Source organism: Lygodium microphyllum, chromosome 14 (assembly GCF_053477565.2).
Source record: "Lygodium microphyllum isolate KBCC chromosome 14, Lygodium_microphyllum_v1.1.10, whole genome shotgun sequence".
Lineage (NCBI taxonomy): Eukaryota > Viridiplantae > Streptophyta > Polypodiopsida > Schizaeales > Lygodiaceae > Lygodium > Lygodium microphyllum.
The window spans coordinates 66,718,303-66,790,391 of NC_141148.1; the positions used below are offsets into that span (position 1 = coordinate 66,718,303).

Consider the following 72,089-nt stretch of genomic DNA (forward strand, 5'->3'; position numbering starts at 1 on the left):
CTCAACACATCATAAAAAGGTAACATGATATGTGGGAGGAAGGTGTACGCTTGTATTATTCAATCAAAGAAACATTACAACATAGGCACATCCTAGGACTACACCCTCGTGATGCCACACATATGAGGGTTTACCACTAGGTATATGGAATCACAAGTAGAGTGGAAACCAAGCATGGCTTAGAGTCACTACTACTACTTATATAGGTGTTTCCAGTAGCAATGCCAAGTATAGCTACAAAGCCCTTACACTCACCCTCGCTTACTAGATTGATGTCTTGAGCAACCTAAGGGTAGAGGTTATTTGACTCATCCAGGCGTGGTCTTAACACAACTTTTGCTATCAAGCTAGCCACTATTTGCCAGTCTAGGACTTGATACATTAGTGGGGTCTTAACATAGCCTTTACTATTAGATTGGTTAATGTCTACCACACTAGGACTTGGGGGTCTTAACATAGATTTTTCATCAAGCTAGTTAGTGTCTACCCATTTAGACTATTTGGGTGCTTTGGTTTATTTTGGCTACCATACAAGTCCACCCTCAACTCAATTACATATGAGGAGTGGAGGTGTTACTAGGCCTATGATGAGTTTCATTAGATGACTCAAGGGGCATTGGAAGAATTGGTGGGATTCTCCTTGAATGAGATGGCGAAGGCATCTTTGCCACATTCATGCACCTTCACTTTCAAAATCCAAGTGGCTTACTTGAGAGGACATCCTTTCCACATGGTGAGGTACTCAGGGTACCCTTTGTGTTCCTAGCATCGAAGAAATGCTTCTACTTCGAAGGGGCCATTAGAGTGAAGTAGTGGTGCATGCCATCCCCATTGGTCGGGAAAGAACCTACACAGAAGTCAAGCATGAAATGCATTATGAACATAAATACTTTCTAGCATGTCAAGTTTGTATGTGATTTCATTTAGCACTTGAGTGATGCGGTAAGGTCCATAGTTGTGGTTATTGAATTTGGGACTCATATTCTTTGGGAGTGACATATGCTTGGAGTTGACTAGGACCATGTCTCCCTTAGTAAAGAGTACTGCCTTTTGCTTCTTGTTGGCCTATTCTGTCATGGAAAATTTTCTCTGTTCTAGGCTTTGCTTAGCTGTGGCATTGCGGTCTCTCTATTTCTTTAAGAATTCTTTTGCATCCCAATCTTCAACTTTGGCTATTCTTGAGGCTAAGGCAAGGGGTGTGATGACTTCTTTTCCTATGGCTAAGTCAAAGGGTGTGTAGCCTGTGGCAGAGTGGATTGAGATGTTATAGTGAAAATCCAGTACATCAAGGTACAAGGCCCAATTCTTTTGGTCCACCAATTCATAACTCTTAAGATAGTCTTCAATGCCTTGGTTGAGTTGCTATGTTTTCCCATCTGTCTCGAGGTGGAAGGATGATGAAAATCTCAAATATGTTTCCAGGATCTTCAGGAGTTCCTTCCACATGTCACTCATGAATCTTCCATCTCTATCTGACACTATGGCTAAGGGTAAACCATGTAACTTGAAAACATGCATGAAAAAGAGGCAAGCTACCTCCTTGGCATTCAATGGTAGCTTGGGAGGTATTATGAAGTGAGCTTGCTTTGAGAAATAGTCCATCTCTACAAAAATCATGGTGTCACCATGGGATTTGGGGAGCTCCACAATGAAATCCATGCTAATTACATCCCATGGTTGGCTAGGTACTAGCATTGGTTGAAGTAAGCTTGCTGGCTTGGAGCATGGTGCCTTCAAGTTGGCATGTAGGACATGTCTTGATGTAGTCTATGATTTCTTCCTTCATGTTGGGCCAAAAGAACTACTTTCTAAGTACTTCAAGTGTTTTGATTTGTCCCTTATGCCACCTAATTTCCATCATGTACTTCATGTAAAATTACTTTTTTCAATTCGCAATTAGAAATATAACATCTCTTTCCTATAAACAAAATTCCCTCCTCTAGGATATACATGCCATGCGGTGTCTTATCAGCTTTCACCTCTTCTATAATCTTATGCATGTCTTCGTCTTTCTCCAAAGCCTCCTTCACTAATTTGAGGAATAAAAGTTGCTAGTCATATTGACAGATTTCAAATCAGCTTTGCAACTTAGAGCATCTACTATCTTGTTGGTGGATTCTGGCTTATGTATGATCTCCAAGTCAAATTCTGCTAAGAAGTTGAGCCACCAAGCTTATTTGGTAGACAGCTTCGATTGGGATTGGAAGCATTTGAGGGAGATGTTATCTGTGAAGACTACTGTGTGTTTGTCCTAGACATAATGCTTCCATTTTTTAAGACAATGAATTACTGCTAGCATCGCCTTCTCATGAGTCATGTGTGCTCCATTTGGTTTTGGCATCTATGAACTTATTAGATTCATAAGCTATGGGTGGCCCTCTTGCACCAGCACACCCCCAATGTCATAATCTAATACATCTATGGAGATCTCCAAGGGCTTGGTAAAGTTTGGTAGTTTAAGGATAGGGGTTTGACTTATACATTTCTTCATCAGCTCAAAAGTAGCTTGTTGCTTGCTTCCCCATGAAAACATGCTATCTTCTTTGGTGAGGTGGGATAGTGGTGCAGTGATGAGGCTATAATCCTTCGTAAATCTTCTACAAAACACCATGAAGCCTAGGAGCTCTCGCACTTAGGAGATCATTGATGTAGATAATGATGAAGACATCTATTTCGAGACAAAAGACTCCATCCATGAGGCCACAAAAGGTGCTCGTTCCATTACTCAAATCCAAAACCTAGGACTAGCCATTCAAAACTACCATATTGGGTATGGAAAGCTATTTTGGGGATATCTTCTTCTGCTATGCAAATTTGATGATATCATAACTTATGGTATATACAACTAAAGTATTTGGCACCATGTAGCTTATCTAAGAGGTCCTCAACAAGGGGCATGGGATACTTGTTCTTTATAGTGATCTTATTAAGGGCCCTATAATCTACACATACTCAGAGTCCCCCATCCTTCTTCTTTGTGGTCTCCACCATGATGTATTTGATCCCGTGGGCCTATATGATGTACTGGAAGTTGGTCTATAGTGATTACCCACCCATCTACCAAGTGCTCCTCTTGGTATTAAGGCGAATTGTGACATGGTTGGGGTTATGCCTAAGGTTTGACTTCACATCTCCAGGGATGGGCCTCTAGGGGTATTGGGTCTTGGGGTCTAGGAGTTGTTGTTGAGGCTGGTGTTGAATTTGGTCTAGTTTCCTTGGGCTATCCTCCTCCTTTTTAGGTCCATTAATCTTTTATCCATCCTCATGGCCTCAACTAAACTGGTTTTCCCCTATCATCCTACATCTCTTATCCCCCATTTTTATATGCCAAATAGGAATCCATGTAGCTTAGTGTCGATCTCCATGTTGGGTAACTACAGCATGAGCTGCCTATATTTGTTGGCATACTCCATCTTCCCTTGTGTCTATTTGAGGTTTCTCCATTCATCTCTAACTTTTAATTTTTCCATCTTTGGAATGAAATAGTCTTTGAGTTCCTCTTGGAGTTATTCCCATGAAAAGATGGTATATCCTTGCACTGTATTTGGTGGGTTGGGGCATTTTAAACTTGTTGTAGTTGTTTTTTTCTGAACTGTTGTTGTCTTCCTCTTCTCTATAGTTGTGTCTCTTATCCTTCTTCTTACTTCTTGCTTCCACTACCTTTGCCTTGTCTTTTCTTATATATTTCGCCCTCCTAGAAGTCTCCTCTCTCCCTAACCTATTGTAATATTTCCACACAATAAAAGTTAGTTGGCTAGTTCGAAAGTTAGTTAGTTAGTTAATAAGTTAGCAATATTACTAACTGAAGACTAACTAAGGTAAAAACTAAATAACGTTAATAGTTTTAAAATTTATTTAATTAAAAATATAATTTTCAAAAAATTGAGAGTCGTAAATCTGATATTTTTCTCAGATTGACAAGGACCATAACCACCCTTCACAAAAGTTATAACATGAACAAGACTTGGCAGCTATATTAATTACTAGTATTAATGTATACTTTGGATGGTCCAAAAATATTATATTTTTGGGCAAAAAAACTAGTATATTTTAGATATTATCCTAAAAAGATAGAACTGAAATTCATTTAAAAGAAAAGATAAGTGATGTTTTAACTAGTTTTGGAGATTTTATAAAAATAAAAATAAAAAAAAGTGATTGGCAAAATTGCGTGCGCCGCGATCGCAATCTACAGGCAGTAGATAGCACTTCGAACAAGGAGAGAAAGAAGGAGTGATTTGAAAGCTTTCTAACGTCTTCCAAGAGCCCCTTCACTCTTGTTCTCAGCCTTATCCCCTCCTCTCTAATTCATTATAAATATGAGTCATGGGGAGGCACAAGGGAGAATAAGGAGACCTCGAGAGGCTGCAAGAGAGAGGTAGAGAGAAGGGTACCCCTCCAAGAGATTGTGAGAGAGAGCTTGAGAGAGAGAGAGAGAAAGAGAGAGAGAGAGAGAGAGAAGAGTTACCCCGAGAGGCTGCACAATTCCCTCTATCTTGATCCTCGACTTAACCATCTTCTCTTACACTCTCCCATCTCAAATCTATTATGGCTTTTTAATCTCTTGAGTCTACTTGCGGATGATGGCCTCCAAGCGAAGAATGTCACGTGCGGATGGCAATCCTACAACTAGCAACGAAGCTTCGGGTGAAGGCATCATTGTCAATCCAACTGCGGTTCCATTCGTAAGTAATGTATTTTCTAAATTGTTAGATGCTTGCTTTGATTCTCGTATGAGATACATTAGGCCCATGCTATGACATACGAGAATAGGTCAGGGAATGGATAAACCTCTTCTCACATATTTGAAATATGGAATTTGCAAAGTGCATGTACTAAGGAAAGTTAATTGTAGTTAGTTGCGTATGGCTTATTCGTTTCGATAGAGCAATCGATCAGGGGTTATAAATATCATAATCCTAAAATCAAAATGACATTAGAATTGTGCATACAAGTATTAAGTAAATTTTGCTTAGAATCGCTCTTTGATCCCAAGGGGAAGAGCGAATATGCGATGGGATTATTATCGTGTCTATGCTTGTATTGTTTGGGAAAAAAATACAATTAGTTTTGTTGGTTGATTGAACAACACCCTAAATTTCTTTCAATCAATTGATTGTTGCATTGTGATTTGGATAAATATTCCAAGGCTTGTGTTGATGGCAAATGCATGGCATGGGTCTATAATGACAAGTTGCCATGGGAATAAAGGGATGTTTTCCTAGAAGATGATATTAGGGCTGATTGCCTCGATTATCATTGATTCTTAATTGGTTAATTAAGGAAGGATATTTGCACGGGTGGATCATCTCCAAGATCGCACCGTGGATTACCCCAAGAGGGCACTGCTCAATACATAGGCCAATGGTCCAGTGGTGAAAAGGCCAACCACGGAAATTTTGTCTCACTCCTAGGTCGCTTGGGGTTAGTGGAGCTTTGGACACCCCTTACCGAGGAGTTGTAGACTGCCGTGAGCCCAATGTCTAGAGGCATTAGAAGATCCTATTCTAGATAATGGATGGAAATTTTGGTGCCATGTGATTTGGACCAAGTACTTCTGTTGGACAGAAGGGACATATAATTCTCCTGTATAGGCAAGAGACAAAGATTAACTTGAAGATAAGCTAAGGAAATTGTTTGCCAAAAGGATTGATTATTTTGTTTTCGTATCTATGCTGTAAATTATGCGAATGAACCATATTTCCTAAAAGGCTTAATTAATGAAGCTGATTTTAAATGTCGCACATAAATGTGGTAGGACCTAATTAGAAAACTAAAGCTATCAAGGGAAGCGGGTGGACAGAATCCCCGATGGGTTCGTCCTACAGCAGGGTGGTCTCAGAGAACTGGGAGGCTTCTCATAAGGATTTATTGCCGGTTGACTTTAGGTATTGTTAAGTTAGAACCTGATTCATGCCATTTTAGGGGACCGGAATGGGACTATGCCCTACGGGCAGAGAGGTTGAGTGGCGCATCCCTCTCATTTTCCATTCTCTTTGAACCAGGTGTGGTATGGATCTACTTCAAATTGGGTATCTCTGCGTAAAGTAGGATGTCTAGAACCCAATGCTAGAATGCTGTTAGAAGACCTTAACAACTAGGAACCCAGATTTCAGGTTGATCCTGGTGGGTTCGGCTGCAAACGTTCCATTGTAAGGCGGACTCAGGAAACCCTAGGTAACAAACCCCGAAACATTCCATGGGAGTGCTAGTTGGCGATGCTTAGATTTGTTTCTCGATGGACCACAAAAATGTGCTTAGATAACCAATAGGCGGGCACGTTACAATTGGTATCAGAGCAAAACTTCATGATGATGCATGATTGATTAATATTTGGTTCATAGACATATCGTGAATAGAAATAACCTGAGTGGTATGGCTTGATTGTCAGGCACCTCCTGCATCCACAAATGCTGACATGCAAGAGAAGAAATTTCTTCACAAGCAAATTAAGGCACTCGAGTTTGATGGAGAAGGAATAGACGTCACAGGAGAGGCGGAGATATGGATTGAGTCGATGGATGATTATTTGTTTTCTTCAAGAACTGCCTCCATAAATCAAGCAATGATTGGTAAGCTGAAGTTAGTTGGCCAAACTTGGTTATGGTGAAAGCAAGGGTGCAAAGATCAACGTGTTTCTGAAGCTGATGTTATGTGGACTCACTTGAAAGATGTTGTACGTGGAGGATACCTTCCACTAACCTACCAAAATTTAAAGATGAATGAATTCTTCAAGCTCAAGCAGTTGGAATTAACACTGGAAGCTTACTACTCAAAGTTTGTAACCCTACTAAAATATGCGCCACCTATACTTATTGCACAGCAAGTATCCAAGTTTTTCCATGGCTTGAACACTCCTCTGAACCACCATCTTGAAGCAATGCATCCAATGGACTTGCAAGATGCATTACTTCGAGTGAATCCAATCATCCAAGAACTTCAATCGGGAAATTGTAGCAAAGATGACTCTCAAGATCAGGATAAGAGATGCCACATGTGCGGAGAGATAGGGCACATCCGTAGGAGATGTCCCTATCGTCAATGCTTTCATTGTAATGAGCTAGGACACATCCAAGTATACTGCCGTGATCTAAGTCCTGAAGACATTGAGCCTCCAAGAAAACAAAGCTACATAGGTGTAGTCTATGGATATATAGAGGAATCAGATGAAGATGAAGACCTAGAATCTATAATACCTCTTCAGGATGACTAAAAATCCTAGAAGCTTAATCGACATGTAACACAATTGAGAATAAATCCTACTCTTGTACCTATGGTTAATTAGAATAATATGAGTGCACTATTTGAAACATTAAGAGTAGCGCAGCGGATGCATGGTGGATCCTAACCCACAGGCCCTAAGCCCCATTAATGTTTGTCTTCCCCAGTTTCTCTCAAGATGAGGACATCTCAATTTCTCTAAGGGGAGGAGGATGTAATATTTCCACGCAATAAAAGTTAGTTGGCTAGTTCAAAAGTTAGTTAGTGAGTTAATAAGTTAGCAAGATTACTAACTAAAGACTAACTAAGGTAAAAAATAACTAACATTAACAGCTAATAATTTTTATTTAATTAAAAATATATTTTTTTAAAAAAATCAAGAGTCGTAAATCCAATATTTTTCTCGAATTGACAAGGACCATAGCCACCCTTTACGAAAGTTACAATGTGAACAAGACTTATGAGCCATATTAATCACTAGTATTAATGTGTATAGTTTGGATGGTCCAAAAATATTAGATTTTTAGGTTTTAAAAAAACTAGTATATTTTAGATATTATCTTAAAAAATCATTTTAAAAAAATACAAGTGATGTTTTAGTTAGTTTTGGAGATTTTATAAAAAGAAAAATAAAGAAAAGTGACTGGCGAAATTGCGTACGCTGCGATCGCAATCTATAGACAGTAGACATCACTTCGAATAGGGAGAGAAAGAAGGAGTGATTTGAAAGCTTTCTAATCAAGTGTCTTGGGGTTTTACCCCCTGTTTGGAGCCAATGCAACCACCAAATTTATGATCTGAGCATCAGATCACCAAGTCTTCCAAGAGCCCTTCCACTCTTGTTCTTAGCCTTATCCCCTCCTCTCTAATTCATTATAAATATGAGTCATGGGGAGGCACAAGGGAGCATAAGAAGACCCCAAGAGGCTGCGAGAGAGAGGTAGAGAGAAGGGTACCCCTCCAAGAGATTGTGAGAGAGAGCTTGAGAGAGAGAGAGAGAGAGAGAGAGAGAGAGAGAGAGAGAGAGAGAGAGAGAGAGAGAAGAGTTACCCCGAGAGGCTGCACAATTCCCTCTATCTCGGTCCTCGACTTAACCATCTTCTCTTACACTCTCCCATCTCAAATCTATTCCGCCTTATTAATCTCTTGAGTCTACTTGTAGATGATGGCCTCCAAGTGAAGAATGTGGTGTGCGGATGGTAATCCTACAACTAGCAACGAAGCTTCGGGTGAAGGCATCATTGTCAATCCAACTGCGGTTCCGATCGTAAGTAATATATTTTCTAAATTGTTACATGCTTTCTTTGATTCTCGCATGAGATACATTAGGCTCATGCTATGACATACGAGAATAGGTCATGGGAAGGGATAAACCTCTTAACACATATTTGAAAGATGGAATTTACAAAGTGCATGTACTAAGGAAAGTTAATTGCAGTTAGTTGCGTATGGCTTATTCGTTTCGATAGAGCAATCGATCAGGGGTTATAAATATCATAATCGTAAATAAAATCACATTAGACTTGTGCATACAAGTATTAAGTAAATTTTGCTTAGAATCGCTCTTTGATCCCAAGGGGGAGAGCGAATATGCGATGGGATTATTATCATGTCTATGCTTGTATTGTTTGGGAAAAAAATACAATTAGTTTTGTTGGTTGATTGAACAACACCCTAAATTTTTTTCTTTCAATCAATTGATTGTTGCATTGTGATTTGGATAAATATTACAAGGCTTGTGTTCATGGCAAATGCATGGCATGGGTCTGTAATGACAAGTTGCCATGGGAATAAAGGAATGTTTTCCTAGAAGATGATATTAGGGCTGATTGCCTCGATTATGATTGATTTTTAATTGGTTAATTAAGGAAGGATATTTGCACGGGTGGATCATCTCCAAGATTGCACCATGGATTACCCCAAGAGGGCACTGCTTGATTCATAGGCCGATGGTCGAGTGGTGAAAAGGCCAACCACGAAAAGTGTGTCTCACTCCTAGGTCACTTGGGATCAGTGGAGCTTTGGACACCCCTTGCCGAGTCCAAAACGGAGTTGTAGACTGTTGTGAGCCCAACGTCTGGAGGCATTGGAAGATCCTATTCTAGATAAAGGATGGAACTTTTGGTGCCATGTGATTTGGACTAGGTACTTTTGTTGGATAGAAGGGACACATAATTCTCCTGTACGGTCAAGAGACAAAGATTAACTTGAAGATAAGTTAAGGAACTTGTTTATCAAAAGGACCGCTTGTTTTGTTTTCATGTCTGTACTGTAAATTACGCGAAATAACCATGTTTTCTAAAAGGCTTAATTAATGAAGCTGATTTTAAATGTTACACATAAATGTGGTAGGACCTAATTAGAAAACTAAAGCTATCAAGGGAAGCGGGTGGACGGAATCCCTGACGGATCCGTCCTACGGCAGGGTGGTCCCAGAGAACTGGGAGGCTTCTCACAAGGATTTATTGCCAGTTGACTTTAGGTATTGTTAAGTTAGAACCTGATTCATGCCGTTTTAGGGGATCTGAATGGGACTATGCCCTACAGGTAGAGAGGTTGAGTGGCGCATCCCTCTCATTTCCCATTCTCTTTGAACCAAGTGCAGTATGGATTTGCTTCGGATTGGGTATCTCTGCGTAAAGTAGGATGTCCAAATCCCGACGCTAGAATGCTGTTAGGAGACCTTGACAACTAGGAACCCAGATTTCAAGTTGATCCTAGTGGGTTCGTCCGTGAACGTTCCATTGTGAGACAGACTCGGGAAACCCTAGGCGACAAACCCCGAAACATTCCAATGGGAGTGCCGGGCGTCGACGCTTAGATACATTTCTCGATGGACCGCTAAAACGTTCTTAGATAGCCAATAGGTGGGCATGTTACAGCTATCCATCTCCTCTTGCAGTTGATGTCTTGTCTCCTCTTCTTGTTGTTGTAATGCCCACTCTCTGTAACCTTGCTCCACTTTTAGTTTTCTTCTCCTTTCCTCTTCTTCCTCTTTCATCTGCATGTTTCTCCAAATTGATTCCAATCGGCTTGACATGCCCTCCAACTACCTCTCTAGTCTAGCTACCTTCTCCTCTTGAGCTACTCTCCATTCTTTCCCTTTGCTCTACTGCCTCTCTTCTATTATTGGGATGGGTGCATTCTCTTTGTTGTCCTCCATGTGGTCATGGAAAGCTATGCCTCAGCTTTCAGGGTTGTTGATGTAGGGAAGCCATGGTTCATTGCCTTTGGGTGATAGTCGTGATGCGGGGAAGCCGAATCACATCTTCAGATGTTGACTAGTGTCGGGATCACTGTGTTGGGGCCGTCATGATGGGGGTCGACACGATCTAGGACGTCGTGATGGGGGGCAATATGACATGGGTCATTTCGGCACAATTTCTTTGGGGCATTGGATCTCCTCTCCTACATCCATGAGCACTCCTTCACTCCAAACAAGAGTTGCTTCGATACCAAGTGTGATGCACTTGCACTCATTCACTCACTCATCAGGGCACGTAAAGGTAACATGATATGTGAGAGAAAGGTATACTCTTGTATTATTCAATCAAAGAAATGGTACAACGTAGGCACATCCTAGGACTATATCCTTGTGAGACTGCACATATGAGGGTTTACCACTGGGTATAGGGAATCACACATAGAGTGGAAACCAAGCAGGGCTTAGAGTCACTACTACTCCTTATATAGTGTTTTCGGTAGCAATGCCATGATATAGCTACAAAGCCCTTAAAGGAGGGGGCATGTACCAAGCTACTCCATGCCCTCTTGAAATGCAAAAAGTAACTTGTCAAGCTCTCCTCTGCTATGTTGGACAATGTTTTGATTTCTTGTGCAAAATGGGGGATCAAATCCTACATAGATGAGTACAAACATGGAAAGGCAGAAAGTTCCCCATCAAGCTATCCTTGCTACATAGTGTTCCAATTTCTTGCACGAGGTGGGAGATCAGAGCCCACACTGAATGCAAACATGAGGTGACATGCCTGTGGAGTCATGCCAATGTGTAGCTTATCATGTTCCATGTTTTTTTATGAAAGAAACAAAAATTGCATCATCGTGGATCTGCAAATGTACAAAGAATAAATGTCATTGTGCATTGAACTCGATCTTCAGATTTGTCAGATGCTTCAGCATCCTCCCTTCCTCTTTCTCTTTGTGCTTGTAACTTAATTTGTCTACAAAATCAATAATGAAAAACCACAAAACCAAGGATCCCATTAACTTGAATGAGCATACCTTATTAACTAATAAAATTGGTCCTTATTTGCATTTCATGATACCACATTTGTGACAAGATATTAATCAAATATATGTCATGTCCTTATGAAATTGGACTACATTGTAGTTTGTATCTTATTTTACTATTACATTATTTTGGTTGTAGGTTCGGGCTTCTCGAACCTACCCCCTTTTCCAAACCTCCATTTTTCAAATTACAACCCCCTCCTCTCTCTCTCTCTCATATAATCTCTTCCTTTCTCTTTCCCCTCCCCTTTTTGATAAAATCCCTCCCCCCTCTCACATATAGGGCTTAAGCTCTCTCTCTCTCTCTCTCTCTCTCTCTCTCTCTCTCTCTCTCTCTCTCTCTCTCTCTCTCTCTCTCTCCCTTTTTAAATTAAATAAAACTTCTTTTTAAATCAAATTTTCTCTCTCTCTCTCTCTCAAATTAAACTTTTTAATTTAATTTCTTCTTTCAATTAAATATTTTTAAAAGTTTTCTTAAATGTAAAGTTTTTTGGAGTAGAATAGTAGGGGGAGAGGGGAGAGAGGAGAAAAGGGGAGAGAGAGAGAGAGAGAGAGGGGGGGGGAAGTAGCGAGAGGAAAGGTTTAAAAGAGAGAGAGAGAGAGAGAGAGAGAGAGAGAGAGAGAGAGAAGAAAAAAGGAAAAAAAGGAGAAAGTGGAGGAGAAGAGAAGGGGAGAGAGAGAGAGAGAGAGAGAGAATAAGAGGAGAGTTAGAAAGAGAAGAAGAAGAAGAAGAGAGATAATATGAACATAAAGAGAGAGAATTATAGATAGGGGAAATATAAAAATAGATAGGGGAAATAGATAGGGAAAATAGATAGGGGCCTCTACTACTCACCTAAAATCACCCCACACAGCCTCATGGCGAGGAGCATCTAAGAACTTTGTGTTTATACGATTTTGTAGTCCAACGAATAATTCTTTTTCCCACTCCTTAGAGGGAGTCCCTAAACATATTAGTGTTATACACTAGGTGGCACACACAAAGGGAGCACCCCTTAGTTGATCACTGCAGCTCCACTATGGCTCTTCTACACCTCGGGGATTGGCCTCAAGATGTGCCATGAATACAAAATACATTCGATACAAAATCCACTCTTTCAATTAGACAATTTAGGAGATAATAAATAAACCTCACCAAATAACTCCTAAAGAATCGAATATCTAGCCCTACAGCTTGGGATACCTCACACTCTCAGCGTTAGTCATCACTCATATAAACAGGTGCTATGCATCCAGGATATGATACCATATGGTGCATCGGCAAGTGTGTATATGACCATCATGCTCAAACACATTTATCCATTGGAAATTAGCAACATAAAAGTGTGACAACAATTATTTTCATGATTCTCTTTTCCTACTACGATAATGCTTTGTTGCTTAGGGCTAGTATCAAGCTTTCTCATGCTACTAGTCCCTTTAAGTTTTAGACAACCATGAAATCTATATGTTATGCACTATGAAACATCAACATTTAATGTAACTTAACCACTACTCCCTATCGTTTAAATTTTTACATGTGTTGATAGGTGTAAGGCGTGGTTTTTTATATATTTTTCTTTATTGAAAGTGATAATAGCTCACTCTAACAAAGAGATAGGGTTGAACTAAGGCTAAACCTCATGCTTTAGCTCTATCATACATTCACACACATAAATATTATTTTTCCTTATTTTTATGATGCAAAAAATCTAAATTTCTCCATTTTTTATTTTTTCCTATTTAACCATAGAAAGTTACTGATAATTTCTGCTTTTTTGGTTTAGATTGAATGAACTTAAGGAAAATGATTTTCATAGCATGTTTTAATCCATAGGAATGGCAAGTGCACACCAAAACCCCAAAAACTACATATTTTTCCTTAAACTGCCTAGTCTCGAGTTTTGCGTGTTTAACATAAAATTATTATATGACTAAATTTTTATGATTCTTTCAACATGACTACTCAAATAGAGTATGAAAAATCAAATATAATCATTGTTAACTATTTCAAACAAAAATCATAAAATGATAAAAGTGACATTTTTCTCATAAAATTGCTCATTATGATGTTCACTTTTCGAAGTTGGAGGCTCACTGATGCTCTTTCACAACCGCTCACAATTCATCCAACCTCGATTCATGTCTCTTTCCACTCCTGCATCATTGCACAATCAAAAACGTCCATCTTAGCCCATCCCTCTCTATTTTTACATTGATCCATGAGAACAAACCACAAGAGGAGAGAGGAGAGAGAAATACTAAAATCAAATCTTGCTATAGAATGTGTCTTTTTCGATCATTTCTCAAGTAATGGACGGCAAATAATTGATGCATCTTACTGTCAACAAGATGTCCAAGATGGTGCTCAACCCAAAAAATAATTTAAAAATGAAAATTTAGGGGAGCAAACCCCCCCTCTACATTTTGAAGAATTATGGCTTTTTATGCTACAAAACTTATTTAAGCTTTAACTTTGGTTTTTTTAAAAACAGTTCTCAATTTTGTGTTCATACTCTAGCATAAGTGGGGTTTTCGCTTTTCATAGGGCCAAATAAGCTCGGATTTGAGATCCGCTTGGATGGCTGGCTTCATGATATTGAAATCTATAAACTTGGCCACCGTCATACACTTTTCGGCTTCTGGATCATATAGTTGCTTCATAATGGGAAACCTTTTGGGGATTAAATGGGGAGTCAAACGCACTCTGATCGACGAACTAAGACTTGTGTTGGGTTCCTAGCATCGAACTCTGCATCTATAAAAGATCGAGCTCATTGATCCACAACCATTTCATTTTGCATGAAAATTTGGAAAATTTTTTATCTTTTTGACGGCCTCTCTGGCTCTTTTCTGCTTCAAAAATAGCCTTTAAAATCCGCTCTCATTGGTGACCACAGGATAGGGTGACTCAGCTCATCGAATCCCATGAAGTGATATGCACAAACAACAACCATAAAAAGCATTAAGTTGATACAAAAAGTATACTCAACAAAGCACAAGAACAACTCTCACCCTATCCCCTAACAAAACCAAGTCATGAAGATCCACAAGGGATAGGCCTAGCATAATCTGATAGAAATCCAAAAGGAGTCACTAACCAAATGCTCCAACACGGGCTGAATAAAAGAACCATCAAAGAGGTCATCTTAGTGGTGGCTGGAACCACCTATCCAATTAAGGATAATTGGACCAGGAACTCCTACTAGGCGAGGACTCCTATATCCTGGTCCTCCGATATTTTCATTATAACACATTTGTCTTTCAAAGTTTCCATACTCGGGCATGTAAAAAGGAGGGAGATGAGCATAGAGTGACCCGTCGAGGGGAACAGGGCATCAGGCTCACGTCGTGACTCGGTATCCAAGAATCTACCAAGCTCTCATAAGGCATCACTTAATATTTTTTTATTTTGCTTACTTTTATTTTTGCTCCAACATTCCTTATTTCTTTATTTTAGCTAGCTGCTACCCCAAGGAAGACAAGGCATTGGGTCTAACTCGTCCCCAAGAACCTACCAAGCCTCTACAAAGGTAATAAACAACCACTTTTTAGATTTTTTTCATTTTCTTTTCTTTTCTGGTTTAAGGGGGTTAGAACCCCTTTTTACACATCTCTGTATTTCTTTATTTTTTCAAGCATATTCAGATTTTCCTCTTCTTTATACGTTGGTAGGCTTCTCTAGCTCGCTCACACTAGTAAGGAATCCTAGAACGAGGGGGAAGGAGGCGTGTCGCATCATGGTGTGTGTGTTGAGGGAAGGGGGGCCGAATTTTGAAGGGGGGAGAGGGGTGTCATGTTATGTTGGGAAGGGGGAGGGGGCACGTCATGTCGTGTCATGGGGGGAGGGGAGGGGGTCGTGTTGTGTCGTGCTGTGTTGGAGGGGGTGTCATGTTATGTTGGAAAAATGGGGAAGGGGGCATGTCGCGTCATGTCGTGTTGTGATGTGTTTGGGAGGGGGGTCATGTTACGTTGGGCAAAGGGAGAGGGGATGCGTCGTGTCATGTCGTGCTTCATTGGGGGGGTCATGTTATGTCACATCGTGTCGTGTTGTGTTGGAGGGGGGTGTTGTGTTATGTTGGGAAAAGGGGGAAGGGGGGGCATCGCGCTGTGTCGTGTCGTGTCATGGTATGTTTGGGAGGGGGGTCATGTTATGTTGGGGAAAGGGGGAGGGGGGCACATCGCATCGTGTCATGCCGTGCTGTGTTTAGGAGGGGGTCATTTTATGTCATGGCACACCCCCCACACGACATGGCACACCCCCTCCCCTCCTCAAAAAACCCCTATCCACCCAGTCCCCCCACGACGACATGGCACGTGCCCCCCTAAAAAAACCCGTTCCACCTAACCCCCGCTCCCATGACACAGCACATCCCCCCCTCAGAAAACCCCGCTCCATCCAAACCCCCCCCCCCCCCCCCCCCTCCCACAAATCCACAAACCCCTCTCCATCCAACCCCCCATGACATGGCACACCCCTCTCCCTCAAAAGACCCCACTCCACCCACCCCACCTCACCCCCCCACGACATGGCACACCCACCCACGACATGGCACATCGGCCCCCCCCTCAATAATCCTTGCTCCATCCACCCCACCCCTCCTCCATGACATGGCACACCCCCCACAACACGGCACATCCCCCCCCTCCAAAAATCCTTGCTCTATCCACCGCACCCCGCCCCAACCCCCCTCCCCCACTACATGACACACCCCCCTCAAAGAACCCTACTCCACCTAAGTCCCCCCCCTCCCGCATGACATGGCACATCCTTCCCTCCCCCCCATGACATGGCACATCCCTCCTCCCCCTTTCAAAAAACCTCACTCCATCGCTCAAACCCCCCTCCCCCCCACAACAAGGCCCGCCCCCACTCCACCCATCCCATCCCTTGTCCCCTTACGACGCGCCACACCTCCCCCCAAGACACGGCACATCCCCCCCTCAAAAAAACCCCATTCCATCCACTCCTCCATGACATGGCACATCCCCTCCCCCTTAAAAAACCCCACTCCACCCAAAACCCCACCCACCCTCCCCGCTCCACGCACCCCATCCCCCCTACGACATGTCACATCCCCTCCCTCCTCCCCCACAAGACACGGCACATCCCCCCTTGAAAAACCGCGCTCCACCAACCTTGCCCCACCCCCCCACAACACGGCACGCCCCTCTCAAAAATCCTTGCTCCACCCATCCCCACCACCATGACACAGCACATCTCCCCCCTAAAAAACCCCGCCCCCCTCCCCATGATATGGCACACCTGCCCTCTTCAAAAAAGTCAGCTCCACCCAGAAACCTCCCTCCCCCCCATGACATGGCACAGCCCCCCCTCAAAAAACCCCCCACCCCACCTCACCTCACCTCGAAAACCCTACTCAACCCACCCCACCCCACCCCACCTCCCCTCCCAAAAAAGCCTTGCTCTACCCTAACCCCCCACCTCACCTCACCTCACCCCACCCTACCCCACCTCGCCCCTCCACGACATGGCAATCCCCCCCCAAAAAACCCCGCTCCACCCAACCCCCCACAGCATGGCAACCCCCTTGAAAAAACCTAGCTCCATTCATCCCACCCCACCTCACCTCAAAAAACCCCACTCAATCCTTCCCACGACATGCTACGTCCCCCCCCTTCCCACAACATGGCACACACCGTGCTCCACCAAACCATGGCACCCCCTCCCCAAGAAACCCCACTCCACAACAACATGGCACATGCCCTACTCCATCCAACCCCGTCCCACCACGACATGGCACCACCCAACCCCTCACCTCCAAAAAAGACAACCCCACTCCACCCAAGTCTCCCCCCCCCCCCACGACATGGCACAATCCCCCCCCCAAAGAAACACTCCACCCAAGTCCCCCCCCCCCCCCCCACGATGTGGCACAACCCCCCTCCCAAAAAAAAAACCCACTCCACCCAAGTCCCCCCCCCCATGATATGGCAACCCCCTGAAAAAACCCCACTCCATCCATCCCACCCCACCTCACCTCCAAAAACCCTGCTCAACCCACCCCACCCCACTTCACCTCCCCCATGACACGATACACCCTCATCCCCCCCTACCTCTCAAAAAACCCCCCACCCCACCTCACCTCACCTCCAAAAACCCCGCTCAACCCACTCCACCCTAAACCCCCCTCCCCTCCCCACCACACCATGTTGAGATATCGAGCTCCACTCGTGACATGCCAGGGTGACCGTTGTGTATTTATGTCACCGACTTGTCAGTTGCAGACGCGGTTGGTACACCGCCCATGAATAATAGCTACATGACAGCTATCCTTATCTACTCTAGTTCGTGGCTCAGTTAGTATGCCACCTTAGTTAGTCGAGTTTGGTTTAAGATCCATATATAGGGTTCTTCTATTTCTTTGTATGAGAGTTCTTTTTGGCTTACACAACTAAGAAGAGGAAAACTGTTTTCAGCCTCCACCTCTGTGTGTATTCCCCCATTATGCAAGCAAGAAAGCTACAAGTGAGACTCCTTCCTTCTCTCCCACAATCTTGACATGGTATCAGAGCTTTGTTTGTGGAAAGGAGCTCAAGAAAGCAAGCCAAGCTCGCAGTGTTCTGGTAAGAAGAGTAGTGTTGCTTTCATTTTCTGTTTTGGGAGCAGATCTCTGCAGGTAGCACAGCCGGAAAGTGCAGAAGTGCATTGTCTCAGGTTGAGATGCCCTTCGCGGTGAAGCAAGAGGGTAGTATATGCTGCGGGGCGAGGGCTTTAGCCCTCGGCGACTTTGTTTTTTTTATTTGAGGCCATTTCGGGGCCTGTTTTGGAGGCGGAAGTTTTCTGCACGCACTCAGGAAAAGGCCCAGTTTTATGCTGTGCAGCCACTGTTCTACAAGTCAGTGAAAAGTTACTGTAGAAATTGCATCGTATGCTTGTGTGCAGAGACATTGGGAGTTACAGAATCATCCATGTTGCCTGTTGATGAAAAATCGTCACTAGGAAGTGACTGTGTGGTTAAATACCACTTTCGTCAGTTTTGCAGATTTGCCTTTGTGAGGCTGAAGCTGTGTTCTTTGCAGTGACAGAATTTTTTGCAGTGTTCTATAATGGCGTCTGATTCTCTCTCACAGATTGTCACTGAAAAGCTTGACAAGAACAACTTCCAAGCATGGAAGTTTAAAATGACGAATTTCCTTATGGGAAAAGGATATTGGGAATTTGTTGCAGGAAATGAAGAAGAACTAGTTCTTCCTGATGTTCCCAATCAACAGCAAATGCAGGGATTTAAAGCATGGCATGAGAGAGCCAGGAAAGTTATGTATTGGCTGTCTATCAGCATTTCAGACTCTATGATTGTGTATATTCAAGATGCAAGTACACCAAAGGAGGCATGGGATACTTTGTCAAAAATGTATAGCACAAATACGCAAGCCAGAAAAATGCAGCTCAAGCAAGAGTTGCACAATGTGCAAAGAGAAAGTATGAGCATCAATGACTACCACATGAAGGTGAAGAAGATTGCAGATGCACTTGCTTCCATTGGGTCGCCAGTGGAAGATGATGATTTAGTCTCAGTGACCTTGAATGGTCTAGGAAAGGATTATGCACAGTTCTGAACATCCATTTCCGTCCGTCAAAGATTTCCTGATTTTGAGGAGTTGATTGCTCTTCTAATTTCTGAGGAGCAGAGAAATGATGGTGCATCTTCTTCAGGAGGAACTTCAAAAGAAGCTGTCTTCTACTCAAATGCTGGAAGAGGTAGAGGCAGAGGTAGAGGAGGTCGATTTGGAGGCCGTGGCAGAAATCAGAATATGCAGCAAACTCAAGAAAACCAATCCTATGGAGGAGGACGTGGTAACTCTAGAGGCAGGGGGAGCCAAAGAGGTCGTGGTGGATGGCAAAGAGGCCAAAATGCAAACAGTAATGTTAAATGCTACTACTGTGGTAAAATGGGTCATATGGCTAAGGACTGCTATAAAAAGCAGAATGACATCATGAATGGAAAACTACAACAAGGGAATTATGGATCTTCTAGTAGACAGGGTGATTATAGAAATGAGCATTTGTTTATGGTGTAGCACATGAACAATTCTGTGACAAGTGCAGAAGAAAGCAATGATGTATGGTATGTTGACTCAGGTCCATCAAACCACATGACATATCATGCAGAATGGATGGAGGATGCAAGGAAAATGAAAAAACCAGGATTTGTGGAGACTGGTGATGATACTGCACATCCTATTGTGCAGATTGGAAAAATTCCCTTATCTATGCAGGATGGGAAAAAGAAATACCTGTCCGATGTATTTCATGTCCCGAATATCACCAAGAATCTGGTTTCTGTTGGTCAAATGGTTGATCAGGGCTTGCAGGTCAGATTTAATCCTCATGGATGCTTTGTTGAGGATATGAAAAATAAAGGTCGCTTGATAGCAAAAGGAAAGAAGAAGGGCAGAATGTTTACGTTGGATGCAGACATGCCTGAATTGAGTGCAGCAATGTTTGCACATGGGACTGGTGTAGTTGCAGATATTGATATCTGGCATAAACGCATTGGTCACGTTAATGTCCAACAACATAAATCAATGCAGGCCCAAAATATTGTTGCAGGATTGCCCAAATTCAAGGTTGCAGAAATGCATAAGGTATGTGAAGCCTGTCAGTTTGGAAAACAGGCAAGGAAACCATTTCCTAGACATGTTCAAGAGGGTGAGAAGCCATTGGAATTAATCCACTCTGATGTTGGACTACTAAAGCTGCATCTCTTGGAGGCTGTCATTATTTTGTCACTTTTATTGATGACTATAGCAGAAAAGTTTGGGTGTATTTTATGAAAAAGAAAAGTGAAGTTTTTGGGCATTTCAAAACTCTTAAAGCTATGGCTGAAAAAGAAACAGGCCTGCAGATAAAATGCCTAAGGTCAGATGGAGGGGGAGAGTACCTCTCAAATGAGTTTGCAAAGTTCTTGCAGGAGCATGGCATAAAGCAGCAATATTCATGCAGTCATACCCCACAACAAAATGGAATTGCATAAAGGAAAAACTTGGCAGATTTTTATTGAGCTGAAGCAGTTGCTACAGCAGTCTACATAATGAACAAGACTCCCACTGCGGCAATACATGGAATGACTCCAGAGGAGAGGTATACTAGTAGAAAACCAGATATTTCTCATTTGAAAATTTTTGGTTGCATTGCCTATGTATATGTGCCAGATGAGTTGAGATCCAAGTTGGATCCAAAAGCTGAGAAGTGCATCTTTATTAGTTACTCTCTGCAGCAAAAAGGGCATAGATGCTATAACCCTTCTACTCGTAAGTTTACACTGAGCAGAGATGTTGTTTTTGATTAGATGAGTAGCTGGTATAAACCAGTAAATGTGATTGATGATGTAGATGGACAAAATGGTAATGCTGCACAGAATTTACAGCAGCAGTCACAAAATATTAGTGGACCTGGAGCGTCCTCTAGCAGTGGTTCACATTCTTCGCCATGGACAGACAGATTGAGATCAGGAGAATCTTCTCAAAGCAATGCAGATAGTGGTACGCAGGTATCACGAAAAGGAAAAGAGAAGGTTGATTAGCTCATGTTTGATGTGAATGCAGGTCACTCTTATGTGGATGGTGAATCCAGTGGCTCAGAACAGAACATTGATGATGAGTTGGGTATTCCTTCTATTGTTACACCTGGAGTAAGGAAGACCAGGGATGTTTTGAGAGCACCTGGGAGTGAACCTACTTTGCGCAGGTCTACAAGAGCTAGGTATCCTGTGGATAGGCTGAAATATGATGGATTTACAGCCATTCACTATGCATATATGGTCAAAGTGATACAGGAACCATAACCCACTTCTTTTGAGCAAGCCATGGGAAAAGAAAAATGGGAGAAAGCCATGGATGAAGAAATGGATGCCTTGGAAGCAAATGCTACATGGGAATTGGTACCTTTGCCTAAAGGTAAAAATGCAATTGGTTGTAAGTGGGTTTATAAGGTGAAGCACAATGCAGATGGTTCTGTGAACAGATACAAGGCAAGATTAGTAGTCAAGGGGTATGCACAAACATATGGCATTGACTATGAAGAAACATTCAGTCCGGTTGCAAGGATGGCAACCGTAAGAGCAATCATTGCTATGGCTGCATCAAAGGGATGGTCTTTACATCAGATGGATGTAAAGAATGCCTTCTTGCATGGTGATTTGCAAGAAGAGGTCTATATGGAGCAGCCACCAGGTTATGTGCATGCTGTTCATCCTGAGTTTGTTTGCAGGTTGAAGAAAGCCTTGTATGGCTTTGAAGCAAGCACCTAGAGCATGGTCTGACAAGATAGGACAGTATCTTATCACTATTGGCTTTCAGATTTCCAAGGCAAATTTCTCACTTTATGTGAGAAAAACAGAGAAAGGTATTATGCTACTTGTCATTTATGTTGATGATTTGATTATGATAGGTGACAGTGATGAAGATATCCTTCATGTGAAAATGCTATTGAAGCAGAAGTTTGAGATGAAGGATTTGGGAGAGCTGCGTTATTTCTTGGGCATTGAGGTGATTAGATCACCAAGTGGGATACATCTCTTGCAGAGGCAGTATGGATTGAACATGTTGTCCAAATATGGGATGACAGGCTGTAAGCCTATTTCAGTTCCTTTGGAGCAGAATGTGAAGCTAAGCACAGATGCAGGTGAGCTTCTAGAAGACCCTACTATGTACAGACGCATAGTAGGAAGCTTGATTTATATGACTACTACCATGCCAGATTTGAGCTATGTTGTTGGATTGGTAAGTCAGTTTATGCCGACTCCAAGGAAACCACATTTGGATGCGGCTAGACGCATACTCAGGTATGTGAAGTCCACATTGCAGTATTGACTATTTTATGAGACTGGGGTTCAGATACAGTTGCATGGATATAGTGATGCTGATTGGGCTGGTAGCATTTCTGATAAACGATCTACCAGTGGATATGTGTTCTCTTTTGGGAGTGCTGCAGTCACTTGGAGCAACAAGAAACAGCCTACAGTTGCCTTATCCAGCACAGAGGCTAAGTACAGGGGCGCAGCAATGGCTGCATGTGAGGTAGCTTGGTTGCATAAGCTACTTTATGATATGCATCAACCTACAGATGGGCCAGTTGTCATTTATTGTGACAACATGAGTAGTATACACTTGGCAAATAACCCAGTTTATCATGCTAGGACAAAGCACATTGAGGTGCATTATCACTATGTGCAGGAGAGGGTTTTACTAGGTCTTATTGATCTAGTTTATGTCAGCACAGAGGATCAGGTAGCTGACATATTCACGAAGGCATTGGGCGCAAAGAAGCTGCGCAAGTTCAGAGACTTGCTTGGTGTGTAGGAATTGGGATTGAGCTCGAGGGGGAGTGTTGAGATATCAAGCTCCACTCGTGACATGCCAGGGTGACCGTTGTGTATTTATGTCACCGACTTGTCAGCAGACGCGGTTGGTACACCGCCCATGAATAATAGCCACATGACAGCTATCCGTATCTACTCTAGTTCGTGGCTCAGTTAGTATGCCACCTTAGGTAGTTGAGTTTGGTTTAAGACCCATATATAGGGTTCTTCTATTTCTTTGTATGAGAGTTCTTTTTGGCTTACACAACTAAGAAGAGGAAAACTGTTTTCAACCTCCACCTCTGTGTGTATTCCCCCATTGTGCAAGCAAGAAAGCTACAAGTGAGACTCCTTCCTTCTCTCCCACAATCTTGACACACCACACCTCACCCCACCCCACCCCACCCCACCTCACCTCACCCCCCCACGACATGGCGCACCTCACCTCCCTAAGAAAACCCCGCTCCACTCAACCCCCTGCCCCCCACCACATGGCACAATCCCCTCCCCATGACATGGTAGCCCCCTCAAAAAAACCACTCCATCCATGCACCCCCACCACACCTCGAAAAACCCCGCTCAACCCACCCCACCTCAACCACCCACAATAGGCACACCCCCTCTGCCTCACTAGGAAAAACCCCACTCAACCCAATGCACCTCAAAAAACCCCACTCAAACCATCCCACCTCACCCCCCCACGACACGGCATACCCCCCTAAAAAAACCCCGCTCCACCCAACCCCCCTCTGTGCCCCACCATATGGCACAATCCCCCCCTCAAAAAACCCCACCCCACCCAAGTCCCCCCCATAACAAACCCCCCCCCCCCCCCCCCCCCCCAACCCACCCCACCTCACCCCCCCACGACACATCCCCCTAAGAAAACCCCACTCCACCCAACCTCCCCGCCCCCCCATGACATGGCACAATCCCCCCCTCAAAAACCCCACTCCACCCAAGTCCCCCCCATGACATAGCAACCCCCCTCAAAAAACCCCACTCCACCCAAGTCCCCCCCCACGACTAGCAACCCCCCTCAAAAAAGCCCCGCTCCATCCACACAATTCCACCGCACCTCAAAAAACCCCGCTCAAACCACCTTTTAACCCCCCCACGACACAGCACACCCCCCTCCCCCACCCCACCTCACCCCCCCATGACATGGCACAATAACTCCCTCACCCCCCCAACGACATGGCAACCCCCCTTGAAAAAACCTTGCTCCATCCACACCACCCCACCGCACCTCAAAAAATCCCGCTCAACCCACCCCACCTAACCTCACCCCCCCACGACATAGCACATCCCCCACCCCACCTCACCTCCCCACGACATGACGCATCCCCCCTAAAAAAACCTTGCTCCACCCAACCCCCCACCCCCCCTCCCCAACGATATGGAAACCCCCCTAGAAAAACCTCACTGCATCCACCACCCCACCGCACCTCAAAAAACCTCGCTCAACCCACCCCACCTCACCTCACCCCCCCATGACATGGCACACCCCCCCCCATCCCACCTCAAAAAACCCCGCTCAACCCACCCCACGACACGGCACACCCCCCTGAAAAAATCCCGCTCCACCCTACCCGCCCCCCCAACAACATTTCACACCCCCTCCCCCTCAACAAACCCCCCTCCACCCAAGCCCCTCCCTCCCCGCCCCCCCCCCCTCCCCCCCCCCCCCCCCCAATGACATGGCACACCCCATGCTCCATTGAGCCGTGGCCTCCTCCTTCCCTAAAAAACCCCTCTCCACAATGACATGGCACACACCCCACTGCACACAACCCCCTCCCAAGACATGGCACCACCCAACCCCTCGACCTCCTAAAAAAACCTTGCTCCACCCAACCCCCCTACGACATGGCACACAACCCTCCCCCGCCCCCCCCAAAAAATACCCCCACTCCACCCACCCCCCCACAACATGGCACACCCCTCCCCCCTCAAAAAACTATGCTCCATCCAAACCCCTCCCCCCCCGGACAACGTGGCACATGCCCTCCCCCTCCTCAAAAAACCCCGCTCCACGACATGATTCACCCCATGACATGGTACGCCCGGCTGCTCCACCCAACCCTCCCGCAACATGGCACCACCCAACCCACCCACGACATGGCACACCCTCCCTCCTCTAAAAACCCCACTCCACAGAACCCTCCACAACATGGCACACCCTCCCTCCTCAGAAAACCCTGCTCCACCGAACCCCCCCGTGACATGGCACACCCTCTGCTCCCAAAAAACCTCGCATCATGAGGAGGGGGTATCATGTCAAAGCAAGGCACATGGAGATACCATGCACAATGTACGCAAAGACAATCACGATGAGGAGAGGAGGCGTCATGTCATGGCAAGGCAAGGGGGTTTCCTACCACGATGTCATTGTGGAGAGTCAAGACGTGATATGAGGGGATTTCCATGCCATGGTCTCAAAACAAGCATGCAAAAGGGTGCAACACCAGGACTTCTTGGGAGGTCACCCATCCTAGTATTGTTCTGGCCCAAGTGCGCTTAACAGCGGAGTTCTAATGGGATCCGGTGTATTAGCATTGGTATGACCGCACTACGAACACAAAGGAATTCCAAAGAGCTCTTGTATACTGACAAAGTGGCATGAGAGAGCTCAAGAGCAAGGCATGGCGGCATGCCATGCCATTCGTTCCACAGAGGACGTGACTCAACGGGGACCCTAAACCCCATGCACATGGAGGCAACGCACAAAAGATTGAATGCCGTCGCATGCCATTTCTAGCACGAAGAGCAAGCATCCATGTGAACAGCACCCCATGCACACAGAGGCAATGATGTAGAAAAGATCAAATCACAGAATACGTGCCATGGACACGTGCCCATAGCATGCCAAGACATGCCATTCATACCACGGAGGATGCGTGTCCACACGAGCACTAAACCCCATGCACATAAGATTGAGTCATAGAATCCATGCCATGGATGGACTTGGAATTCCATCGTGTTTCCTTTATGACACCGAGGGCAAGCATCCATGCGAAGAGAACTTGGGGCACATAAAGGCAACGAGGTACAAAAGATTAAGTCATAGAATCCACATTGTGGAGGGTGCATGTCCATGTGAAGAGAACCCCATGCACATGGAGGCGACACACAGTCATAGAATCCATGCCATGGCGAGCAGACTTGAAATGCCGTGGATGCCAATAAGGTGAGACAAGCACAAAAACCGCACTAACGCAAGTGAGCCAAGGCATGGAATGCAAAGAGAAGGCGATCAAACCACCCACGTGAACTAGGTTGGATTGGATGCATGGTGTGCGTGAGGACTTAGGGGCGTGCCCATGACACATAGGGGCCAAGGCCAAGAAAACCCCATCAAACCAAGTGGAAGGGGGACAAATTGATGCGGTGGTGGGCTGAATTTTAGTGGATTGTAGCAGCAAGGCTACTTTACCACTTACAATACCGGGCCACATATTTAAGTCATCTGCAAAGGTTTCATCTCCCCGATCGTTCGGAATTTTCATTCAGAGTCCTCGAGGCGACCACTTCCGGCACCTCGAGGGAGACTCTCGACACATGCTCTCAGGGACGCGCAAGCACCCCTACTATTAGTTAGGTAACAACCGGGGAGGTAGAAAACACCGCATATAGCATGGATTCTAACTTAGAGCGTTCGGTCATAATCCTACACATGGTAGCTTCGTGCCAGTGGCTTTTCAACCAAGCGCAATGACCAATTATGTGAATCAATGGTTCCTCTCATACTAAATTGAATTACTATTGCAACACCACTCATCAGTAGGGTAAAACTAACCTGCCTCATGACGGTCTAAACCCAATTCACATTCCCTATTGGTGGGTGAACAATCCAACACTTGGCAAATTATGCTTCGCAATGATAGGAAGAGCCGATATCGAAGGATAAAAAAGCAACGTCACTATGAATGCTTGGTTGCCACAAGCCAGTTATCCCTGTGATAACTTTTCTGACACCTCTAGCTTCAAATTCCGAAACACTAAAGGATCAATAGGCCATGCTTTCATAGTTTGTATTCGTACTAAAAATAAAAATTAAATGAGCTTTTACCCTTTTGTTCCACACAAGATTTCTGTTCTCGTTGAGCTCATCTTAGGACACCTACATTATCTTTTAACAGATGTGCCGCCCCAGCCAAAATCCCCACCTAAAAATGTCTTCTGCCTAGATCAGCACACAAGCGTGCCTTAAGACCAGAAGCAGGGGCCGAGCCTCGCCTCCACCTCACGAAGTAAGTAAAATAACGTTAAAAGTAGTGGTATTTCACTTGCGCCAAAGGCTCCCACTTATTCTACACCTCTCAAGTCATTTCACAAAGTCGGACTAGAGTGAAGCTCAACAAGGTCTTCTTTCCCCGCAAATTCTTCCAAGCCCGTTCCCTTGACTGTGGTTTTGCTAGATAGTAGATAGGGATAGTGGGAATCTCATTAATCTATTCATGCGCGTCACTAATTAGATGATGAGGAATTTGGCTACCTTAAGAGAGTCATAGTTACTACTGTCGTTTACCCGCACTTGGTTGAATTTCTTCACTTTGACATTCAGAGCGCTGGGCAAAAATCACATTGCGTCAACATCCGTAAGGACCATCGCAATACTTTGTTTTAATTAAACACTCAGATTCCCCTTATACGTACCAGTTCTGAGATGGCTGTTCACAGCCTAGGAATGGCCACCTTGCAAGGGACGACGTTCTGCCCCCATCATCCGATCGGCATGTGGAGGTCTGCCCTCACCGCTCAGGCATCTTGGGTAGGCCCTCAATAGCCTTCAAGGTCAAGAAGCAAACCCCTAGACCCAGCCCTCGGAGCCAATCCTTTTCCCAAAGTTATGGATCCATTTTTTCAACTTCCTTTACCTACATTATTCTATCGACCAGAGGTTTTTCACCTTGGAGACTTGATGCAGTTATGAAAACGATTGGGCGTGATCGGCATTCGCTCCTCTAGATTTTCACGGGCCGTCGAGGGTGCACTAAACACCACGAGACATGTGGCGCTTTACCAGCCGCTGGATCCTATCTCCGGGTGATCCGATTTCAGGGTGGGCAGGCTATTAAAAAGAAAAGGGAACTCTTCTCGAGGCCCTCGTCGGCATCTCTGGATTCGATCACGTTGCCATCCACTGCCATGTCCCGGTTCGGGAATATTAACCTAATTTCCTTTCGATGAGCGGTGTGCATTGTGCCCTTGACATAGGACTACCCCATCTCTTAGGATTGACTAACCCATGTCCAATTGCTATTCACATGGAACCTTTCTCCACTTCGGTCTTCAAAGTTCTCATTTGAATATTTGCTACTACCACCAAGATCTGCACTCGGGGTCGTTTCACTTGGGCTTGTGCCCAGAGCTGTGCCATGGCTCCCACATCCTTCTACTCATCAGGGCCTCACACTTGCCCCGATGGTTGGGTGTAGGTCATGTGCTTCAAGGCCATCCATTTTTGGGGCTAGTTGATTCGACAAGTGAGTTGTTACACACTCCATAGGGGATTTTGACTTCCATGACCACTATCCTACTATCTTAATCAATCAACACCCTTTGTGGGATCTAGGTTAGCATGTAGTTTGGCACCATAACTCGACTTTTGGTTCATCCCGTATCACCAATTTTGCTTACCAAAAATGGCCCACTTGGAGCTTGCATTCCACATCAGGGTCCAACAGAGCAACCCGGTCGCTTACCTATTTAAAGTTTGAGAATAGGTTGAGGGTGTTTCACACCTGATGCCTCTAATCATTAGCTTTACCTTATAAAACTGTGAGGAGCTCTAGCTATCCTGAGGGAAACTTCGGAGGGAACCAAGTACTAAATGGTTCGATTAGTCTTTCGCCCATATACCCAAGTCTAATGAATGATTTGCACATCAGTATCGCTATGAGCCTCCACCAGAGTTTCCTCTTGCTTTGCCCTGCTCAGGCATAGTTCACCATCTTTCGGGTCCCAACAGGTACGCTCTCACTCAAACCTTTCATAGAAGATCATGGTCGGTCGATGGTGCACCCTGTGAAGGGGATCCCACCTGTCAAGTTCCTTGCACCTCCGTGGGTTTGCCACCCACTGCTCATGTACATGTTAGACTCCTTGGTCCGTGTTTCAAGATGGGTCAGATGGAAATCCCAGAGCGCCAGCATCCTGAGCGTGCAGGTGCAAAGCTCGCCACGTGGCACATGCTTCATTCCTCGACCAACGCGACGGCATTGACAAGCCCCGCTCTTTTCCCGTCGCAATAGCCCACGCTGACCAGCACCCCGCATCAAGTGACGGACCAGTTCGCACTGTTCTGCATCCGATCGGGGCGCACCCACGGCCTCCATTCTCTTCCCTCCCAGAAATTTCAAGCACTTTTTAACTCTCTTTTCAAAGTCCTTTTCATCTTTCTCTCGTGGTACTTGTTCACTATCAGTCTCTTGCCCATATTTAGCCTTGGATGGAATCTACCACCCACTTAGGGCTACATTCCCAAATAGCCCGACTCGTCAACGATGCCTCATGGAGAAACATGGTCTGAGCTCGACAGGGCTCTCACCCTTTCTGACGCCCCTTTCCAAGGGGACTTGGGCTCAGTCCGTTGCAGAGGACGCCTCTCCAGACTACAATTCGTACGGCAAAGCTATGCAATTTCCAAGCTAGGTCCACTCGTAGCTACTAGGGAAATCTTGGTTAGTTTCTTTTCCTCCGCTTAGCGATATGCTTAAACTCAACAGTAGTAGCCTTGCTTTATTTTAGGTCCGAGTTGCGTTTTGGGTCACCGAGGGCAAGCCCCGGCTCCAAAGATCCTGATCTGACACGTGCACCCTGGAAGAGACACCTGCAAATAGTCGCCACCTCAGTGAGGAGACGAACCACCCTTGCGGAGCAACGTCACCGCACGGTGCTACCGATACATTTTAGCCAACCACAGCATCATGTCGAAGCGCAAACCACTAATTCCACCCTTCCTCGAAGAAGGGGAGAGGGTGTGGGGGAGTTAGGGATGCTCAAGCAGGCATGCCCTTGGATGAGCCGCGGGCGCAAGTTGCGTTCAAATACTCAATGATTCGTAGAATTTTGCAATTCACATTATGTATCACATTTCGCTGCATTCTTCATCGTTGCAAGAGCCAAGATATCCGTTGTTGAGAGTCATTGCATTTTGTTTTTCAATCCTCCCGAGGGGATGAATCTCAGACAAGACAAGGTTTGTTAAGTTCCTCCTACCACCCCCGTGTTCGGGGAGGGGCAAAGGGTTTATCAAGGTGACGGAGTGCCCGAACAGGTACGACAAAGGGGGATCACCCCAAGCAAGGGAGAGAGATCGAAGGTGTCCCTCCTTCCTCCTCCACCTACATGGTTGTAGGATGACCCTAAAGCATAGCCTCCCTCAGTATCACCCAACTCGGATGAGGGGAGAGATGATGTCGACCACGCCTCCAAGCGCGATCCCTCGGACATTCCACAGTTCGCATTGTTCTCATGGATGTGTGTCAATGATCCTTCTGCAGGTTCACCTACGGAAACCTTGTTACGGCTTCTCCTTCCTCTAAATGATAAGGCTTAATGAGCTTCTCACAATGTCACCAGTGGCGAACCACCAGTGTCGCGGCAATCCAAAAACTTCACCGGACCATTCAATCAGTAGGAGCGATGGGCAGTGTGTACAAAGGGCAGGGGCATAGTCAACACGAGCTGATGACTCGCGGTTACTAGGAATTCCTCGTTGAAGATCAATAATTGCAATGATCTATCCCTATCATGATGAAATTTCAAAAGATTACCCTGATGACACCAAAAGAAGCATAAAAACAAGGCACAAAAATGTCCATGCACATATCACAATTTCATCTTTGGTAAAGGGGATAACATTTGCATTGTTACAAAATCACTAAAATACACACTTACATTAGGGGGCCACATCCACATCCACATCTATCATAAATAAATGGTATACACAAAAGTGTTATATGCATGCATTTGTAAAGGGTAGGAATACTCAAAATTAAAGGCTAAAGGCCTTATAATATCAAATGTATCAAAGTTTCAAAGAAATAATAAAAATACGAAGGGGTGTGCTTTTTGGGGAAGAGGTGGGGTGGAGTGCACGAGTGGTTATGTGCCTCTTTCCTTTCCCTCTCTTGTCCAATCGCATATTCTCCTTTTTGGTGGTGCAAAAAGTTATTCTCTCTCCTCTCTGCTCTGTCTTTTGTGTAGAAATTCCTCTATTCCCTTTTGTTCTTGCATAATGGTTAAAGCTATGGATGAAGATGATGAAGATGACGAATTTGTTCATTATTAAGTGGAAGATTTATGGTTTCTTTTTAGTTTTTGAGATTAATGGCAGAGCCATACACATAGATTTTGTGTGCTTTGTCCCTAGTTTTGTGGTTGATTATGTTCGTGGGAGGGTTGCTGTCATACCCAGATCACTCGGCCCAGGTGGTAAGCTCGTTGAACTCATCAGTGTAGCACGCATGCGGCCTAGAACATCTAAGGGCATCACAGACCTGTTATTGCCTCAAACTTCCATGGCCTAGATAGCCATAGTCCCTCTAAGAAGTTGGCCACAAGGAGGATCCTTTGTGTAACTAGTTAGCAGGCTAAGGTCTTGTTTGTTAACGGAATTAACCAGACAAATCACTCCACCAACTAAGAATGGCCATGCACCACCACCCATAGAATCAAGAAAGAGCTCTCAATCTATCAATCCTTACTGTGTCTCGACCTGGTAAGTTTCCCCCTGTTGAGTCAAATTAAGCTCCAGGCTCCACTCCTGGTGGTGCCCTTCTATCAATTTCTTTAAGTTTTAGCCTTGGAACCATACTCCCCTCAGAACCATACTCCCCCTGGAACCCAAAACTTTGATTTCTCATAAGGTGCTAGCAAAGTCATCAGATAACATCCGTCAATCCCTAGTCGGCATCATTTATGGTTGAGACTAGGACGGTATTTGATTATCTTCAATCCCCCAACTTTCATTCTTGCGGACAAGCAAAATAGGGTCACTAGGACTACCTTCTAAAACAGGCTTTTAATGCTTGACAATGTCTTAACATGAGGTAGACAACTACCCAAACCTCCCCCAAATATACCTAACCAAACCCTATGACTTCATGCCTTGATTTTTGGTCCCCACAAATTAAAAGAAAATAATCCCCATATACACATATAATATTATAAACTTAAGGGAAAAACTCAAAAAGGCGACGACACAAATTGGAATGGCCACAAGAAGCTCCCATGCAACAAAGGCTCCCTCCAAGCACACTTTGTCAAACTTGTATGATGCAACCACTAAAACAAAAAACCATTAAATGTATCTGCACCAAACAAAAACATGTCCCTCTTGGCCTAAAGGAATATAACATTTCACAACCAACAAACTAGCCCTCGTGGCCTTATGAAATAAAATATTAGAACCCTATAGAAATGGCCCTCTTGGCCTAATGAAATAATTCACTTTACTACCAATCAGCATCGTACCGCTAAAACAACCCCTTGGTCATCCTACCATAACTCTATTAAAGCACAAAATCGACCAAGGAATAGGGCTTTTCAGGCCCTATAGTAGGTACATCAAGTTATTAGCTAACCCCTTGCATAAATAGCACGGGTGTTCGACGAATATGATGATACAAAATCCTATGCATCCATAAAAGAGTAGGAAGTCGATCAATTGCTACCTGACTCATAACCCAAAGAAGACCCCAAAGTAGTCCTAGGCTAATGCTAGGAGATAATTGTAAAAGCTACCCTAGACCACAATTGAAAAATATATATTTGACAAAATCATAATTAGCTAGGAAATCCGCAGAGTAATTCCACCATTGAGGAACTAACTGACAAGTCACCGTCTAAAAAAAATGCAACATATCTAGGGTTGCATGACGGTACATCCATAGAATGGGATCCTTCACCATTGCTCAAGGTTCAAACCACGTTGTAAAGTAGTCCGTTGCTACAATAATATACCACTCGTGCATAGTGGATGAAGGGCATATTGGTCCCATAAAATCAATACCCCATTTCTCAAAGGGGGTAACATAACCAAAATAAGGTTTAGAGGTCACTTATGATTCTCCCTCACATCGTGTCTTTGGCAAACATCATAGTGTTTAACATAACTAAAAGCATCTTGGAAAATCAATGGCCACCAATAGACACTAGCACGAAGAACTTTTTGGGCAGTGAGCCAGCCAGCAAAATGTCCCCCACATGTTGAATCATGGCACTCCGCAAGAATGAATGGTACCTCATCAGGTACTACACAATGGCAATAAATGTCATCTACACCTCTCTAATACAAACACCTTCTATAATCAAAAAGTGTAATGCTTTTTGCTTGATCTTCCTCTTTTTGGACTTCGATAGAGCAGCCCCAAATCCTCTTATAGATAAATAATACATCATAAATGCATATCAAGAAGGGAAGGAAGGTGTATCAATATTAAACAGACCTTCAATATCACTTCCTTTAGCCAAAACTTCATTTGGCTCCCTGAAATCCACAAGACATTTCACAATACCATGTAGCTTTGGTGGCTTACTCCTAATCTCATAATCAAAATTCTACAAAGTGATTAACCACTTTGCTAAATGGTTAGGTGGCTGCAACTTGTCCAACAACAGTCTAAGCCCTTTTGTCTTCGTGAAAAATATTACCTTCTCATAGAGAATATAATGCCTAAATTTCTTCGTCACAAAGACCATTCTAAGGCACAATTTGTCCATGTAAGTATAATTAACTTCAGATATTCTCAACTTAATGCTAGCAAAGGCTATTGGATGATGCCATTTCTCTTCCCAAATTTGGGCTAAACAATAGCTAATACTATGCATTGTTGCTTGTGAAAATATATAAAAAACTCACCTCTTTTGGGTGGTGCTTTTGCTTATTCTTGCTTCACATCCTCAAAGGATACTTAATAAGCTTTATTCCACTCAAACAGAGAGTTAAAATATAGGAGGTTTGTCAATGGTAACACTCTTTCTGCCAGTGCATTGATAAATCTCTAATAATATCCCACTGATGAAAAAAAGTTGTATACCTCTTTTGGAGTTTGTGGCAGGCTCATAGTGACTATAACCTTTATCTCTTTGGGGTCACAATGCCATCCAAGCTAACATGTCCCAGCAATAACCCATAGGGCACCCCAAAGATGCACTTTTGTGGGTTAAGAGCAATGCAGAAATGTCTATAATGCTCAAAAAATTTCCTTATAATAATGAGTTGCCTCTCCCTTGTGGTGGCTACCCCTAGATCATCAATAAAGACTTCTAACTCCTCTAAGGAGATGTCACCAAAAGTCTTATAAGTTATTCGTTGCCAAGAACCAAGTGCATTGCATAATCCAAAGGCCATCACATGATACGGAAAAGTACCGAAGACAGTGATAAACATCATTTTCAGCTTGTTTTCCTTCGCAATAGCCACTTGATTGTATCTAGAAAAGCAATCCACAAATGAGTAGATTTTCCTACCTGGTAATTAATCTAGAATTTGATTAATGAATAGAAACGGATAGTAATCCTTAAATGTCTGCTTATTAAGCTCTCTAAAATCTATGTAAAGCCAAATCTAATTATTATTATTCTTCTTTGATAATAACTGGTGAATACCACTTTATGTATTATAGCGGAAATATCAGGCCAGCTTTCCGTAGTTTTGTCCATTCTTTGAATAGCCCGTCCCTTAGTTCAAAAGGCATACGCCTTACTTTTTGATGTGCAAGATGGCTACCTTCCTTTAAAGGAATCATATGAATAGCCAGGCTAGGAGGAATACCTCTCACCTCATCATAACTCCAAGCAAAGATGTCACAAATTTCCTAAATCAAGGACACATAGTTCTTCCTTTCTTCCAAACTGAGTATGGACTCTAATTTTATTGGTTGTGAATCATTCATCGTACTAAGGTCTAAATCAATTACATCCACATCCCTTAACCTCCCCTGAGCTTCTATTGGCTCATTCAAAGTTACTTGATAGATATCCTCTATAGTAGAGCCCTTGTTGTATTCATCACTAGATGATGTCTCACTGGTAGATGGAGCATCTAATGTATCTAACTCTGATGAGGATAAAAAAACTCTCTCACTTTGAGGAGATTCAGGATAGGCATCTACTACTACACGCCTAGCACCTCTGCCAAAGATTAATCAACCAGTGGGTATATCAACTTGATAATCTACTCGTAAAATCCATGGCATGCTTAGCAACACTTGATAGCTAGGTCGCCCTGCAAACCTAATGACCCTAAAGTCCAAAATGCATTCCACATTGGCAATGGTCACATAGACTTTAGTAATGCAGCCTTCAGGTTGTCTTAAAGTGTCATCATCCATTTTAAGAATTGTGGAGGTATATTTCTTGATTTCTAACCCTAACATCTCCATCAATTCCAAACTTGTAATGTTAATGGAGGATCCTATGTCCACAATAGCATGTTCCACTAATATTCCATCAACATATGCTACTACCCTTGGCTAATTCTTTTCAGCATGTTCAAACCAATCATCTCCTACTTGTGCTATTCCCAAGGGCTCAATGGTATACCCAATATGAAGACTTTTCATAAATTCTTTATGCACTCTTGGAGACAACTTAATCAATTGTAAGAGTTTTACATCCATCTTAACTTTACAAAGAGAACTTGTTAAATCAAATTCTAGCAAGAGCTCACTTTTCCTGCTAGACCATTCTCTCCTTTAGTCTTTGAATCGGCTTTGGTGCCTCTTTCTTGGATTTTTCCTTGTTCTTTGGAAACTCCTTATCCTTCTTGGGATTGGCTTTACCATCTACGGCCTTTAGAGGTCCGCCTTTCATATTAGGATTAAGGACTTGCGTCCCCTTATCATCTTTCTTAGGGTTTCCCTTAATAGGTTTTATCTCATCTTTGTCAACTACTTTACCATTTTGACATTGCGTAACAACCCATAGATTAGAAGCTTCAGTACAGTTGAAACAAACAGCTTCTATAAGGCTAACTCCACTATCATTAGGCAACTCATCGACCATAGCTTTCCCTCTCTGTAGTATTTGTTTCAGTCCATCATCTTGCTGGAGATCATTTCCTTGTGCTCGATAATTAATTAGACCTAGCTATTTACTTCCTTGCTGGAGAGAACTAATCTTGCTCCAATAGGTACTAGCTAAGTGGCTGGACTTTCCATATATGTCACATTTAACATTTGGATAATTCCTAGGGAAATGATGGTTGCCACATCACTTATAGTTAGATCTTGAAGGGGCACCCTCTTCAGGGCATGTCAACTCCCTATCAAATTCTACTGCTTCTTAAGAAAATTGACATCAACAGCTATTTGCCTATATTGTTCGGTGATCATGTCAGTTTAGTGCTTCATCATATCCTTAACTTTGCCAAGGACATTCGAGACATTTGAGTCATAGAGCCATGATGCTCTGCATGTTGTTCCATTGGCCTAACCACTTGATTGGGATTTGGCTATTGTTTATTATTTGGCTTCCAACATTTGGTGGAGCCATCTAACTAGCCATAGGCATGGTCACATTGGGAGGGGATGGAAACATAGGTGCATTTTAGATCATGCTTCCTCTCCCATTAAGAGGATTCATGGGTATCCCTTGACTGCCATTCATCAACACCAAAGTATTTCCAAAACCTAGACTCGTGGATTCCAGTTTGGCCTAGAGGTATAAGCCGCTTGCGATCACGGTTCTACCTCCTCTGCTCTTGTAATAGGCGTATCAATGTCAAAAAGAGCAACACTGCTCAACTGCACTTGAATGTTAAAGTCCAACCCATTCAAAAAGTATTGCAACTAAGCAACAGCTTGAATAGGAATATAGGTTTGCAACTTACGGAATACTTTCTTCAGTGTCTTGGCATACCCCCACAAACATTTTCATGAGGTTCTTGACGTGTTACATTGAGGATACATAGCCAATACCGACCTCCCCTTTCAAGGGCAAACCCTCTTCAAAAGGCTGCAAAGAAAAAGTCAATCCTAGTTATGGTTCTAGCTTCTAGGCTATGATACCATATTGCAGCTCATCCTCTCAAAGTCATATTATAGAACATTATCAAATGTCCTTCATCTTGAATTCGACAATTAAACATTAATTTTGAGATTTGAAAACCACCACTCATTAGCAACTCTTGTAAAACACACCACTTGTCGAGATCTAAAACAGGCCTGAAACTGGCTCTAAGGCACTAGCTCGGGCCTTTACTACTCATCCTTAAAACCACCCCATACGGCTTCATGACCAGGAGCATCTAAGAACTATGTATTTATATAATTTTGTAGTCCAATGAATAAATCTTTCCTCCACTCCTCAAAGGGAGTCCCTAAACATGTTGGTGGTATACACCACATAGCACACACAAAGGGAGCACCCCTCAGTTGATCACCACGGCTCCACTACGGCTCTCCTACACCTTGAGGATTAGCCCCAAGATGCACCGCAAATATAAAACACATTCGATACAAAATCCAATCTTTCAATTAGAAGATCTAGGAGATAATAGATAAACCTCACCAAATAACTCCTAAGGAACTGAATATCTAGTCTAGGGCTTGGGATACCTCACACTCTCAGCAGCGTCGGTCATCACTCATACAAATAGGTGCTACGCATCTAGGATATGATTCCATATGGTGCATCAATGCAAGTGTGTATATGACCATCGTGCTCAAACACATTTATCCATTGGAAATTAGTGACATGAAAGTGGGACAACAATTCTTTTCATGATTCTCTTTTCCTACTATGATAGTGCTTTGTTGCTTAGGGCTAGTGCTGAGCTTCCTAATGCTACTAGCCTCTTTAGACAACCACAAACACTATATGATATGCACCATGAAACATTAGCATTTTAACGTACCTTAATCACTCAAAAACCCCCTACTCCCTACCATTTAAAATTTTGCATGCATTGATAGTGTAAGGCGTAGTTTATTATGTATTTTTCTTTATTGAAAGCAATAAAAGCTCACTCTAACAAAGTAATACGGCTCTCGGGGAAGTTACTATATGTATATCCTCTACATCACGTGCTTTCAAGGCCTATTTATAAATATCCTTATATATGAATTTTTCATGAATAAAAAATAACCCTTTTCTATTCAATATGTAAATAATCCCTCTATATTACACCCTTATGTATGTAAAAAATATATAAAAATGGTATTTTAAAAATACCTTGTTTTGAACCCACATGATGCACACATATATTCATGAGTAATTTCCCCAAGATAGACTGAACCTCATGCTTCATCTGTATCATACGTTCACACATATAAATTTTATTTTTCCTTATTTTTATGGTGTGAAAAACTTGATTTTTTCCATTTTTCCTATTCATCTATATAAAATTGCTGATAATTTTTTATTTTCTATTTTAGATTGAATGGACTTATGGAAAATGATTTTCATAGCATGTTTTAATCCATAGGAATGGAAAATGCACACCAAAAACCCAAAAACGATATATTTTTCCTTAAACCGCCGTCTCAAGTTTTGCGTGTTTAGCATAAAATTATTATATGACTAAATTTTCATGATTCTTTCAACATGACAGATCAAAGAGAGTATGGGAAATCAAATACAATCATTGCTAACCGTTTCAAACAACAATTGATTATAAAACAATAAATCTACATTTTTCTCATTAAATCACTCATTGTGACGTATGTTTTTCGAACTTGAAGGCCCACTGACACTCTTTCATGGCCATTGACGATCTATCCAACCTTGATTCACATCTCTTTTCACTCTCACATCATCCCATGATAAAAAAACGTCCATCTCAGCCCATCCCCCTCTCTTTTACATTGATCCATGAGAACAAACCACAAGGGGAGAAATGAGAGAGGAGAGAGAAATACTAAAGTTAGATCTTGCTATGTAATGCATCCTTTTTTATCAATTCTAAAGTGATGGAGGGAAAAGAATTTATGCATCTTGTTACCAAAAGGATGTCCAGAATGGTGCTCAGCCCAAAAATTGATTTAAAAATGGAAATTTGGGGGCTCTAAAAAAAAACAGTGCCCTCGCCCCTCCCTCGCCTCCCACATTTTGAATATTGTGGCATTTAATGCCACAAATCTTATTTAATCTTTAACTTTGGTTTTTTAAAAAACCAATTCTCAATTTTGTGTTCACACTCTAATCTAAGTGGTTTTTTCACTTTCAAAGGACCAAACAAGCTCGCATTTGAGATCCATTTGAATGATTGACTTCATGATGTCGAAATCTATAAACTTGGTCACCATCACACACTTTTTGGCTTCCAGATCATATATCTGCTTCATAACGCGAAACCTTTTGGGGATTAAATGGGGGGTCAAATGGACTCTAATTGATGAATCAAGACTTGCATTGGGTTCCTGGCATCGAACTCCATCTAGAATAAATCCAACTCAATGATTCGCAACTGTTTCATTTTGCATAAAATTTTGTTCTTTTACAACCTCCCGAGCTTTTTTCTGCTTCAAAAATAGCCTTTTAAATCTGCTCTCGGAGAGGGAAAAGAGGAGAGAGAAAGAGGATCAATAAATTATTGAGTGAAGGTGTCATGTGGTAGCACATGAGTAGTATCCATTAGAGGGGTTCCCTTCTAATCTAAATTTTATAATCTTAAATTATTTCTTTTCCTAGTTTCAAGGCTCTTATGCCTTTGTAAGCTTTAGAGAGAGAATACATTTGATGACAAATGTATCCTCAATTTACATTTCTTTGTAGCAATTTAGCACTTCATCATGAAGTCCATGTTGAATTTTTTTTCCATTTAGAGTAGACCATATTTTCTACTCTAAGAGTTGACTTGAATTGCTATAAGTAAATAGAAGCTATTATAGCCATCTCTAAATGCTATGGATAGAACAAAGATCCTATTCTAATGTTTATATGACTCACTAATAAACATTAATAAAAGTTTTGAAGAAACTATCTCCTAAGAATCGTCCCATTAAGTGATGCACTAGGAATACTGGTCTCTAAGTGGTCTCATGGCCATACTAGATCATCATCAATACTTAAAGAAATGTTAGTCATTAATTTATTGACATAAATGTATTAAATAGAGAATGTGTAATAAGCAATCAATTTAGTGACAAAAGGAGACCCACAAGAGCCCAAGAGTGAAGCTGAAATGTAGAGGCCACTTCCACGAGTAGGACTAGAATTTGAAATGAGATAGCTAGACGAGGAACTAGTACCACAACCTCCCTCTACATGACAAAAAATGCAACAAGAGTTGGACACCACTGTCAAGAGAAAAGTCAAACTCAAGAAGAAAAGGGTGAGGATGTTGGAACAAGCAAGGAGAAGGCTAAAATCCCTACCAACAATAGCCCCGAGAAGCACCCATTTCACCTCAAGTAGATTACTTCCCAATGGATTGGAATGCGGAACTCATAGTGTGGGAGAAAAAAAGAAAATGGCCACCAACCCTTCGACTTCACTTTCAAATTCCCGTCCACCCTATGCAAAGTGCTATCAACCAAAGTGGTGAAGGAGGTGATAAGCATGGGGGAAAGAAGGCTCGACAATAGGTGGAAATAGAAGGGGGAGAAGAATTCAACATGATGGGGAAAAAAAGCACTCGAATACTGGGAAAACAAAGTCATGGAGGTGCCCAACACAACGCAAGGCTATGAATCCCAACCAAGGTGGATAAGGAGAAGCTGGGAGGACGGCAACATGGACGCCTGGATGTCATTTTGCAGCACACTACCCTTTGAGAGAAATGACCCCACATATATGCCATATCCAAGAAGGGTAGGGATGGATTTTAACCCTAATATCCACAACATATATGATTTTCCCAAAGATATACAATGCAAATGCCACCAATTTGGAGGATGTCTGGCCTTCTCTAAACATGACCTATGGGACTCAATCACCCATTTTCTCAATGGGTTCACTTTTTGTCTAGATCCTGCCATTATCACTACTTGTAATTATCTTAGATTACTTAGGATACTACTTCGGCAGGACCCTATGCCACATGAGTACCACCTCCACCCCTATTTTTTAATCTCAATGCTAATATAGATGCCTATGCCATGGGTAGGTTGATGATGCGAGTTGCTCTCTTACCATCTTTTTGCATGGCCCTCTTAGAGGACATGAACAATAGCCACTTTACTAAGTGCAACCACCCATTTTTGTCCACAACTCCTCTCCAAGTTAGAATAAACCTAAAGGGATATATATAGGGAAAAGCCTTTCTTAACAAGTCCCTCAAGCCGCCCCCAACTTCTTCTCACGACCATGATGACGAAGATTAGTCTTCGTTCCTTCCCAAAAAAAAAAGAGGAAAGAAAAGAGTAAGAAAATAGAGAAGAGAATCATAAGAGAAAGCATGAGACTCACTACATGAGCACCACAGTCACATCACCTAGGGTTCCTCAAGTTAGGTACGCCCAATGGTCTTGGTCGGGCGGCTCTATCCCTAACCCCCTAGCCCCTTTTTGATCCTCCACTCCATGCTTAGGGCACATTAAGAGCACGACATACCTAAGGAGGTCACACTCGCATACCTAGGGAGGTCACACTCACCTATGGTTAGACCTATCTCCCTAAGCTTCACCCATAGAACCACCCTTATGCATGGACTAGGTCCTCAAGAGTGAGATAACACCTAGGCTCAACCTAGCTCCTAGTTCCACTAGGATGGGCACATTACAGCACACGGTAAGGTAGATATATCCCCTAAGCAGTGCACTTCTATTTTCCTTTCAAGTACAAAGACGAAGGTGACCAACCAATCTCAGAGGTCCGCCTCCACCACCTCAATCATTTAATTAGCTTCTCTTCCATGGCCAATCCCCACAAGGCCCCATCAATGACCCAATCAACCACCCTTCAACTCATCGACCCCTTATCAACAAAGAATTGCAAGTGCCATGGGATTGGCACTCAAGTAGGAGGGGGGTAATGTTAATCCCAGAGCATTACAAGAAAAAAGGAAAGCAAAAATAAACCCAGGAAAATTTTGAAATGAGGATCCAATGAAGTCAACAAGAAGAAAAGAAAAGGAAAAATAAGTAAAAGCAATCTTTAAAAAATGTAAAAGACGGAAGGCGTAAGTTTAAATGAAAGAGAATTTTGTAAAAGAGCACTAGGCTCCCTCCTGTGCAAATTGTAAAATCTATACATGCATAGGAGAAGGGATAAGGTAAAGGAAAGGGAATAGGAAAGGAGGACCTTGGCAAGCTACCCGATCATGTAAAAAGGGGATGGGTGCCCAAGGGATTTAGGGCTTGTATATAAACTCAAAAAGTGAATGAGAAGCTCATTCTTGGTGTGTGGAAAAAGTAGCATGTGGAAAAAGTAGCTCTCTTCTTCTCATCTTCTTCTTTTGCTTGTGCTTATGCTTGTGCTTGAGAGAGGGAGTGTGAGAGTGTGAGGGAGTGAGTGTGTGAGGGTGAAGGGGCTGTGGTGGAGAAGCTCTCCATCTTCTCCTCTCTTCTTCTCTTCTCTTCTCTTCTCTTGCACGCGCGGCTATGGTGGATGGAGCTTGACAGTAGAGGGTTGAATTTGCTTGAGCTTGCATCACGGATCATGGAGCTACCAAAGTGCTTGAGAGAGGAGGCTACTCATTTAGGCATCAAGATAAGCTCACTACACATGTAGGACCAAAGGCACGTTAGCTAGGTGAGAGATAGCTATTAGAGCTTACTTGAAATGCTTAAAACAGTAAATAGTCTCTATGGGTCTTGGCGGTCGAGCATGAGCTTCCTCTTCAGCTGGTGACCCAGTTGCAAACCTAAAGCCTCTCAAGGATCTCATGGAGAGCAAGGAGTGGAAATGGACTAAGGTGCATGACTTAAACATGTCATATACTTGGACTCTCATGACTAGTGAGAAAAAGCTTGAGAACAAGAATCCTAAAAACAACGCATAGTCCGAGTATGAGGATTTCCAACGATGAGTACAAAGATTGATGTTTCATTAGTGAGGAAAGCGAAGAGGAAGTAGAGACCATAGAATATGACACAGATGGAAGAACAATTGAGCAAATCAAATCAGACACTAAACCTCAAGAGGTCAACATGTTTAGAGTAAACAAAGGAGTTACCAAAGTAGATTGTGATTGAGATTGGCTAGAATGCCTTGAGGTAGTAGGTTATGAGCAAGTCGGATTAGTGCACCACCTCATTATTTGAAGTAGAGTCAGCCTTAGAGAGTTGCAACCACCAAGGGAGACAGCCTCTTCTAGTAAGGATGGTGAGTGCAACGCCGAGTCAAAGGTGAGCTCTCGTAGTGACCCTGAAATGCCTCGACCACCTAGGACCAAGCACACCAAGAGGGATCTTCCAGTCTAGCTAAGGTGTAAGAGTCTAAAGGAGGTGAGAGAGAAATCGTCAAAGTCTTTATCAAAAGAGCTGAATGATCGAATAAACCCCATGACCTATCCAAGTGCTTCATGAAGTTCAAGAAGGGTGATCAAATAGTGGGGTTAGTAGGAGCCAAGCAAAAGGGGTGGGCAAGTGAACCCATCAACCAAAGTTAAGGAAGTCAACTTGGCAAGGGAAGGTGACAAACCTCGACCCATGTACATAGCAAGATGACCTAACTAAGGAGGAGGAGAATAATCTCATAAATCTGTTAAGGGAATTCTCCGATGTGTTTGCATGGTCCTTAGACAGATCCGAGTATCGTAACACATAACATTCCTATGACCCTTAATGCAATACTAGCTAAGTAACAACCATATGCAATGAATCTTAAGCATGCACATGCAGTGAAGGAAGAGATTGATAAGATACTAAAGGTAGGATTCATTTATGAGATAGAGCACACAGACTAGGGATCACTGGTAGTAATAGTCATGAAAAATAATGGAAAGATTCAAGTGTGTGTGAACATAGACTAGGGATCACTAGTAGTAATAGTCATGAAAAAGAATGGAAAGATTCGAGTGTGTGTGAGCTATAAGAGGGTCAATGCAACTACAAAGAGAGACAACTATCCCTTACCATACACTGAGCACATGCTAGAGAGAGTGGTAGGAAAGGAAGCCTATAGTTTTTTGAATGGCTTCTCAAGTTATAACCAAGTGCAAGTCTATTTGGACGACAAGCACAAGATGACATTGGCCACCAAATGAGGGGTGGTTGCCTACATAGTCATGCCATTTGGGCTGACTAGCACCCCTACTACCTTGAAGCGCCTCATGTGTGCCATCTTCAAGGACATTCTTAGAAAATAGTTGGAAGTGGGAGTTCAATGCTTCTTAGGCCACATAGGATACTACCGACAGTTTGTGCTCAACTATGCCTTGATTGCAAGACCTTTGTACATGTTGTTGATAGTATTTGAGTGGACCAAATAATGTCAACAAGTCTATGAAAGGCTTAAATAGGCTCTAACTTCAGCCCCTATCTTACAATCCCCAAATTGGTCCTGTACCTTCCATGTGCACATTGACGCATCAAAGTTTGCCATGGGGGTAGTGTTGTACTGACTTGGTGAGGATAACCTTGATTATCCAGTGAGCTTAGGTAGTAGTCAACTCACCAATATGGAAATGAACTATTCCACAACAAAGAGGGAAGGGTCACAGATGATATTGTTCACACGCTAGAGAATGGATTTCTTGAAAGAACAACCCATAGAAAAGGCTAAGTTAAGGAGAATAATCTTGAAGAACCAACCCTATCAGTTGATTGCTGGTCAATTGTATCGGCTAGGATAGGATAGACTCTTAAGTAGATGTGTATGCGAACATGAAATATTTGATGTGCTCAAGGAAGCACATGGAGGGATTGCTGGAGGACATTTCAGTGGAGACACAATAGCACGCAATGTGCTCCAGTCTCAATTGTGGTGGCCAATGCTATTCCAGGATGCAACTAAGTTTGTGAAGCACTGTGATGAGTGCCGACACACCAAAGTTCCTATCTTAAGGATAGAATGAAATTGACCCTAGTGATTGTGCACCAACCATTCGAGAAATAGGGAATTGACTTCATTGGTCCAATCAGCCCTATAGTACATTACTCTCAAGCCAAGTACATCATTGTTGCCATAGACTACCTCACCAAGTGGGCAGAAGCTCAAGAAACTTGCAAAAATGATGCTCAAAAGTTCCTTTGGTAGCAAGTAATCTCACGGTTCAGTTGTCCCATAGAGTTGGTTAGTGACCAACACACACACTTCATCAATGAAGTGATTGCTCACTCGTTATTCACCTTCTTAATAATCCACAGAAAGTCCTCACCATATTACCCTCAAGGCAATGATCAAGCTAAATCCATGAACAAGATCTTGGTGAACTTCCTCACAAAAGTAGTATGTGATTCATGCAATGACTGGGACAACAAGCTCATGGCAGCTTTGTCGGAAAATTGACCTACAAAACCAAAGCAATTCTACCAGTAGAGTTCTTTGTTCCAAGCTTGAGACTAGCAATCTAGGAGAGATGGGAGGGCAAGAGAAAGCATGGACAAATCAGTTAGTAGAGCTTGGATGCCTAGCTGAGACTTGTCTCATTGCAACCCATGCCCTAATCTCTGCAAGAAGGCATGACGCAAGAGTTGGTTTGACAAACACGTCAAACAAAGTGACTTTGGGTAAGGAGACCTAGTCTTATTGTACTCTATCAAGGGATGCAAGCAAAAAATGAAATTTAGGGGATTGGGACCTTTCAAGGTTTGCAGCATCAGTAAAACGGGCAATGTGGAACTCGATATCCTAGAGGGGGAGGACATAGGCTTTTTCAATGGAGGTTACATAAAAAAATATTACCCTCCTTCACATCCACTTCATGAACTGCCAATGATAGAACTACCAATGAATGTGAGAGTTGCAACCAGCACAGGACTAGAGGAGGAGGATGAGGAAGCAGTGGTACCAGCAAGCACATCCATCTTGCCATCAGCAATGTTAGAATAGTAACGGCTTTCAATAAGGACACCATGGCCATCCAAAATCCTATAGTGCCATTGGTAGCTAAACCTAGTATCAACCCTAAGGAGGGGGTATTACACCACAACAATGTATGTCCCCACCACTACAAAGTACCACCACCCTCTAGAAACCACATCCAGAGCTGCCGACCAAAAGCTCGTGTAGGTACCTAAGCATAAACCACAGCCTCACAAAGGTCGATCATTCAGAACTCATAGTATACGTGTCTCACACTCTAGGCATAAATAGAAGAGTTGGCCCTCCTATAGTTCATAGGTGACTAGGCAGCATTGGGTCCCAAAAGTCCTATTGTGAGCCCAAGGCTACAATGAAGGTAACACCTTGGTGTGGTTGCCTAAACTCTTAAGAGCCCTGTATGATCTTCAATCTCATCCTCCAAAAACCAAGGCCTAGAAACGTCAAACAAAACAGGGGAGAAGAAAAACCAAAAGGAAGGGTGCTCAATCCATGAGTGCTCCAATGGTCTATCGACCCAAATCTACCAATAGTCAATGAGCAACCACTCATGAATGAGCTCCCACCTAATGACTCTAAGGTGATCACCACTACAAAACCTGACATCAAAGCATCAATCAAACTCCAAACTTCTCAAACCAAGCTTACCACACCTGATTAGAATCCCAAAGTGAAAGTACCACTTATCAACTTGTTGAGTCCAACTAAACCAAAGCCACCCAACATGCCTTAGGCCATTGTAGCAATGAGGATCCATTCTTGAAGTGGCTTCTAACATGGCCATAGACATAGGGGATGATTTACTAAGGATGTGGGCATTAAGGTTTTGATTGAGCTACATAGTGATTGGATTGAAGAGTTACAAGAGACCTGCCTTTTAGATAATGAGCTTGGCCATATATTTCAAAAATTATAGCAATGCATTATGAAGAAAACCTCACATTTTCAGCTTAAAAATGGCTTGGTTTGGCTCAATGGCAAGATTGTTATTCCATCTACTTCTTTTTTCAAATTGAAAATTATAGAGGAGTTGCATTCTTTGCCTATAGCTAGATATTTTGGAGTATTTAATACCTATGATAAAATCAACAAATACTTTCATTGAAAAGGATTGTGGAGATATGTAAAGGATTATGTCATGAAGTGTATGCCTTATCAATAAAATAAGGATAATACTCATCATAAGCCAAGTGGTTTATTGTAGCCATTACTTATTCCTTAAGGAAAATGGATGCATATTACCATGGATTTTATTACTGGCTTATATACTACCAAAAAGGGATGGAATAACATCTATGTGGTGGTGAATAGACTCACCAAGAAGGCATCCCATTTTATTCCCACTAAAATGTAGTTTACTACCTCGCATGTGACTAGTTAGTTCATGGAGGAGGTCTTTAGATTACATGGATTACTCCAGATGATTGTGCATGATAGAGATACAAATTTCATGAGTAATTTTTAGCGCCACACATTATTTAGCTCCATGGATACTAAGTTGGTTCCTTCTATAGCCTATCATCTACAAATTGATGGCAAGATAGAAAGGATAAATAAGTGGTTGGAGAGTTACCTTTGCCATTTTTATCATAATGTATAGTATGCGTGGAATTAATGGGTGTGTTTAGCTGAGTTTGCTTATAATAACTCCACTCATGCTAGTATTGGAGTTTCACTCTTTGAGGCTATGTATGGTTACAAGGTGACTTTATCCATAGTCATTTTCAATGAGAAGATCAACCCTCATGGGAAAGAAGAATCGGAAATAATGTAGACCCTTCTAGTGTAAGATGAATCTTAGACAAGTCGAAGATCAAATAAAGATGAATGCTAATTAGAAGAGGTGACCTTTAAAGTTTCAAAAATGAGAGTTAGTTTTGCTTAAAGTACCCAAGTCTTGTTACTCTACATTGAAGAATGAATCCCAAACTAGCTCACAGGTTTTATGGACCCCGCAAGATCTTAAAGGGTATTGAAGACTTAGCGTATAGACTAGAACTGCTCTCTTCCACTAAGATTAAAAATGTGTTGCATGTCCACTAGCTCAAACCCTTTTATGATGCTTAGGAGGAAATAGTTGATGAGCTACTTCCTATGGATAAGGAAGCTCTTATTCTCAGTATATTCCTCAAGAGATCATAGGCTAGCATGAGAAGAAACTTCCCTCTCATTCTATCGCTAAGTATTTGATCAAATGAAGAAATTTCCACTTGAGGAAGCTTCTTGGAGGCCAGATTCTATATTGGATGAGTTTTCTTACATACGAGATGCACTACTGATTAAGGCAAAGTCAACAATGGAGTCAATTATGGTGTAGATAGGGCTAGTCTATTTTATACCAATTTTTATTTTGCCTAATTTTAAGAAATATGCAACCTACGTAGGGTCAAAGTACTCTTCAATAACTACATTTTGAGATGTGGCACTCTTCATTTGGACACTTCTATCAGAAGTTATAGTAGTCACTTGTTCAATAGGGCTTGTTCTTATAGCAACCTATCTATTCATTAGAGAGTTTATTTCTTGAATATCTAAAGGCTCGAATTTCTTTTTGAAGGCATCCAAATTATGTATATGGTAGAGGATTTCCTTTATGTTTTCATTTTAGCCAATAAATCTCAATTTCTTCATTCATTTTTCATCATTTATATAGCTAAAATCTGAGTTGTGCTCCATTTTCACCATCCTTCTTAGCCATTGGAAGTATATTTTTGTGGACCAAAACCTTTGGGAAGGGATGGATTGTAAGAAGCTGGGAAGACATATTTTAGTAAGAGATTATTGATAATACCTTGTCACACTTACATATGTATAAAAAGTGTGAGACATGTAATTTTTTATCACTTTTACAATAATACAATCACTATGTCTCATCTCACCTCCTTATTCACGGGCTTATTCATAGCTTTCATGGCTTCTCTCCATTCTTTCCTATCTTTTTAGTTTTTCTCTCTCCTCATTACTCCTTGTCTCTCCTCTTTTTTCTCTCTTCTACTCTCTTTTCTCTCACCTCTCAACCCTCTTTCTGACAGTAAACACCACTCAATCATACATCTTATAAGGGATTTCTTAGTAGTGTACTAGATTATGGATACCTACACATTGACTTTGATCAATTATTTTGAAAAGTTAGGAAATTTTGGATTGATATGCTTGCAATAATAATGGATTGATAAAATGAGCTTTGATTCATAAACAAGAGTGGGAGGAGAAAAGATTGGATGGTCTTACTACATTACAATGTTGGCAAATAAAAGCACAAGTTTGAATTATTGAACCATCCATGTCATTAAAAAGCTCCTGAGGCTACACCTCACTTATCTCACATTTTTGTGAGCAAAGGTAAGCAATTGTGTGATCCCATAGTTACTTCCCTTTGTTCACAAAAATAAAACAAATCATGCACTCCACACACAAGAAAAGTAGCAATAATTGTATATTAGTCTAGCTACTTGAAGCTATGGTACAAATTTGTAGATATTGAATGTGGGTTGTATGCGAGCCAAACAAATTTAGTCATGTATAGAAATGCATTATTGTGAAGCTTTACATATTTTAAATAGCATGGCTTCTTTCCTTTCATGGCAAAATATGAAGGGACGGGCTTCAAACTACACTTCATATACGTATTTGGATGTGTGTGGCATGTGCATAGTAATTATGTTTCTGTGTATGATATACAAGTCAAGCACAAACCATAATTGACCTTGATAAAGTTTGTGTATGATATACAAGTCAAGCACAAACCATAATTGACCTTGAAGAAACTTTATCAGTATCTATTGGAATAAAATTGCAAATATGTTATATTTTAGCCTCATCATAACCTTTTCAAGTAGAAACTATACTAACCACGACTATCATTTACATGCATTTTCTTTATGGACCACATAAATGCCACATCTCACACATGCCTAGCATGTAGAGTTTTAATATGTCATATAAATCTTATAGTAATAAGATTCAATTGGATAAAACTATAAAATGAGCTTATTACCCAATTTCAATGTGGTCATTTGGATCAATTAACCTTGGCAAAATTAGAGGTATTTTTTCAATAGCCTGGATAGAGATTGTTAATGGGTGATGAAAGGAGTATTGGTTCACACCAAAGCCAAACTATGGTGGTCAATGTTGATTGATGGAGGAGATGCCATCAGCTAGCCTTCAGGCTATTAGCACTTTCCTCCAACTATAAATCACAATCCATGCAATTGATGGGAGCTAGAAGAGGTTGCTAAGAATTGGAAGAGAGATGTCTTGGAAGTGGGAGAGGTAATCGAAACAAAGGTGACCATTGTTCTATAGTAAGCTTTTCTCACACATACACACACACACTCAACTCACACACACCCCACACACACACACACACACACTCTCTCTCTCTCTCTCTCTCTCTCTCTCTCTCTCTCTCAATCCCCAGTTCACTATTTTTGTAATAGAATGCCCATGAAATTGATATATGAATCATGGAACACACAAACACCAAAAACTCTTCACCACACTCCTCCCTTGGCGGCACAGACAGTCCTCTGTCTACCTTCGAAACAAAGTGCACATCATTCAAGGATACTATGATCATGAAGAGTAGTTGGGTAAGCCAAGGGGAGTTTACCAGCACAAAAGCCAAAAATTAGACAGTTAAATTGGAGAGATAACTTGTGTGTGTGTGTGTGTTTGTGTGAGCCCGAGCTGCGCTCCGGCAGCCATAGTCTACACCTTGTGGCTCATCAGCCCGAAGCTGCAGGAGCCCGAGAGAGAGAGAGAGAGAGAGAGAGAGAGAGAGAGAGAGAACGCGCGACAGGAAAGAGCCTGGAAGAGAGAGAGAATCGGGCAGGCTGGTATCCTGGCACGCAGTGCAGTAGTGACGGACCACGGTAGTTGGAGAGAGAGAGAGAGAGAGAGAGAGAGAGAGAGAGAGTTGGCAGGTCCGCGTTGGAGTAGATAATAAAAGCCAGGATACCAGCCTGCCCAATTCTCTCACGCAGTGCAGTAGATGGTAGTTGGAGAGAGAGAGAGAGAGAGAGAGATAGAGAGAGAGAGTTGGCAGGTCCGCGTTGGAGTAGATAATAAAAGCTTCCTCATTAGATGCGATAATAATAAAAATAAAATAATATTAATAAAAATTGTGAAAATCTTTGAATAGGAGCAGCCTAGGGTCTCGACTCGTCGTCCTTCGATAGACGCGGTCGCCCTTGGATGTGAATTATTAGGTGGTATCAGAGGATTTGGATTCTTGTCTCTTGATACGTGCCACGAGATTGCCAAAGTGGGGAATATGAGAACTTCCGATACACCCACGTTAGCTACATAAAGCCGAAGAATAAAGAGCACCTCCTTGACAGGACATTCAAAAAATCGTCTACATTCAGGCTCGGCTTAGGAACGGATGTTGGCCAGGCGCGCTTTCAAAAGTTGACAAGACATACTATGGCCACATTCACGCTCGATTTAGGCACGGATGGATGCCCCAAGGCACCCTAGGTTTGGACATAGACTTTGATCCTTATAAGACCCTACATCATTCCAACATATCCTATCTAGCCACATTCAAACATAAAATGGCCACATTCACTCTCGATTCAGGCATAGATGGATGCCCGAGGCACACTAGGTTTGGACAGAAACTTTTATCCATATAAGAGCCTACATCCAAACATATATTATCTCCCTCTAACAAGGAGTGCTTTCTGGCTATACTGGTGCTCTCTTTCATTCATCTCTTACCATGCTTAGACCATATTTCATTTGCATCAAGTTGACTAATGAGTTACAATACCTTGTTGTCAATCCACATAATCTTGAGAAATATGACTTCTAGGCAATAGATTGTGATAGTCCTCTCTTACTAACACAAAGTCTAGCTTTCTACATTCAATTCCATCACAAAACTTTTCCTTGTAAATCCGACACTCATTCATTCCTATAACAAGATTGAAATCCATGTAAACACCACAAACTCAATGGGACACACACCTTTTTGTGTGAAAATGAGAATGAGAGTTAGAGGAGGAGGTCTAACAGTTAATGATGAAATATGATTTATCATGTTTTAAAAGCTTGGGGTGATACTACATTCCTTTCACATAAGTAATACTAGACTAGATAAGCTATTGCAAGTCCAATCATCAAAGGTTCATTACACTCAATTAGCACAAAGTATATTTCTATGTGCATGGTTTACAATGGCTACATCTTAGTGTGAACAAAAGTTTCAATTAACAAGAAAGTGTTTAAAATGTTTAAAGGGAGTCATGTAATGATTCATAATTCCAATATTACAAATAATTGGAGAAGTGGAGTGTGCATGCATGATCTAGAGTAGGCTACACCTAAGTTTGTAGGAATGTTTTTAAGGATAAAATGTTTAGGATGCCATTTATATGATAGTGAAAAGAAAATATGGATTACCTAAGTAAGTTGATGGAAAACAATAAGAGAAGCATGTACTACTTCTTAACTTAGAAATCAAAAGCCATGACTGTAGATCAACTTTCTTGCGATTACATGGCCTGACTTGGTTTTCTCTAGTAAGATTAAATGTAATATGACTCAAATTATCATACATCACCTTGATTGAGCCTCTTCTTTTTGCAGTCTACATAGTAAAGATAGGTGATAGTGTCAACGACCTCGTAGCTTAATGGTAGATTTGTGGGTTGAGTCTCACAGGTGTTTTATTTGAACCCTAGGTAGACCACCAGCGGCATTACAATAATATCTTCTCATTACAGAAAAGAAAAGGATGGGTGATAGTGCATCCGAAATCATAGAAGTGGGCCGAGGGTAAGTGCATATGCATGCACATTCATACATTTCTACATGTGGTCACATTAAGGCAACCAAAACTTTATGTCCTTGAAACTTGAGTGAAGAACATCTTTACATTCAGTATCATCACATAGGTCTTGCTTGAAATAGCATATTAAATGGACAAAATCTCTAACTTTTCTTGTGTTATAACTTTTACATTAGATTCAAGCCACTTCTATTTCCACTGAATTCAAGGTCAGCATCACCTTCACCCAATGGATATACTAGGTATACACAAAATTTTATGAAAACATCTCCTAAAAGCAATGTTTACTTTGAAGCATTATACTAACTTTCAAAATTTATTAAAGGCTCTACATATTCTTAACTTGCCCTATTTCACAAAGGGTTTGGATTGCAAGAAACCTCAAGGTATCAATAGAACTTATTTTTTGTATGTCACATATACCAATTCTTTTGATTAGAAAGCTAAACTTTAATTGTTGCATATGTAGGGTTTTCAAGATATAGAGCTTGTAGCCATTAATCCTGTTGATATGCCATCATGGTACACTCAAAATATCTCAAGAAGTGGAAAGGTGGGTAATATGCTTTAAAATTTCACCTTTTCTACATAAATATGACTCATGTAGCTTGAAATGATATTCCATAATGATCATACATGTGTTGGACTTTGATTGTACAAATCCTTATCAACCTTACATGATATAGATTCCGGCTTTGGAACATAACGGGATAATTACAGTTGAGAGCTTCGAGATTATACAACACATTGACAATAATTTTCATGGCATTCAATTATTTCCAATGGTATAAGACAACATCAATAGAAACCTTCCTATACAACTTAATTTCTATAGAATGGTCCAAATAACCACCCTAGTTTGGACTAACCTTTGTGTATTAGGAGGTCTCAAAGAGGGATGCCACAAGAAACCTATTGAAGGGTGTTGAGAGCCTTAACCAACAAGCTTTCTCAACTCTGAAGAACAAATATTCCAATAGGTGTGAACTTGACAAGGCAATTGGTAAATGCTTCTATCCTACTCCAAGTTCAATAATGTGAATGCTAACTTCCATAGAGTAACACTTTTGATGCAAAAAGAGAATTTCTTACAATTTTTGGGATTTATGATGCTGCTTACAAGTGGGAGTTTCTGCTAAAACTTGTATTTTCTTTTGGACCTTGTACCTTGTTTGACCTAGGTCGTACATCCCTAGAAGGACATATGGAATAAGTAAATGAAGAAGCAAATGCAAATTTCCATTTAGCCACTTTGGTAGATAGTAAAATTTTATGGAAGACGTTTGATTTATTTAAATAACCGAAATACTCTAAATGCTTTTATTAGCTATTTTCAAAATATAGTGAATTTTTCATTTCCCAAACCTTTCTCTCTACCATCTATCCATAGTTCTAAATTCCAACCAAAATTTCATCTCATATTTTCCTGTTATTCTTGAGATTATTCAAATGCAGCTTGTAGTCACTTTTGTGGAAAATTACAATACTAGTGATTTAACAATGTCTAATACTCCCAGGGAATTCAATCATAAATATATGTATGTATCACATGGGTTTAGCATAAGGGATTTTTATAATACCATTTTTATATATTTTTTACATACAAAAGGTTCCCATATAAAGGGGTTACTTATAGATTTAATAGAAAAGGGTTATGTTTCATTAAGGGAAAATTCACATATGAGGATTTTTATAAATAAACCTTGAACACACATGATATAGAGGGTATCATATCTCTTAACATATAGATTAAATGATATGAGAATAATTAGTGCACATATTTATGCTATGAATTGTATCCTTACATGTGTTTGAAAGTTTCAAAATTGATAGGTCAATTGTTAAACTCCTTGGAGGCCTCACTTGGCAAGTTTGGTGAAGAGGGACCTTTCTTTCTTGGTTCTATTAGTGTGGTATGTTTCTCGTTGTGTTAACCCTTCCACAAAATAATCCTTATGTTATCATCACAAGAAAGGCTTTCTAAACCTCAGAAGAACCTCTATTTTTATTTAAAGATTCATTTGTGAAATTTTAGATATAAATAATAATCAGATTTTTGGCTTATCTCATGTTTGGATCCTTTAATATTTTGCGATTGTGCTCACAAAAATTAGAATGCATGAATAATAGAATACTTTTAGTTTATTCTAAAATTTGCATGTGAATAGCTATTGTATCACCTTTATAATGTCGATTCCATAATGTTTCATGTGTTTGAAACAGGTTGATTGTGCATATGCACCTTATATAGAACAATACACTTTATTGTTCCATGAGCTTTTCAATTACGACATATTGTCTCAATGCCCTAGGCTATCTAGATGGTTAAAGGTAATTGATTGCCTTTATTTTAAAGCAAACATTCAAGTATACATTGTTGATGGTATCCTAGTGCTTCTTTTGCTAGCTAACTTTTTCTAGTGTTGTCTTACAATTGCATCATCTCCCCCTCGTAATATGGTGTATTTGCTTATTCTTGCCAGGCATTAAACCAAATGGAGGCCTATACTAGCACGAAGCCAAACCCTAGTGTTGTTATAAGTGATGCCAAAAAGCATCTAGCAAAGTAGTGGTTTAAAATTAGCACCTTATGATGTCCTTGTCACTTGAAGAGTATGGTGAAAAAGCTACAAATTTTTATTGCCCCTCACTTTTATGAAAAAGGTGAACATGCTATCTATGTGGTAATTCAGAAATGTGATTTAACATACTTTTCAAATTAGAAGCATTGACCTTGAAAGTTTATTTGCCCTTATCACATGTTGCAACAACATAGCCTTCTAACTATGATCGGATCTTTGTATGTAATGTGGGCTCTATGATCGTTTTAAAGATCCCTCTCATTTCTTTAAATTTTGAGTGACCTTACTTATGCATCTTGACCTCTCGTAAGACCACAGTGGAGTTACTTGAATATATACTTAATGCACTAAGTAAGGTTTGGAAATATATTTTGTGTGTCAACCTCAAATCCTTTACTTGTCTTTGCCAAAGTTTGTAATTCCTAAAAGTTCCTTACTCATGGTGAAACATTGAGTGAGAGAACTATTCAATAGCACATGTGCACATGTGTGTGTGTGTGTGATATATATATATATATATAAAGAGAGAGAGAGAGAGAGAGAGAGAGAGAGAGAGAGAGTGTGTGTGTGTGTGTGTGGGTGCGCGCATGCGCGCACGTGCGTGCATGCATGTGCATGATTAAAAGGAAATTTTTTGCATAAGCCATGTCTAAGTGTCAAGTATAATATCTTGTCATGAGGCATTTGCATGAGATGAACAACTAGCTCATGAGAGTAGCGCATCACAAAGTGCATGGCCATAACCAGAGTTGGATAGATTTTGTGTCTTATGAATAGATAGATATGGCATGTACAGTTGGATTGAGGAGTTGAAATTCTTTCCTAGGATAGTCATTATTAAGAAATCACACCTATCACATGCACTTTATCCCCTATTGTTTGGAAAAAAACGTTTTTTGACTAGATAGATATGGCATGTTTGTTGGATTGAGGAGTTGAAACGATTTCCTAGGATAGTCATTGGTAAGAAATCACACCTATCACATGTGCTTATGCCCCTACTCTTTAGATATATTTTATGTAATCTAAGTCTCTCATTATGTAGAAAGTTGCATTTTATTGAAGGGTCTCTATGTGCGCAAAGTTTTCCCCCTTGCCATTTATGGCATCTCCTTCGTCAAAGTTTATGTATAGATATATATCCTATGCCTATATAGGTCACATATCAAAAATATGTACAGTCCCCTCTTAACATATGATAGGTCACATTTACAAAATGCGACTATCTTGAGCATACCTTGTGCTTTTGCTAGTTAAAGCCATGCTCTCTATATAGCAACTTTTCTCATGTTTTTTTCCTTGTTTTGAGCTATGCTCAATTGTTGATATTCATGAACTATATTTTTAGCTTCGAGCATTTGACCCTATTCAAGCTTGGAATCAATATCATGAAGGATCCATTTCACAAGATGATGCTCAGGCTTACTAAAGTGTTAATGGATATACATCAAGAGGTAGGTTCAGTGATTTTTGCATTGTGAATTGATAATAAGTCTTGAGAACTATGGTGTCATTGTGCAAAGGCTTTTATGGAACATGGATATGATGTACAACATGGATCATGATTAGGGGTTTATGGGTGGTAGGTGATTTATGAGCTACTCGACACAATGCTTTTAGCTTGCTAAAATGATGTGTATCATACATGACACTTATACACCAAAATTAGTTGTATGCATATGGCTCAAAGGAGAAAAAGATAAAATCTTTGCACAAGTAAAATGACCTTAGCTTCATTCATTTCTAATCAAGAGGAAAAAGGAAGGTGGTAGAGAACATCTATATGGAAAGCAATTCTCTTTCAGTAAAAGGAGTGGTTGCCTTCAAGGAGGCTTAAGTTCTTGAGATATATCCCAGATACTATAATGCTTGTAGCAAAACAAGAACCCTTGTATTCCATCAAAGAAGGCAAAGAAGCATCCAAGAAGGGACAAGAGATCAGTCATGCCATGTATGCAAGAACAAAGATAGTTAATTGAAAAAGCAAGAAAGTATGCAAGCACATAGGATGTGACTTGGTGGGACGGTTTTTTCCAGGACCAAGAGAAAATACTTATAAAAATAAAAAATGATGATTGGTATCTAAAAAAACCTTTTGCATGGCCTTAAAGCTCGAGTACTGCAAATCCTCTTGCAAGGAGCAATGTACAAATGTCAGAAGAGATCCAAAAGATCTTACATCCTAAGGAGTGAGAAATGTATATCAGTAGTAGAAGATCAACAACAACAATTGAGAAGCTACAAAAAATATGGCAAGGTGATATTCATGATATTAAGGTAGGATCACTTGTAGCAACACTGACTGAGGATGATGAGATGGGTCATCCATTTTTTATAGCAAAAGTTTTGGAAGTTAAGAAGGATAACACTTTATGTAAGATATGCTCCAGAGAAGTCACCACTAGTTTCAAATAAAGCATAAGGATGCACTTGCAGGTAAATACACACTAACCATAAACTCTACAAGAAATCCTACAACAAAAAGAAAGTGAGTAAAGTCAAGCCAATGCACAAGCATATTGAAACTTGATGAGGCAGATATATTAGTGTATGATTTTTCTTACAATAATTGGACATCTCGGGAAGTCAACCATTGCACTTCTCAAAGAGAAAGTTCATGGTTTGTGGAAAGATGAGGATGATCATGATGAGCTTAAGAAAACAAGATGTACTAGAAGTAGAGTCAAAAACTTGAAAAAGTAAAGTCTACATTTAGATGAAAGAAATGCTCTTGTTAATAGTAGCGAAGAGGATGCATCATCTAGTTCAAAAGGTGCATGGATAGAAGCTAGTGATACTGATGGCACAACACAAGAGGAACATGAAGAAGAGCAAATGTTTTACAACAATGAAATTTATCTATTTTTTAAAAAACTTATTCTTGTTGAAATTTCTATCATTTTTCCAATTAGTATACATTTAGTAAATGTTTTAAAATCTCAGTGAATAGTTAACTTTACATGATGGATAACATTTGTGTACTTCTCTTATGGTCCCCTTTTAATTTTTCTTTCAAAATCTAGGTACTTTTCAAGATGACAAATATGATAGTATTAAAAAAATTTAGTCATTTTCATATCATTTTTTCAAAAGATTGACTCAAAAATTGTGATTTTGAATATTAATATGAAAAATAGTAGTTATTAAGGAAATCTTTGAAAATATTCCAAATGTTTCTCCTGAGACGAAATATTACCCAAAAGTCTTGCAAGTGTGTTTGACAAGTCTATCATGGAGTAGCATTCTCTCTCTCTCTCTCTCTCTCTCTCTCTCTCTCTCTCTCTCTCTCTCTCTCTCTCTCTCTCTCTCTCTCTCTCTCTCTCTCTCTCTCTCTCTCTCTCTCTCACCAAACAGAGGGAAGGAAACTTCATTCTTCTCTTAGAAGCTTACTAAAGGCAACAAGACAAAAGTTGTGGGGGTTGATCTGTAAGACTTGCATTCGAAAGTACATGGTCTTTAATAACGTTGTGGGGGAACAAAAATGCATGGGTGTTGGGCACATGAGTGAATTATGAGAGAGAGAGAGAGAGAGAGAGAGAGAGAGAGAGAGAGAGAGAGAGAGAGAGAGAGAGAGAGAGAGAGAGAGAACAGAGTTCACAAAGAACCCAAGTTTGATGTAAAGTCAATTACATAAATCTTTAAAAAACCTTCAAAACTTAAAGAATAAGGTTTTAAAACCTTGAAACTTTGAAAATTTTTAGTTATAAAAATGCCAAATATGCATAAATTGATTCAAAAATACCTCCAAAATTTTGAGTTAGGGGTTTTTGTATCTACTATCAAAAATGTTTCTAAGAGAGATAGTGTGTGTTGTATGTGCAGGTGGTAATTTTTTTCAAATCTGTAAGTAAACTCCTTATTTAGGCACATTGAGTGTGTTCAAGGTTCAACTCCCCTTGAGTACCTTTTTTTCTAATTTAATTATCTATAGTGTTTTTGGTTTAGAACCAAAAGCCCTAGACACTTACCCAATATGATGTGATCAATTGATTTTGTATGTTGAAGCTAGGATGATGAACATGAAGCATGCTAAAAGATCACATCTATAAGCCTATATGCCTAGAAGTCACAAGGAGCACAAACACAATGCACAAAGCACACTATTTACTATTTTCTAGCATTTCACTTGCATTAAAATTTACTATTATAAGGCAATAAGTTTGTCAGAGAGAGAACTAAGGAGAGAGAAAGAGGAGAGAGAAAGATTGTAGAGGAGAGAGAAAGATTGTAGGAAGAGAGAGAATAAGAGTGACGAGGAGAGAGAAAGACTAGATTTGGAGAGAGAAAGACAGGAAAGGTGAGGAAGCCATAGAAGCTGTGAGCAAGAAGGGAGAGAAAGATTGTAAATGTATTGATTTGTCAAAAAGATGTGAAAAATTACAACTTCTCTCCTTATATACCAATATCTGTGTGACATGGCATATTATTAACATCCTAACTATTCCCAACTTCTTACAATCCATCCCTTCCCAAAAGTTTTTGTCCTAAAAAACAAACCTAGAAAGAGCTAAAGAAGAGATGGATAAAACAGAGTACTACTCTGTTTTACAGCTTTACAAATGGGAAATGAATGAAGAATTATCATTACAAGGGCTAAATTTGAAGAACGGAAAGAGGACCCAACTATATACATGATTTGAAGAACTTCAGAAGCAAATGGAGCCATAGAATCTTCAACAAATAATTCCAGAAGAAAGTAGACAGCTTGCTGAATAAACAGTCCCTGCTGGACCAAATCTGCCATAACTTTTGATAGAAGTGTCCAAATGAGATGTACCACATATCAAAAGAAGCTCTTGAAGAGTACTTTAAGCTCATGTAGATAGCTTAATTCTGAAAATGAAGTACGATAAAAACTGTTCTAAAACAACGTGCTATCCTGAACCAGTCTGCATCAATACTAGCTCCATAAGCAATAGGCTTCAGCCACCAATGTATCCCTCAAGTATGGATACTCATCCAATATTGAATCAGGTCTCCAAGAAGCCTCTTCAGAGGGTAAACCTCTCCATTTTATCAAATATTCCACAATAGAACGTGATCGAAGCTTCTTTTCGCGTTGACCTATAACAGCCTCTGGGATGTACTAAACAAGACCATCTTCATCAATAGGTGGCAGCTCATCAACTATATCTACTGGATCACCATAATAAGGCTTGAGCTGACTAACATGGAAGACTTTATGAATCTTTGTAGAAGAGGGAAGCTCTAGTTTGTATGCCAAATCTCCAATCCGCTTAAGGATCCTATAAGGGCCATAAAATCTGTGGGCAAGCTTATTACTGGATCCATTTTTCAATGTAGAGTACTTAGATTTGGGCACCTTCAACAAAACCAGCTCTCCTTCCTGAAACTCTAAAGGCCTCCTCTTCTCATCAGCATACATCTTCATCTGATCTTGAGCCTTCCTTAGATTCACCTTGCATTGCTGAAGAAGGGTATGTATTCTTTCCAACTCTTCCTTCCCATGAGGGTTGATCTTTTCATTAAAAATGACTGTGGGTAAGGGCACCTTGTAACCATACAAAGCCTCAAAGGGTGAAACTCCTATGCTCACATGAGTGGCATTGTTATAAGCAAACTCAGCCAAGTGTAGCCAAGAATCCCATGAGGTTTGGACATCATAACAAAAATGGAGAAGATAAGTCTCCAACCACTTATTAACTCTCTCTGTCTGTCCATCAGTTTGGGGATGATAAGCCGTAGATGGAGCCAACTTAGTACCCATAGATGTAAATACCGCTTGCCAAAAGTTACTCATAAACTTTGAGTCCCTATCATGGACAATCACCTGCGGTAATCCATGTAATCTGAAAATATACTCTATAAACTGGTTGGCCACTTGAGAAGCAGTAAACTGAATTTTTGTTGGGATAAAATGAGCTGCTTTGGTGAGTCTGTCAACCACCACATAAATACTATTCCACCCCTTCTTGGTAGTAGGTAAGCCAGTGATAAAGTCCATAGTAATATGAGTCCATTTACCCGTAGGAATAGGCAATGGCTGCAACAAACCTCCTGGCTTATGGGTGCTATCCTTATTTTGCTGACAAGGCATACACTTCATAACGAAGTCCTTGACATCTTTCCATAGTCCTTTCCAATAAAAGCTCTTGCTGATCATGTCATAAGTCTTGAAAACTCCAAAATGTCCAGCTAAAGGCGAAGAATGAAACTCCTCCATAATTTTTTACTTGAAAGAAGAAGTAGAGGGAATCACAATCTTGCCCTTCCACCAAATGAGACCATTTTTAAGCTGGTAATGCGAGTTTTCTTCCATAAGACCTTGCTGTAATTTCTGAAAGATTTGACTGAATTCCTCATCTAAGAGATTTGCCTCTTGTAGCTCTTCAATCCAATCATTATGTAGTTCTGTCATGGCTGACACTTTGCAGGCCCACATACGAGAAAGAGAATCAGCCACTGTGTTATCTTTGCCCCTTGTATGAGTGATGTCAAAGTCATAATTTTGTAATGTTGCTACGCATCGTCGTTGCTTTGGAGTGAGATTTGACTGAGTAAGGAAATACTTGAGTACCCAATGATCACTATGCACTCTAAATCGGCTGCCATATAAGTAATGGTGCCATTTCTTGATTGCATGTAGGATAGCCAACATTTCCTGATCATAAACATTCATGGCCATCTCCTTATCTGTAAGCTTACGACTTTCAAATGCAATTACTCCATGCTCCTGAAGCAAAACAGCCCCAATGCCACGGCCACTAGCATCACACTGTATAGTAAACTCTTTAGAGAAATCCGGGCATACAAGAATAGGAGCAGAAGTAAGTAATTCCTTTAACTGGTTGAAGCTGCTATCTACAAGAGCATCCCAAAACAAAGCCTCTTTCTTCAGCCTGTCAGTTAAAGGGGCTGCAATTGCCGCATAATGCTTTATAAATCTGCGATAGAATGAAGATAGACCAAGAAATCCTCTGAGAGGTAGTAGTAGTAGGCGTTGGCCAATCTTTTATGCATTGCACCTTCTTGGGATCAGCCTGTATTCCTTTTTCACTCACTATATGTCCCAAGTATTCCACTTCAGTCTGCATGAAAGAACACTTCTTCTCCTTAGCAAAAAGCCTATGATGTCTCAACACATCAAAAACCTTCCTCATGTGTGATAAATGATCCTGTAAATTCTTGCTACAGATCAAAATGTCATCAAAGAACACCAAGACAAACTGAAAGAGGAAAGCTTGCAGAATCTTATTCATCAGGATTTGAAAGGTAGCTGGAGCGTTCGTAAGCCCGAATGGCATCACCAAGAAATGGTAGAGCCCACAATCAGTCCTAAAAGTAGTCTTGACTTCATCACACTCTCTCATGTGAATCTGATGATACCCTGATCTCAAATCAATCTTCGTGAAGAATCGAGCCCCCTTAAGCTCATCAAGCAAATCATCAATCCTGGGTATAGGATACCTGTTCTTCACTGTTATCTTATTGAGATCCCTGTAGTCAATGCACATTCTGAAAGATCCATCTTTCTTTTTAACTAACAGGACTGGGATGCATAAGGTGAAGAACTTGGTTCAATGAATCCCATTTCAAGAAGCTCTTTGATTTGCTTGGCTACTTCCTCTCGTTCACATTTTGATAGTTTGTAAGGTGGCTTATTGATTGTCTTTGAGTTGGATTCCAAATCAATGGGGTGATCCACCACTCTCTTAGGAGGCAATGAAGTAGATACTTCAAATAAATCTCTATACTCTTCAAGAAGAGCTGTCAAGGCTGGATGGTTTGCTGAATTATTGGGCTGATCCTGTGTTTCTTTGTTCAAATGCAATACAAATATCTGTGAGCACTTCTTGTACTCTTTCTTGAGTTGTTGAATGGTGATAAGCTGAAAATCAGATCTACTAGGGATTCCCTGTAAATGGATGAGCTGTCCATTGGAGAAAAACTCCATATATAACTGTGAAAAATCCATAGTAATCCCGCCTAAGGTCATCAACCAATCACAACCAAGTACAATATCTATGGGCCCCATTTCCAAAGTGATCAGGTTTACTTTGACTTCAAAATTTTCAGCCATCTGCAAAGAAACCTGTGGGCAAATCTGTGTGCTGGTTTCCTCTTCACCATTAGCCACTTGTACTCGAATGGGCTGCTGTAAGTCGGTGGGAACACAATTCAACTTGTACATAATAGATTTATTGACAAAACTGTGAGTACTGCCACTATCTATCAAGATGAACACTGGATTTCCACATATGCTTCCCTTCATACGAAGTGTATTAGGGCTCTTAGATCCTGTCCAAGCATCCATAGAGATAGAACAATTAGTGGCAGCAGGAAACTCATTACAAAATCCACCAGGATCAAATGGAATATCACCGCCTGGATCAAAAGGAAAAGAGTCAGATGGATCATAAAAGTACTCCTGTCCACCATCATCCTCGAAATCTTCATTTTCAACATTGATTGTGACTGCATTAGCTTCATCTATGTCATTTTCAAAGTCCTCAAGAACTAGCATACTCTGAAACTTTGGCTTGGCATTTTTGTATACACACTTTGAAGCATGGTCAGGAGTATACTTTTCTCCACACTTGAAGCATAAGCCTTTGTCCTTTCTTTCCTTGTAAAGATCCATGGGAATATTTTTGGAATTTGTATTGGCTGAAGTGGACTTAGGCTTATTGTCACCTTGCTTAAATTCAACCTTTGGACTGTTTGCTGTCCTGAAATTGTTTTGAAGCCTAGAAGCATTAAATGGAGAATAAGTTGGTACTCGTAAGCTCCCACTAGGTATATGATTGCTGCCATAAATGTTACCAACTTGCCCTTGCTTTAAAACAGTCCTTGGCTGTCCATAACTTGGCTGAAATGAAGACTCTTTCCTATACTTTCTTCCATAGCGCTCTACAAGCTCAATAGCCTTGAAAAGTGAAGTAGGATTCTGCGCCATAGCATCAGCTGACAAGGATGGTTCTAAACCATACATAAACTTGTGTAACTTGGCCTCATCACTGATGTTTTCCACATACATGGTCAAGTTGAGGAATTGGTTTGTATATTCTCTTACACTTAGGCCCCTTTGTTCCAAACCATACCATCTTCGTTCTAACTTCTCTTTTTCAAGAGGTGAAACAAAGACTTCAGCCATAAGTGCCTTGAAAGCTTCCCAATTCTCAATAAGTACATTCTCTTTTTTGATATACCTCCACCAAGTGTGGGCAAATCCTTCTAAGTGCAAGGAGGCAAAGTGTATCTTCATATCATCAGTTTTAGGAAATATGTCAAAATAAGACTCCATCTTAGAGGTCCATTCCTCTAATTCTGATGGTGAATATGACTGGCCATTGAATTTGGATAAAACAATTTTGTCCTTTAATTCTCTATCATGAAAGGGTTGTTGTCCCAAAACTGGCTGATCAGGATTTCTAAGTACAGAACCCCTAAATTGTGACTGAAATCTTCCAACAGGTGGCTGAGAATTACCATGTAATCTTCCTGTTGGTAAGGCACCCCTGGAATTCTGAGTATGCAGTCCAAAAGCTTGAGTATTGGCTCCATTCAAACTGCCCAAATACTCATCATACCTTTGTGAAGCTTCTCCTACTTCATACTGACTATTTGGTATGCCTCTTCTTCCAATGATCCCATCTCCATGACCATTTTGGTTGGATGGCTGAAGTGGGACTGAAGGGTCACTGTTTGAACAAGCCTTCTCATTAACTTCTTTTGATGCCACTTGCAATTGTATGAGTTTAGAGATTTGTGCCAAGAGTTGGTCATTGGATAATACTAACTTTTCCATAAGAGCCTTGGTTTGATCAGTAGATTGAACCATCTGATCCATTCTTGACAACATGGCCTCATGTCGCTCTCTATGCCTTAGTTCATGAGCACACAAAGTATCATTGAGTATACTAATTTCTCCTTGTTGTTGAAACTCTTCAGGGTTCTCTTGAAGTGTACTTTCCATCATAGAATTCCTGATTTGTTGTGCATAATCCTCCTGGACCTTATTTTTGCCTTTATGTCCTTCCATACTAGTGCAGTCTTGCAGTACCCCTTGTCAGTAAAATGGCTATAACTTTGGCTAGAAAACTCCGATTGCAGAACTTTTTTGTGCGAATCGAAGCTAACAATGCCCTCTTCGAGATGAGCTATAGCAGGATATAACAAGTTTAGGACAGAAAATTTTGAAACTGAATTTCAGAGTCTGAACTGTCTAGTCCTGCACCCTGTTTAGACTTGTAAGTGCCCTGTTTTGACCCTGTAATGCAAGAGAGTAACCTCAAATGGCTACCAAACCCCTGCAAAGGGGTATATAGGACCTGTGGGTACCCTGTAGTACCTACACTTGTGCTTCAGTAATGAAGGGTGTACCGGTATCCACCTGTAAATACCCTGTGGTGACCTGTAAATTCCCTGTTTTACCCTGTTTTAGTCCAGTAGGTACTTGAGTCGTTGGAAAGTCTTCAATCTTCAATCCTCCACTCGCTGTACCTGTGTGAGGGATAAAACGGCAGGACAGGCTCCCTACACGGGCTCCGAATCACCAGGAGGTGGGCAAAGTTCCCCCCGGGTTGGTTGGTTGCACCCCTTCGGGATCTTCAATAGTGAGGGAGGGTCACCTCTCTTTTGTCCCACTATCTCCCCCAGCATCCACGTTTTTCCTCGGTGGGAATATCAACATGGTAGAGGCTAGTGTGCTAAGCAATCAGCATGATATGCAATTCAAAAATATCCATTCAGCCTTTCATGAGATGCAATTGATTGAGATAAGAAAACTTGAGATGGGAGAAGGGTTTTACCTATGCAATTCAGTGACTCAGTGATTGCTAGTACTTACCCTTTTACAATTTTCCAATTTAGGCAAAAGAGAATCAACCAATCAATTGGATTAGAGTAAGCAAAGGCACCAATCAATGTATTCAGTCAATAAGATTCAAGTGTTATGCTGAAATCTCAGATTGAGGCCTTTAATTCACTGATTGAAGCTAATATGCATTAGGCAAGCATTGCATTCATGAATAGATGAATTCAAGCAAAGGTTGGCTGAGAATTTGATGAAAATGTTCAATTCTTTAATCTCTCAGTCAAATGGCTTAAGCTCAGCAATTGGATTAATGAGAGAGATTAAAAATTGAAGAGAAATACCTTGACATGGCTGAAAATGACTTGCCAAATGCTTGTTAGGGCTCCCGGTTGTCCAATGGTAGCAAAATAATCCATAAGGCTTGCTTATCTGATGGTTGAGACCAATCTTGAAGCTTCAAATGCTTGAAATTGAAGCATTAAACCTGTTTCCCCCAAATTTTTGCTCCATAGAAGCTCTTGATCCTCAATCTTTAGCCATCCCGTGCTTAATCCTTGCAATTTGTTGAAGAATCCTTGCTGAAATGATTCCACGGGCCAAAAGGATGAAGAATCTTCAAGAAATTGTCAAGAAATGGAAGCTTGGGCTGAAGCTTTCATGGCTGCCCATGGACTGTTCACCTAGGGTTCAAGAGGAGCTGAGGAATCATGAATGGAGCTGAATCTTCCCTTCTTGCTGAAGATTTCTCTTGCCAAGGATCAGAAAGAATGCCAAGAGCTGGAGATGAAGCAGGCTGAGCAGGGGCAGCTGTTTCTAGCCTGAATGCTGCCCAATCTTGAGCAATCTTGTGCTCAATCTGAAGCTCCTGATGAATAGGTTCTATTCCAGGTGGTTTTTGGTCAAGAACATCAGAGATGAGAGAGATATGAACATATCTTGGGGCTGAACTTCCATGGAACCTGCAGGAATTTCCAGAAAAGGGGAAAGAGAAACCCCTCTTTTCAAAGTAACCACAATTTGTTCTCAAACTAAGCCCGGTTAACCATCCTTTACCCTAGTTACCTTCAATTTTGCATAAAATTTGGTGACGTCCAACCATTTAAGCTCTTATTCACCATATCAGACCTTGGATATCTCCAGATGTAGTCATTTGCTAACTGTAGTTGTCCTGCAGCACTCCACTAGTCACTGTCTTGTACCATTTTTGTCTAAAATTGGTTTTGAAATAGGAAAATAGGAGTGAAAATGGAAGAAAATAATGGATCAAAGACTGAAGCTCTGATACCACTTGTCAGAGAGAGAACTAGGGAGAGAGAAAGAGGAGAGAGAAAGACTGCAGAGGAGAGAGAAAGACTGCAGGAAGAGAGAAAATAAGAGTGACGAGGAGAGAGAAAGACTAGATTTGGAGAGAGAAAGACAAGAAAGGTGAGGAAGCCATAGAAGCTGTGAGCAAGAAGGGAGAGAAAGATTGTAAATGTATTGATTTGTCAAAAAGATGTGAAAAATTACAACTTCTCTCCTTATATACCAATATTTGTGTGACATGGCATATTATTAAAATCCTAACTATTCCCAACTTCTTACAAAGTTTCAATTGAAGAGATACACATACCCTAAAACACTCTAAAATGCATGAGTATTCCAGATATATCGATAATGTTTGCATCCCAACTATCTTGTTTATTTTTTTTTTTGAAATACCCCCATGTGTACAAGCATATTGAGGTAGCCCAAAATTGTTTGATTTTTGTTCTCTCTTGCTATATTATTCAACTGCAAATAAAGAACAGGTGGTAAAGTACCCTCCTAGCTAGAGAGTACAATGTTCAAATTTGTGATCATAAGGTTAGGATCATTATTAATATTTGGATAAGTAAAGAATATTCTAGGATGAACTCTTCCATGGTACATAAGACATCCCATTAAATGCATTTGTACAAGAGTTTCTTCATTGATATCCTTTGAAAGATGAGAAAAATGAGGTAAGCATGACTTCTTCTAGTCCATACCATCAAATGACAAGTCCAATATATCTCTATGGTATAGCAAAACACTTACGCCTATGGTCTGCTCTTCTCGATGAATTTATAGTGCTTCCTTTGCCACCATAGGCTCCTCTTCATCTCTTGCATTCTTTCATTGAGCTTTTAAATTTGCACAAATGCTATACACTCCGATTCTAGCTTTCCTTGGGATTGATACATTGTTGAAGAACGACTTCCACAATCTGGTGAAATGTGGATAGCTAACAAACTTATCTACATTTTGAAGCATAGCTTGCTTGTAGATAGAATATACTTCAGTATCCTAGTAAAGTTATCTGCAAGATGCAACCTTCTAGTTGTTGGCATTACTTCACAATGTGCCTTAAAGTACATTTCCATCCAAGAAAATATGATCTTGCCTAGAGGACCAATGGTAATATTTAGCTCAAGTATCCAGCATACTTAGACATTCTGCATTTGACTCTTTCAAGATGAGTATTGCCTAGGCTCAAGCCTATTTTAAATGTTGTCTTGCAAACCACTATGTTCTAAAAACAATACTCATATCCATGGTATCAACATTGATGAAAGAAAATCATCCTACTGACTATCCATCAAAGAAAAATAATATTGCCATAATGCCTTCAATTTTTGATAACCATATGTAGCAAGATAATTCTTCTGGCAACAATCACATTGTAATGCATACTTGATTTGTGAATCACTTACAAGTAATGTAGCGTGCTCCGTACCATAATTCTATTCTTTTGAAAATGCATAATTGTTTTACCACCACATCCTTCTTTCATGCATGAAACATCTTCAGATGATTTGTGATGTTGATAGTGTGACTGATCTACATTCCTTGATGATTACACCTCTATATCATTCAGGGAACCTCTTATGTCCTCCAAAGTATTGGGATCAAATGAATCAAAGGACAAGTGAACTTGTTCTTTGACAATATTCACATCATTTTTCTTTGTAATCTAGGTTGGGGCTGCATGCACTTGATAGGATCTCCATGTTAAAGGATTCAAAAGATAGAGCATTAGATCCATCATAAGAATCAAAAGACAAAGTATCCATTCATACAAGAGAAAAGATACAGTGTAGATTCTAGCAAGAGAATAAGAGGAAATGCTTGAGAATAATACTATAACTCACTGACAATAGCAAAGTGGAATAATAGGCTCAATGATCTTTTATGAGGAGAGTAGTTGAGGTAAGGGTTAGATTAGGGCTATGGTTAGGGTTAGGTCAGGCATAGGGCTTAGTGTAAAGATACCCTAGGGTTAAGGACTTGCTAAGTTGGAAAATTTTTGTTTATAAGAAGGGATGCATACCTCATTCCTCTCATTTACACGTAAGAGATCAGTAAACTAGAGCGGAGGAGCATTGTAGAAGGAGCAAGACCAACTCACACAAATCTAGCGCAATAACCTTGTAACAACAATAAAAAATGCCAATATGAGTGATTTTTGGCTAGTGTTAAATGATTCCAAAAAGATTTCTTTTATTGAAATGATAAATTATCAAAAATTTTCAAGAAAATTTTTTGTAAGAGGTATAGATAGTTGGATTCTATGGGCCTTCTATTTAGGTAATGACTTGATTAAGAATAATGATTAATAAAAGTAGGTCAACTTGATACAATGCATCAAGTTATAGTGAATATAATAAACATGTTTGATCACTCAAGATAGAAATTTTTCTAAGACTATAGAGGACTTGAAGTTCTACATCGATGTTCTAAGAAACTTCTAACTTCTTAAAGACAACTTGATGGATTATGTTGAATCTTTTTCAATATCTCCTCCAATATGATGCAATGCATCAAGCTTTTGTAGAGATATGTTATTATATCTAGTTTCACTTGATTTAGTACAACAAGATTCTTAGTAATTATGTTAATAGGTTGGTGTACTTGATATAATGCACAATTTGGCACAAATATTGTACCAAGTTTTATTCCTACTTGATGTATTACATATTCCTTGAAGTTTTGCTAAATATTGTAGCTAACTTGATGCAATGCATTGAGTTGCCTAGATTTTTTTCCAAATTTCCATTTGATTTGATGTAGTGCATCAATTTTATCCACTCTTTATAATAGTTTGGGGTCTTAATTAGCATAATGCATCGGGTTTCAAAAAAACTTTATTAAATTATTTTTAAGGTCATAGTGCATCAAGTTGCTTAGAAAGCTAGTTAATTTTTTGAATTTTGGAAAAATTGATACAATGCATCAAATTTCTTATAAAGTTTGCTAATTTTTTGGCTAATCTAATGCAATGCATCAAGGTTTTCATTAATTTTGCTAATTTTTCACCAAAATGATGCAATGTAGCAAGTCTCCTTAAAATTTTAGCTAATATTTTGGTTGAGTTGATGCCATGTAGCAAGTTCACTTAAATTTAAATATAATTATTTTTTATTGCTTGATGCAATGTATCAAGTCTCCTTGAAATCTTATTATCTTTTCAGTTAGATTGATGTAATCCATCAAGTTTTGATGTAGTATATCAAATTCACTTTCATTTTCGATCATTTTAATTTACCACACTTGATGAACTATATCAAGTTTACAATAAGCTTGATACAACACATCAAGTTTCTTAAAATATTTTCTTTCATTTAAATAACTTGATTATAGTACACAAAATTACTATGAATCAGTCTAATTATGTTCTCCCAATCTTGCTATAATGCATCAAATATCTAGTACTAGAGTCCAAAATCACTTCACCAAGTTTTTATTTTTTTCTCTTTTTATAATTATTTCCATGAGGTTCCAGGGGGGAGGGGGGGGGGGGGGGCAACAACAATTTTTGAAGCCCCCATAGTGGGGATTCGAGGGGAGTGCCCTCGAAGCCAAATTTTATTGATATTTAACAATGATATTTTGAGTAATTTTTTGAAAACTAACCAAATATCCTTTTTTTTTTTCATTTTGTTTTCTTTCTTTTTCATTGTGCTTTCTTGCTCTTTTCTCACTAAGTTTAAAAAGTGGCAAATTATTTTTTTCGATCAACTTGATGTAGTGCATCAAGTTTGCATTGTTGAGATAAGGTTTTTGAAAAAGTCTCCAAAATCACAAGTTTTTTCAAGCGAGTTGATGCAATCCATCAAAATCTCTTCCTTGTACGTTTGGTTATTCATCACTACCTAAGGAGTAAGGTTTCACACTTCTTTTCTGTCATTATTGAGATCATTGTGCTAGATTCATTAGGATGATTATGTCCAGCCATAGTCATAATCAACACCACTTTGCAGCTCTATTGACACCATCATTTCAACGACCATGGTAGCTTTGGAACACATCACAGTTACTATCAATAACCATGGCAATTCTCAAATACATTACATCATCCTTCATTCTAAGTTAGAAGAGCTATCACCCTACTTGTGGATTACCTATGGAGTTTATCACTTTGTTCATGATGGATGCTACCCTAGATATGTCGTTATCACTTTCAAGTTATTGAATGCTATGGATATGAATATACTTGCAGTATTATAGGTAGACTTTATTTCCATGTTGCTATTATTGTGTATCAATTTTATCATGCATGTGCTATCTATGATCCACTTGTAATTTATTAAGCATCCTGATTGGAACAATTATAGTCGTTTCTAATTCATCAATACGATTATGGTCATCGTTAACTCTCAGTCTTCTTCTCTTTTATGGTTTGGATATTCATGACCATTATTATAACTATTTTGATTATGGACTATAATGGTTATGATCATCTTGATAATATTGGTGGCCATGATCATGATTGGTATTTAAAAAATTTGTCATCATGGGCATGAAGATTTCAAAGTTGGTACATTATCACTCTTACATTAATATACTTTTTAAAGTTTTTGATATGTTGCTTGTTGTAGTCTTAATGAATTGTGATAATCTCTCTTTTATTTATCATTGGATTGGTTTAAGGGAGTATTCCAAACAAGCTATTCACTTCTTGCAAGTATTTTACGATAATGTGGCATATTGTTATACGAAGCAAAGGACATAGACAACCTAGGGCAAAGCACCAAACACAAGAGCTCGGGATAAGGTACATGCATTTTTTTTTTGCTTTATCTAATTGTACTTTTTATGTAAATTTGTAAGTTGAATATCAATAATTTTCAATTAGTTTTAAGTATTATATTTATAATTACATATATTTTTAATAATTAGACATTTTATTTCTATATTTTTATAAAAACTTTATCTAATGTATTAGTCATTACATATCCAAGAATTGCTAAAATATTAAGGTTTATAAATATAAT

At 40.7% G+C, this 72,089-nt stretch overlaps 1 protein-coding gene, 2 non-coding genes and 2 pseudogenes across 5 annotated transcripts; 1 reads left to right on the plus strand and 4 right to left on the minus strand.

The window, feature by feature from the left end:
* Window positions 1-25,231: 25,231 nt before the first annotated feature.
* Window positions 25,232-25,350, minus strand: LOC148025685 (5S ribosomal RNA; annotated as a pseudogene).
* Window positions 25,351-26,152: 802 nt separating this feature from the next.
* On the minus strand, window positions 26,153-29,532 carry LOC148025686 (25S ribosomal RNA). The gene has a single exon (XR_015693228.1). It is a non-coding gene; the product is annotated as a 25S ribosomal RNA (ribosomal RNA).
* Window positions 29,533-29,773: 241 nt separating this feature from the next.
* Window positions 29,774-29,926, minus strand: LOC148025687 (5.8S ribosomal RNA). Its single transcript, XR_015693210.1, has one exon. It is a non-coding gene; the product is annotated as a 5.8S ribosomal RNA (ribosomal RNA).
* Window positions 29,927-30,266: 340 nt separating this feature from the next.
* Window positions 30,267-31,837, minus strand: LOC148025688 (18S ribosomal RNA; annotated as a pseudogene).
* Window positions 31,838-51,252: 19,415 nt separating this feature from the next.
* LOC148025689 (glutathione S-transferase L1-like) lies at window positions 51,253-55,274 on the plus strand. 3 transcript variants are annotated; one of them, XM_087692134.1, is made up of 10 exons: window positions 51,253-51,358; window positions 52,349-52,442; window positions 52,632-52,697; window positions 52,781-52,841; window positions 52,925-53,008; window positions 53,142-53,240; window positions 53,338-53,458; window positions 54,289-54,368; window positions 54,679-54,786; window positions 54,939-55,274. In XM_087692134.1, exons 2-10 carry the CDS (start codon window positions 52,402-52,404, stop codon window positions 55,023-55,025), a joined length of 747 nt encoding a protein of 248 aa, XP_087548260.1. In that variant the 5' UTR covers window positions 51,253-51,358; window positions 52,349-52,401; the 3' UTR covers window positions 55,026-55,274. The 3 variants fall into 3 exon arrangements, with proteins under 3 accessions (XP_087548260.1, XP_087548261.1, XP_087548258.1); XM_087692135.1 differs by having other exon boundaries at window positions 51,340-51,358; window positions 52,353-52,442; XM_087692132.1 differs by lacking the exon at window positions 51,253-51,358 and having other exon boundaries at window positions 52,155-52,442.
* Window positions 55,275-72,089: the final 16,815 nt, after the last annotated feature.

Coding starts and splice junctions, on each gene's coding strand:
- LOC148025689 (XM_087692134.1), top strand. CDS start 52,402: ATGGGTGATAGTGCATCCGAAATCATAGAAGTGGGCCGAGG. Junction 52,698..52,780: donor TCACCCAATGGATATACTAG/GTATACACAAAA, acceptor AATTTATTAAAG/GCTCTACATATTCTTAACTT. Junction 54,369..54,678: donor TTCTTGGTTCTATTAGTGTG/GTATGTTTCTCG, acceptor TGTTTGAAACAG/GTTGATTGTGCATATGCACC.